This window comes from Homalodisca vitripennis, chromosome 8 (genome assembly GCF_021130785.1).
Source record: "Homalodisca vitripennis isolate AUS2020 chromosome 8, UT_GWSS_2.1, whole genome shotgun sequence".
Taxonomy (NCBI): Eukaryota; Metazoa; Arthropoda; class Insecta; order Hemiptera; family Cicadellidae; genus Homalodisca; species Homalodisca vitripennis.
Genome location: NC_060214.1, coordinates 31,369,161 through 31,430,108, shown reverse-complemented (window position 1 = coordinate 31,430,108; position 60,948 = coordinate 31,369,161). Strand labels below are relative to the sequence as shown.

Below are 60,948 nucleotides of genomic sequence, written 5' to 3'. Positions count from 1 at the left end.
CCGCGTCACATCGGTCAAACTCATTTATTATCTGCTGTATTCTGCTTTATCATGCTGGGCAAACGATTTCATGCAATCCCGACTGCAAGGATAAGAATGATTTGGGACTTCCTCAGAGGACTGTATTAGGTCCAATCTTTTTCCCAGTCACCATCTACAAAATTTCTTCCATTTGTTTGAAGTTCATTTTTGACGATGGAAGCATTGTGAAGGAAACAGGATTTTTCTGGATCATTTGCCATCGTTCAGTGAAACAAAAAATCAGTAACACTTCGTTTCGAGATCTGCAATCTGATCTCTTCTTCTGGTAAATAACTAACCTATTACATAATTACAAACTAGGTTAAAATAAACAAATCATAGCGTTTCTAAAGGCGTGTCACAATGCTTTGGTATGATTTGTTTATTTTAACCTAGTTTGTAATTATGTAATAGGTTAGTTATTTACCTGAAGAAGAGATCAGATTGCAGATCTCAAATTAGTGTTACTGTTATTTTGTTTCACTGAACAACGGCAAATCCCCGGAAAAAATCCTGTTTCCTTCTTCTATTTGTAGGAAAGTGTATTTACCGATAATACAACAGTAACTTTCTTCAATTGACATAATTCTTGGTGGATGATAAAACCATTTATATATACGATTCTAGGGTTATTATATTAAAGGACTGTGACGACATTTTAAAACTATTAATCCAGCCAAAAACGAATATTTCACCACCCAGTCGGCTGTACTGGCAGCCATTTTGAATTTGGCGCCAACTCCGAGCTTTATATCAGCATCGTGCAGGCGGTATTACAACTACCGGCAATTTAGTATTATAAATAGCAGTATTATAAATCGAAGATTCGAACAATGAATACTAACAGTTGTACTAGTGTTCAAAAATAACATCTATCCCTGTGGTTTTGAATGTCTCATTGTTTTCCACTATCAAGTGTGACGCAATCAGCGCCAGTGCCTGCATGATAATGTGACGGAAACACTACAATAGATGTAACAACAAACTGCCACCAGAATATAAACATTTCACGGCCTTATGAATCATTGTTTAGACTACAGTTCGCTTGTTCGATTCGTATTCATCGAGCATGTTTTATTTACAGCCATTTGGACTTCGGGTATTTTAGTGGCTCCAGATGAAACCCAACAGCAAAATCGTGAGCGGTCTACAGATTTTTTGTGACGATGTGAACAAAGTAATAGGCAGGGGAGTTGAGTAAGCCAAAGTAATAAATGGGAATGTGTTTAGAGAAAAAACTATTGGTATAGCGACAATAATTCAGATGCCTTAGTAATATAAAATTGATCACTCAATGTCTTGGGCCGTCTTTTTGTTATAAAAAAATCGCCTCTTTAATAGGGCGAAAGAAAATAGAAAATCATATAAAGAGGTTGAGTTATCTTTACAGGTATTGTCATTCTTTGAAGGTAGGAGAGATACAATTTTCTGTTTATCTGGCCTATGCGTAAAAATTAAATTCCTTCATGTTCTTTGTTATATTCGGATAAATAAGTATGCATTAATAAATATTTAATACATAATTAGACTACATATACTGTAGTTGTAGTTCTGTTGGCTACTCAGGACTACATATACTGTAATTGCAGACCTTTTTGATATTCAGGAATATATATATACTGTAGTTGTAGTTCTGTTGGCTACTCAATACTACATATACTGTAATTGCAGACCTGTTTGATATTCAGGAATATATATACTGTAGTTGTAGTTCTGTTGGCTACTCAGGACTAGATATACTGTAATTGTAATCCTGTTGGCTACTCAAGACTACATAAACTACAATTGCAGTCATGTTACTCAGGACTACATATACTGTAATTGAGGGGTCTAGAAGCAAAACAGGACATTTCCACTTTTGGGTCAAATTGAGTTAGAATTAAATTATTATACTTTGTGTAAAGACACACTGAATGCTGCAGTAGTTGAGAAGCAGAAATGGACATTTCTATTATATTTTTAATGTTTAAAATCCAGTTGAGGTGCAAACTTGGACATTTGTACTTCCATTGAGAAGCAGAACTGGACATTTCCCCCGACCAATGAGATGAGAGTATTCAGCCAATGAAATCAGCTGTTTTGTTTGGTTTGTTGCTGTCTGCTATTTTGTGTTAAATTGAGAACAGTAGCTTTCCCAAGCTTTTAATATTATTAAATAATTTAATAATATGAATGAAGCGGAATGCAATCCAGTACCTACAAATGCTAGGGAATCAAGGAAAAGGCAGAGAAATCCCACAGCATGGAAGAGAGAGAGGGAAAAAGTTGCAAGGTAAGATTCAACACTAGTATACAACTTAGGTTAGACCTAGGCCATGAAAAGTGTTTTAAGTATAATGGCATTATGGTCTTTGCTGATTAGTTCAAATATTTTAAATTATCATCTAGCACAGTGTCTATTAACTTGAAAGTCTTATAAGCCTTTGCATTGTAAACCTATTTTTACAAAACTTAACCTAACTAAGCTTAACACCTGTTGTACGCATAACAACTTAACCTTAACTTAACCTAAGTGCATTAATCTAACCTAATTATTTTTTATCTAACTGAATAAAACCTAATTACTTTTGGTTTGTTCCAGGTATTCTGCTAAAGGATTACCACAACATCCGAGATGTAACCACAAAGGGAAACATTACCAGTCCTACCAGTGTTCATGCCTTACCATGTTTGACATTAAAACATTTCATAAAAACTTTTATGAAATCAAGAGGAAGGATATTCAAGATTCGTTTATTTTGAAGCATTCTGAAGCACTTGTACCTAAGCGCCATAAGTATGAACCTCTAAAGAAGGCTAGATCTGTAAGTATGAAGTATTATATCTACAGTACATCTACAAACAGAAGAGTACCTGTTTGCAGAAAAGCGTTTATTGAAATACTTGGTATTAGTAAGCATAGAGTTCTGAGTATTGTAAAAAGGTACAAAAATACAGGTCAGTCTCCTAAGGAAAAAAGAGGAGGCGATAGAATATCCCACTTAAAATCTGGTCATAGAGCAAAGATTAAACAATTTGTTGAGTCCCTGAAATGTAATGAATCTCACTACTGCCGATCATTTTCTTCTGTAAGAGTGTACCTACCCCCTGAAATGAACATCAGAAAACTTTGGAGTTTGTACAACTCCACTGCTTTACCTGAATTTAAAGTACGAGAATGCTTCTTTCGTAATTTGTTCAATACGAAATACAACATTGGTTTAGGGACGCCAGCTGTGGATGTTTGTTCCACTTGCCTCCGTTTGCACGAGGGAATAAAACGAGCACTTCATGAGGCAGATAAGAACAAAATAATGACTGAGCTCCGAGTACACAAATTACGAGCTAAAAGCTTTTTTGATATAGAGATGACAGTGTTAATTTTAAGACTTTTAGCTTTGACTGCCAAAAAAAAACATGCCCCTACCTAGGATCCCGGATCAAGCAACTTACTATTCCAGACAACTTTACATTTTTAATTTCACCATTGTTGAAGGGACTTCCAAAAGTAGACTTACACATGACAACGTTTTTTTCATACACATGGTCAGAACTGGAGCGTCCAAAAGGGTCTTGCGAAATAGCTTCTGCAGTCTACCACAGACTAAGAAACACAAATTTCAATCCTGTAAATAATACAGTAAGACTTGTTGCAGACGGGTGTGGCGGCCAAAATAAGAACTCCATGTTGTTGTTGATGGCTCATAAATGGTTAGCAATTGATGCTCCTACTAATATCAATACGCTTGAACTTATTTTTTCCAGTAACTGGTCATAGTTATTTGCCTCCGGACCGGGTTTTTTGGTCAAATTGAGAAGACTGTTCGTAAGAAAACCAGCATAATTCAACCTGAAGAGTATTTTGAAGCTTTTGGTAGTGCTGCAACGGTAGTAAAGCTTTCTGACTGTGAGGTACTTGATTGGAAAACTGAAAAAACAAATGTTTAAAATCCCTACAGAGCTGGCATTTTCAAATCAGCAAGTGTTCAAGAATCATCATTGAACGTAAAAAGGTAAAACTTGGTTATAAAATCCTTGTGCGAGGTGAAATATTTTACAGATCAAACACTGGACGTAGTTTATCTATTTTCAAAGTGGGAAAAACTGTTGTTGACATCAAACCAAATATTTTGGTAATGGGTGTTAAGGTGAAACAGTCCAAATTAAACGATGTTAAGGAGTTGCTTAACAAACATTTTGGTTCTAATTGGAAGAATTTTCCTCATTTGCAGTCTTATAAGAACGCAGTATATGATCACAACAACTCAACCATTGAAGAACCTGGTGATGATCCTGTTTGCGAACCTTCAGAAGTTGTTGAAGATTTGCGAGTCTAGTGCCAAGGCTTAACCACTACTCTTTTGACATGGACGAAAGTCCTGTGAAATGTTACTTTTCCTAATTACCTGTATTAAAATAAAAATCATACAGAAATTATTTGCCTGGTTTTACTGCTTACACTTTTTCACTGTAGTTAATTTTGAGGTGCAAAACTAGACTTTTCCATTTGTTCAGATGCAAAAGTGGTCATTTCCATTTCCAGATGCAAAAGCGGACATTTCCAAACTTAAAATTAAAATTATTAAATAATGGTTGCTTAGATACATGGTTTGAGTTGTAATTCATTTTTGGTTACCCTAAAGTTTTATTGCAAAAAAAATCTGACATAGAATAACAAAAAAGCCATTATTACAGAAGTTTTTTGAGTTTACTGAAAAATACACGAAATTGGACATGTCCTGTTTTGCTTCTAGACCCCTCAATTGTAGTCCTGTTGGCTACTCAATACTACATATACTGTAATTGCAGACCTTTTTGATATTCAGGAATATATATACTGTAGTTGTAGTTCTGTTGGCTACTCAATACTGCATATACTGTAATTGCAGACCTGTTTGATATTCAGGAATATATATACTGTAGTTGTAGTTCTGTTGGCTACTCAGGACTAGATATACTGTAATTGTAATCCTGTTGGCTACTCAAGACTACATAAACTACAATTGCAGTCATGTTACTCAGGACTACATATACTTTCATTGCAGTTCTGTTGGATATTCAGGACTACATATACTGTAGTTTTAGTTCTGTTGGCTACTCAGGACTACATGTACTTTAGTTGTGGTTCTGTTGGCTATTCAGGACTGCATAAACTGTAATTGCAGTCCTGTTGGATAATCAAGACTACATATACTGTAACTAATTGCTGTCTTGTTAGATATCCTGGACTAAATGTACTGTAGTTGTAGGTCTGTTGGCTATTCAGGACTACATAAACTGTAATTGCAGTCCTGTTGGATAATCAAGACTACATATACTGTAACTAATTGCTGTCTTGTTAGATATCCTGGACTAAATGTACTGTAGTTGTAGGTCTGTTGGCTACTCAGGACTACATGAACTGTTATTTGCAGCCTATTGAATATACAGGACTACCTATCCTGTAACTGCTGTCCTGTTGTCTACTCAGGACTACATATACTGCAACTGTCCTATGGGATATTCATGTAGCTTAACTCAGGAGGTGCAAACAGACAAATACCTGCAAGATGACGTGGGGATTCTGGTCAGTCAGTCTCATCGGTATTATGTACTTTAGCGGCAAGGGTTTAAAAAATACTGCACACACCTTGCTTCAAAACCCGGCGATATGTGTGTTTTGTGACATAAATTTTATTTTGTGCTTCTCTTGGTGTGGTGCTTTGTTATGGGATGTTTATATACAACTCTTTATTTTCAACGTTGACTTTGGTGCGTTAATCTCCATGTCTGAAATGTTTACTCTGGTACATTGTTGAGAACCGGTTGTACCGTTGGCTATCTTTACTTTAACCCCATAAGGACCATGACCTCGAACACTTTAAGCCCTTTGTTTATCCGTAACACCAATTCATTTGTCTGACATTTTCCAGGCACAAAAATAATTCATTTTAATACGTAACAATAACTTATTATAACTTTGTTTTTAAGGAGTGAAAATTGTATATAAAAAGCTCAAATGAACATAAATATTATAAAAGTAAAAACATATTTCCCTTCATTCATTAAAAAAAAAATATAATCAGACATAGTTTGTAACACTTTGGCTTTGTAAGTAATAAGGATCCTCTCCAAACAAAATCGCCTACGCACGCGAACGCACATTTTAATGGGTGTATATAAGGATGAAGTTCAGGGTCCAAACCCCTCCCCTACAAATTTTGAAACCAAGACGTTAAAATTGTGCCCGGTTTGTGATAGAACACATTTATGAGGTCTTACAGGTCAACAATTCACCAGAGGACATTTCCCAAAACCCTGTTTTGGAGGGTATTTCACGCTTCCTAAACCACCCAGTATGTCAGCGCCCTCCAAAATATTTTTGTATATACACCATTGTGTACATATATTCAGTGCTATATTAATTTTTATTCGATTTAATTAATTCTATTATGAGATTCCATCTTAAAAAAGTAGGTACTAAGTTCATTTTATCACAAACTAATGGTATGATAAGGATCCCTATACGTAGCTAACGTTTTTGTTGTTGTTCCTTATCAGCAATTCTCAAACATTTTGTTAAGAAAATAACAAGATAATCGTATACAAGATCTTGAGTCAAACAGTTTGGAACTGCTTAGTGGTCGTGATCTTGATCCACCTTTCAGTTTTCTTAGTGACGATGGTAACAAGTCATTATTATCAGATTATCATTAGATGCTGTCATCATCATCAGACTTGCACCAGGGAGTACGTCATTGGAAGAAGATCCAAGCTCTTACGGATACGGGAAGTCGGCCGTCGTTTCCAGGTATCCCACTCAGTGACCCAACGGCAAAGGTCAAGAAATAGGAAATTATACTAGAAGATCCGGGCAAAATCGTCGTAAAACCTCATCACTAGATGAAGATTGATCCACACAGCTAGAAGCACTAAGAAATCGTCAAATTACATCATCAGCGATACAAATTACCATGATTTCTGCAAAAACTGATAGCAAACAATCGAGTGAAACTGAACTGCATTACAGATAACCATTAATTTGCTGGGGTCCACCGAAACTGAAGATTCAAGCAATAACAAAGAGTATTCTTCACGGATAAATTCACTCTATACACAATTGATAAACGAAATAGGACGTGGAAAACGAGCGGTAACGAGAGATTCGATCTCTGTGCTACTGGTTTTTTTTTCCTTCTTTTAGGTATATCACTCACAGTATGTGGAAGAATTTCCTTGGATGAGAAAAATACACTGGTTTTCATCAGGAACGGTGGTTTGACATCTCAAAAGCACATCGACGAGGTGCCGCGCTCTCATGTTCTTGAAAGAGCACACGCTAGAATTCATTTTGATGCAGGATAGAGCACACCCTTATACCGCAAATACAGCTAAGTTTAAAAGCAAAACAAAAATATTTATTTTTCAACACCTATGGATGTAGCTATGGTGGAAAGGTTAATTCAATGTGAATGTTGGGTTTGGTTCCAGTTCACCTTCCTTCTAGGTTAGCGTCTAGAATTTACCGCGTTCACAGACTTGTTCTTGGAATCTGGAGTCATAATCGTCTCTAGAAATCCAGAAAAAAACGGCGACGAAGCAGCTCAAAATGAACTCCTCACATGGTTTTGACATCAGTGACGCCTAAAATATAAAATATGGTGTAGTCTAGGTGAAGAAGTGTTCTCATTTTCCCATCAGGTGTACTCGTACTTCTCAGATTCCAAGAGTTAAGTCTTTTACAGCGTCAGATTCCAGAAGCCGAACTTAAAGAAAGGTGAACTGGAGCTAAACTCAACATTCACATTCAATCAACCCTTCCACCATTCCTACGTCATTTCTACAGTGTAAAATTTCACACTTTTATTTTCAACCGTTACTGTTTGCCCCTTATTAGTTATAGGCCTAACTTTAAGGTAATGTCTGTAATTTCACGTGAAGTGATACAATTGTTTTTCTAACTTTTTTTATTCAAGGAAGTTATCTTAAAAGGCTATGAGTGTAACTAAAAAAAATGTTATGAAAACCATATTCGATTGGACCACCTCATTTACTTTACAGACTGCACAAACACAATTCAAGAGGCACACAATCTAACTTATCACTTTACTCTACTGTGTAATCTGGGTATTTTGCCTGCACCAAGATACTCCTGGTCAGAGACCTATCGCTGTACAAGATGTGACCCACTATCTCTAACTGATAAAGGGCAAAGCGTTTGAGATAATAACAGGCATGGTCGAAATAAACTTATGCCGCTCACTAATCATAGTCCTCGAACGCAATACATAATTTAAATGTCTTAGAGCACACCCATATAAATAGTGAATTAATAATTTTCTCCGTCATACTTTCCAGTGTATCTGAGGATGACGTTATAACGTGTGTATACGCTGTAAAATTTGGAATGTATGATCACAGAGTACATATTGTTGTATATAATATCTGTAAATATTCTATAGAAATATGGTATGATGGAGGTGAGTAGTTAAATTACTATTTAAATGCCAATAAGCATTTCAAGACTAGAGGAATGTGTAATTAAAACACTGGTAGTCAAACTAAAATTCGCAGGTTTGAATGTCCAAACTGTCTTGAAACAATAAGCTGAGTATTAATGTGCATACTCGATAACGTCTAAGAAAAGGTTTAACATTTTAGTAGATAAAAATAAAACATATTCCGATACAAAACAGCCATTTTGCAGACAAACGGAATAGCCTTTTAACTCTTTACCCTAAAATCGATTCACTTCTTCCTTGGAAACAGGAAAAATTACTGACTGCAGTAGCTCTGTACATCCTAGAAGCTGTTATTTATGCCAGTCAACAAAACCTGACAAGAGGAGCTGATGTACATTCCTACAACACAAGAGCGGCACAAAATTATACACTTCCAACCCATCGACTGACCCTGTTTGAAAAACAACCCACATATACCGGAACAAAATTTCTAAACATCCTACCACAAGAGGTCAAAAAAACCACAAGACAACAGCAGCTCAGAAGAAAACTGACTACCTGACTTCTTCACCGCCCTTACTACGCAATTGAGGAATTCCTGGACTGGAGGAGAAATGATGAATCAACACCTTTTCAACCAACCTGAATCAATACATATTTACATTATTTGTATACCTATGTAATGACACCATTCTAATCTCAAAGATTATGAATAAAGCATATTGTCTATTGTCTATTGTCTATTGGACCACAAGAAACCTACACACCAAGTTTCTAATCTCTAGCGTAAATTTTAAAGATTTTTCGCACAGGCGTACTGCCAGACAGACGGACTACCATTTTATCTTTTGATTCCAAAATAAATACAGTTCTCTCTTGGTCCAAGAGGAACTCATGTAACAAATTTCAAGTCTCTGGGACATTTCTAACAAGAATTATCGCACAAGAGAGTAATTCGATTTAAAGATGGGCTTGTTGGGTTCTTACAAATGTAAAAATTTGACCTTTGACCTTTATTCGTTTACAAGCTACTAAACTACGTATTTGTATATACGTTGTTTTAAAGGAAGAACTTCAGCTCCATCAGGACTTCGGAGACATGGCAAATTTGTATTAGGCCTACACGCAAGTAATATTAATTGAGGTGGGGTAGATGCGAGATGAGTCATGCTACGTCCATGAGTCATGTTCTGTCAAATGTTTGGTCCGCTTCAATATTTATTAGTAATATTTTTATTTACAGTTCAATTTGCTTGTCGACCTCCTCATATTTTACTGGCTGCATCTAATTGTCTTGTGAACCACACGCCGTACACACTATAGCTCGGCTGTACACCACCAATACTAAACATATGAATCGTCTGCGATTCGGAATGATAGGCTACTAAAAGCCATTATGCAAACGCTAAAAACGTATAAGCTAAGATATGAGGCTCGTTTTATTGGTTGAGCGTTAGCGAAGCCTATCATCTGAAGGCTGGCAAACAGATCGTTTGTCTGCACGATACATTAGGGGGCAACGTACCCAAAAAATTGATTTTTTCTAAAAAAAAATGTTATTTTATTTTTTAGTTTCTAAAATGTTTGGAAACAATAATCAATTATTGGTTTTGCATTATCATTGCCAAAAGTGTGTTTTTTTTAATAAAATCTATTAGCGTGTAGAGCTGATATTTTTCTCCTCCAGGCGGCCATTATAAATTACAAGCTTTATATCATATATCTATTCATAATATTATCATATAACTATTCATTACTAATGTATTTTATTACTGTATTCAGTATATTAGAATGTCATAGTTTCAGAACTTACTAAGATCCCAGCTTTTTTTATGTGTGGTAATCACTCAGTAAATCAGCTGTTGTCAGTGATCAGCTGTTGTTCCAGTTACTGTACTCTAACCTCACTTTGTGAATGACATGTGTTTGTTGTGTTTTGTTGAACAATTTCGTGATTTAGACTATTAGTTTTGATTTAGTCATGAAGCAATCAACTAAAAATCAATATTCTAGAAACAAAATTAGTAAGAAAACTTGGAAGTATAAAAAATTACGTCAGCAAGTTAAATTGAAAAAGATGAGAAAGGAAAAAAAAATTAAAAAAAGAAGGTGTTACCTATGGGGCTGGACTCTTTTAAGTGTAAAATATGTTTACACTAAACACAAAAATAATGATTATGTAAATAGTCTTACTTTTCATATGCAATAAACATATGAAGTTTTTTGCCTTTTCCCGTAAGTTTGTTTTTTCCGTGTTTTCCAACACGTTTTACAACGTAACTTCTTTATTTATTGACCTAGAGACCTCATATTTTGTACATATGATCTTCAATATATAGTGCACAAAGTGTAGTATGGGATCAAGTATATTTTAAATTATACTCCTAATATAATTTTTTCCATTTATAGAAAATTATAATTTTTTGAAAAAATTAAAATAAAATGTCACTTACCTATTTTGATAACTACACAAAATTCCATACTACACTTTGTAAGGCTATTTATTAGCTTTAAAAAAATATCCAAACATTTGGAATAGGTGCAATACAAAAGCAGCTATGGTGTAAAACAAGAATTCTAATTTTCTTGAAAAACCCCCTCCCTTTCCCATGAAGAGGGGTGGGAGGGGGTTAATAATATATTTTCTTTAAACCCTGACCTAGGGAGACACTTTAATGAACAAAAGGATTAATTAGTGGCAGAAATTAAAAAACATATGTTTTGGGTACATTGCCCCCTTAAGAACAAATGTACCTATAAATTGACCATCGGGATTGGTCTGAGCGTTAGTGAAGGCTGGCAAATTTTATCTTCTGATCGTCTCTCTGCACGATACATTAAGAACGAATGTACCGGTACTTATAAAATGACCATCGGGATTGGTCTGAGCGTTAGTGAAGGCTGGCAAACAGATCGTTTGTCTGCACGATACATTAAGAACAAATGTACCTATAAATTGACCATCGGGATTGGTCTGAGCGTTAGTGAAGGCTGGCAAATTTTATCTTCTGATCATCTCTCTGCACGATACATTAAGAACGAATGTACCGGTACTTATAAAATGACCATCGGGATTGGTCTGAGCGTTAGTGAAGGCTGGCAAATTTTATCTTCTGATCGTCTCTCTGCACGATACATTAAGAACGAATGTACCGGTACTTATAAAATGACCATCGGGATTGGTCTGAGCGTTAGTGAAACCTATCTTCTGAAGGCTGGAAAATGTTATTTTCTGTTTGTCTGTCTGCACGATACATCACGAACGAATGTGCCTATAAATTGTACATCGGAATTGGTCTGAGCGTTAGTGAAACCTATCTTCTGAAGGCTGGAAAATGTTATTTTCTGTTTGTCTGTCTGCACGATACATCACGAACGAATGTGCCTATAAATTGTACATCGGAATTGGTCTGAGCGTTAGTGAAACCTATCTTCTGAAGGCTGGAAAATGTTATTTTCTGTTTGTCTGTCTGCACGATACATCACGAACGAATGTGCCTATAAATTGTACATCGGAATTGGTCTGAGCGTTAGTGAAACCTATCTTCTGAAGGCTGGAAAATGTTATTTTCTGTTTGTCTGTCTGCACGATACATCACGAACGAATGTGCCTATAAATTGTACATCGGAATTGGTCTGAGCGTTAGTGAAACCTATCTTCTGAAGGCTGGAAAAATGTTATTTTCTGTTTGTCTGTCTGCACGATACATCACGAACGAATGTGCCTATAAATTGTACATCGGAATTGGTCTGAGCGTTAGTGAAACCTATCTTCTGAAGGCTGGAAAATGTTATTTTCTGTTTGTCTGTCTGCACGATACATCACGAACGAATGTGCCTATAAATTGTACATCGGAATTGGTCTGAGCGTTAGTGAAACCTATCTTCTGAAGGCTGGAAAATGTTATTTTCTGTTTGTCTGTCTGCACGATACATCACGAACTAATGTGCCTATAAATTGTTCATCGGGATTGGTCTGAGCGTTAGTGAAACCTATCTTCTGAAGGCTGGAAAATGTTATTTTCTGTTTGTCTGTCTGCACGATACATCACGAACGAATGTGCCTATAAATTGTACATCGGAATTGGTCTGAGCGTTAGTGAAACCTATCTTCTGAAGGCTGGAAAATGTTATTTTCTGTTTGTCTGTCTGCACGATACATCACGAATGAATGTGCCTATAAATTGTACATCGGAATTGGTCTGAGCGTTAGTGAAACCTATCTTCTGAAGGCTGGAAAATGTTATTTTCTGTTTGTCTGTCTGCACGATACATCACGAACGAATGTGCCTATAAATTGTACATCGGGATTGGTCTGAGCGTTAGTGAAACCTATCTTCTGAAGGCTGGAAAATGTTATTTTCTGTTTGTCTGTCTGCACGATACATCACGAACGAATGTGCCTATAAATTGTACATCGGGATTGGTCCGAGCGTTAGTGAAACCTATCTTCTGAAGGCTGGAAAATGTTATTTTCTGTTTGTCTGTCTGCACGATACATCACGAACGAATGTGCCTATAAATTGTACATCGGAATTGGTCTGAGCGTTAGTGAAACCTATCTTCTGAAGGCTGGAAAATGTTATTTTCTGTTTGTCTGTCTGCACGATACATCACGAACGAATGTGCCTATAAATTGTACATCGGAATTGGTCTGAGCGTTAGTGAAACCTATCTTCTGAAGGCTGGAAAATGTTATTTTCTGTTTGTCTGTCTGCACGATACATCACGAACGAATGTGCCTATAAATTGTACATCGGGATTGGTCTGAGCGTTAGTGAAACCTATCTTCTGAAGGCTGGAAAATGTTATTTTCTGTTTGTCTGTCTGCACGATACATCACGAACGAATGTGCCTATAAATTGTACATCGGAATTGGTCTGAGCGTTAGTGAAACCTATCTTCTGAAGGCTGGAAAATGTTATTTTCTGTTTGTCTGTCTGCACGATACATCACGAACGAATGTGCCTATAAATTGTACATCGGGATTGGTCTGAGCGTTAGTGAAACCTATCTTCTGAAGGCTGGAAAATGTTATTTTCTGTTTGTCTGTCTGCACGATACATCACGAACGAATGTGCCTATAAATTGTACATCGGAATTGGTCTGAGCGTTAGTGAAACCTATCTTCTGAAGGCTGGAAAATGTTATTTTCTGTTTGTCTGTCTGCACGATACATCACGAACGAATGTACCTATAAATTGTACATCGGCATTGGTCTGAGCGTTAGTGAAGCCTATCTTCTGAAGGCTGGAAAAGGTTATTTTCTGTTTGTCTGTCTGCACGATACATCACGAACGAATGTGCCTATAAATTGTACATCGGAATTGGTCTGAGCGTTAGTGAAGCCTATCTTCTGAAGGCTGGAAAATGTTATTTTCTGTTTGTCTGTCTGCACGATACATCACGAACGAATGTGCCTATAAATTGTACATCGGAATTGGTCTGAGCGTTAGTGAAGCCTATCTTCTGAAGCTGGAAAATGTTATCTTCCGTTCGTATAGTTTTCTACCACTGGCAAGGCTGGCTGGCCCCATTAGTCATATGTCTGTCTATGTACCTTTTTGCTTTTTTTCTGTATATCTCTAGAAGTAATTGAGCCATGTACTTGAAATTCGGAATGAAACTTTATTTCTGCATGTAGACAATGTTATGTGGAATTAATGGAATTTTTGCAGAGCGCCTTTGAAGCTTAGGCTGATAAAAAATATTGAGTGCGTGGCTTACCATGTCTGCCCTTATACATCAAGAAATATATATCTTGTTTATGTCCCCATAAGACTTAACAGGTTTGAGTGTAAGGATTTAATAGGGTTTACTTTAATCTAAAAATTTTCCAAAATATAGCCAGAAACATCTATCACGCAGGGGACTGACAACATTTTTAGGGGTTCTGAAATGAGTTGTATATTTGAAATTGTACATGAAACTTTAGCAAAGCTTGTTACACGATACGTGGTCTGGCATAGGCTACTTACTACTGCCTTGTTTTTACAATATCAATTGATGATACGAATCAAGCATTTTACTGTATGATGAGTAAATATTAATATCTCACTGTATTCATTTATAACGTTTTATTAGAGTTTTTTTTCTTTATTTCTCATAGTGATGTATAGTGTAATAGTAGTTGTAGTTGCATATGTATATGTTGCTTACGTAATGAAATGTTTTTTGGTCAGCCTGTGCAATATTATAAAAATTGTATCGGTCATTTTTATTTGTGAGAAATAAAGTTTCTTTCTTTATTTTATTTAGGTGGTTGACTACGTAAGATGGGGGGGGGAGCAAATAATGTGAAGTATTGGTTGATGGAAGGTTAGACATTTTTTTATTTAAAAGCATATTTTAAATGTGATATTAGAAGAGTGTGACTGTTTTGGTGGGATATAATATACTGATGAGCCATCTCTTGGCATCGACAAATCATCATAGTGCCCGTGGAAACACTACAAGCTATATAGTTGCCATGGAGTTGTTTTGTGTTGCTAAGCAACCAAAAAGTAGAGCCCAGAGGCTACCTGACTAGCATTCCAGTTGCCTTTCACGGTTCATCGTACTTCCTTGGCGTTACTGTTGCTCGAGTGTTCCTAGAATACAAGGATGGGTCCGAAGAAGAAAGGAAAAGGAAGCAAGCTGGCGCGGATGTCGGAGGAAGAACGGATAAGATACATGCAGCATAGGGCCGCCATAGAGGAAGAGGCGCGGCGAAGGAAGGAACAGCTGATTGCCACTTATATGAAGGTGAGCCGATAAAGCCGTACCAGAGATAAGGGTATATCATTCATAACGTCACTTCTGGTACGAAAACAACTTGAGAATTTATTAGGCGCCTTCAAATAAGAGCAGTACATAAGAGAAATGTGATTGCAGAAAAATATTTGAAGGAGTTTTATCTTTTTGATCATTATTGCGATTGTCTTCCTAGTTATAACGGCAAATAGTTATGATAACGTAATCTATTTACTACTAAACGTAAAATTTAATCTTTTGCTCCAGTTTTTAATGAGCGGGAAAGGGAATGGATTAAACAAAATGCAACATTTTATTACACTTATGTATACCTTTTTAATTTCATATTCCACAATTACTTTAAATTCTTGATTACTTAACTTTTCATTTATTAACACAATTATTACTCTCAGTGGTTACATTTGTGTTCAATTTTGATCACTACGTAATCAATTTTTGTTTACAAAGTACCAGTGGCGTACCCAGGATTTCAATTTGGGGGCCCAACTTATTTTGAGATGCTGATTTGATTTTGAGAACTTTATTATATTTCGCGCAATGATATAAGTTTTTATTAGTAGACAGATATATTTTTATTTATTTAACATGAACATAATTTCAAAAAATATATTTAACAGACTTACGTTTTCTATACTTACGTACAAAAACGCACGTTACATTTCTATAGTCTAAAAGTAATTATCTACGTATTTTATTAATATTTTGACATTGCCATCAATACGATTTACAGATATTTTTAATACATCCCAATCACTATTCCAGTAAATAAATGATGATGTGCCGTTTTATATTAATTGCGTTGTAAATGTATAGAAACAAATCTTACTATTTTATAAATAGATTAATATCTGAATGTGTTTGTTAAGCACCAATCTCGAGGGTTGGACCAATTCGGAAAATTCTACTTTTAAAATATTCGTCAGAGTCCTTAGAAGATTTTTATAAAGAGAAAATCGAAATTGTGTCCGGATATTTCAGAATTCGGAGTTATAATGATAATGTTAAAGGAATTTAACTGTTAGTAAGCAGCTGCTGTATTCAAATGCGACGACAGTAAATGCATTTTGTCCGAAGTAGTCCTTTTCGTGTACGCACGAAGTAGTTTCCATACGTGTATATGCATTTTCTTGAGTAGTGGAAAAATCACTTATATCACCAGATATATTTTAGACTGGAAGTAGCCACTTTTAAATCTAAAGTTAGTTTTTCGGAACCTGTATATGAATATATTTTCTTGGTCGAAGCATCAGTAAAATCGTTTAATTAGAGCGAAAGTTAATTTTAAAGGCCGTAATAGGCTATATATATAGATTAATGTTTGTCTGTATGTCCTTTATAGACTCGGAAACTATTTGACCGATAATTATGAAAATTTGTATGCATATGTGTTTTTTCCAATGCCAATTGATGGAACTCACCACGAGGTGGCGCTGCAAAATATAAAAAGTTATCAAAGTGCCTGCACATTATAAACTGCAATTACGAGGCAATCACGTATATTAAATAGCCAAGCACTAATTGAAAGCGCTAAGTTTTCATGTATATTTGTCTCTAACTTAAATTTATGGTTCAACTTAAAGCTTGAGTGTTAAACCACTTTATAATAAAGTATATGTACGTGTACAATGGCTATAAACATACACTTTTGACAGATTTTCTTGATCGTGACAAGGTAAACTTTACATCGGCGTTGGAACCAGAAATGCACCAATGCATGCATGGCGTGCATGGTTTGTTGGTTCATTCACTTGAACCAGAAATGCTCATGCACGGGCAAAGCTTACGAAAAGCGTGCGAAGCCGCGGGCAAACAGCTAGTAATATAATAAAACGCAATATCATTGTAAGTCTCTTTACTACATGCAATAATAATTTACAAAATTTTTCATAGTTCTTTTTTATATTACGTATCACATAAATTATTTATAATTATTTGAATTTTAGTTTTATAAATTAAATTTTTAAATATTCACATTTAATTAACATACAACAAAAATTATTTTATTACAAATGAGAAAATAATATTTAACAAGTAAACGAGTGCAATGAAAAAGAAACATCCTCTCATTAAAAAATGTTTATACAATAATTTGTTTAGGTGAAGGACAAGCGTATTTTCCTATTGACGAACTTAACGAGTCTTTTGACTTTGTGTGACTTTCACTTTACTATCTCTAGGCATTGTCATTGACGTGTACATATTGACGTCAGCCTGTCTTCACTTGCGGTACGAGTATAAGAAACAACATTTCAGTCTGAAAAGGATCTTTCGACGGATGAAGTTATAACTGGATTTCACCATTATTAACAGAATATGTAAATGAAATGAAATGGAATCTATTTACAGAGGCGGAGTCAAAGTCCATCACTCACCCTCAAAACAAATATCAACAATTACCAAAAGGTGTTATGCATATATGAAACATATAAATAGGCTACATTTAATAAATTCTTACAATTATTGATCATAAGTACTGGACCCTTCTTATTGAAGCAATGGAATAAAATAGAACACATGCTAATCTTAATTATTAATTTACATATTTTCCTCTTTCACACTTATCACTCAGCCGTACTCTTAAGATTAGGGAAAATATTTGCATCCATTTCTTTCAGTAAATTAATATCACTTTGGCTTTTGGCTTATTAACTTCAAATTCGTTTTCCAGAGGTTTTACTCTTCAATACAATTCACCTCTGCTTGTGTTCTGGAAATAATTTTTTTTGTAGATGCATCAGTTAGAATGTCATTAAATCCTCTACAGTACTTACACTATCATGTACATGGATAAGACTTTTGTTCCCTTTTGATAGATCGGTATTCTTTGAGTGACATCAATATTTTCATCTAATTATTGGGGGAGACCGTAATTTCGTAATCAACTACAATTTTCACCTCGACATTAGATCGGTATCTCTGACTATCTACTGTTTTGGACCTTTTGATTTATACTATAAATCTGTGTGCTAGATCTTTTGCCTTTTTTATACCCTGTACCTTTTACTCTCCTATACCGTGTACTAAACTCTGTCTCTCAATTTGTTTATTGTTTCGGAAAACATTTTCTGTCGGTTGAATTTCGTCTAAAGCTACAACGACACCAATAGATTTGAAAACGAACCGTTTCTTGTCACGCATTGTTGACGTGACAAGGTTATTATAAATGTAAATGCACACAGACAGGTGTGAAGGCAGGCAGCTGTAGTTTGTCTCATTATGCTTCAGTTCATAATTGTTTCCAATGCGTGAACGTTGCATTGAAAACATTTATTAAACACTGCCTTTTCGCCCTTATCGTATGCCGGCATCTGTGAAGGGACGTTTCACCCCTTCCTGGTATCATTAATGCATTTTTGCAATGTTGGCATGATTAAGTTGAAGCTCTTAAAAAAACATTTAAGATGTTGTTGGAAAATTGAATACAAAACGCAATATTTGTGATTGTATTATCGTACCAGTACTAGTCACATCATAAATTTAATAAGCAGGCGCCCGCTGCATTGGTCGTGGTAGATCATAAAACCTGCTCAATTAAATTGGTGTTAAAAATTAAAGTTTTGTATAGTGCTTTACAAAATTAAACTCCCAAGATAATGAATTTAAAAGCTCCATAACGTGACCAATGCCTGATTTTCACCGCCAGCGCCAGGTCAAGAATTCATGTTCAGATGTTAAGATAATTCGATAACCACTGTTATTATAATAATTAAAACTACATACCCCAAAAACATTGCAATTAATAAAATTATGTCTTCTAAAAAATCACAAAACTTCCTAGATGTAAATTTGGAATTTGTAGTGTGGTTGAACAGCACCAAAACCGACTCTTCTATTTTATTTGTAAATAATTTTTCTTTATACGTCTGAACGAAGAAATACACAAGCTAAATTTGAAGTAATATTCACTGAATATGCCCCTTTTCGATTTAATTGACAATTCGATTATTTACGTATGTCAACTTCAAAATCACCTAAAAAGTTTTGTCGCAATGTCGCTGTTTGTTGTCGTATTGTATAGATGTAGGCCTATAAAGTTTTAACTTTTAACGCGTCTGTGTGAACTGGAAATTTGGTTGTGTTATGTGTGTTGTGCAATTTTGACGAAAATAACAAGACCATTCAGTGAATTCAATTTTATACCACACTCTAAAGATAGATTGTAACGAACATGTAACGAGTGACAAAACCTCTTCGGTTGATTTTGGATTTGACTGAGATGAGAATACCTAATTAATTTATAAATGTTCATGTAACTCTCTTTACCGTAGGTCTACTGGTTGGTTTGTGGTTAACTTTCAAACTCGGCTACCTAAACGTGTTGATCAGGGAGTAACACGAAAACAACAACATATGTCTGCGTACTGAAGACGTAATGAAACATTACACTCTAGTGATAATGGTTTCATCTGCTAATATGGTGAAAAACAGAGTTTTTTTCTCTGACCAAAATAGTTGTTGGATTTGCTTACCAACAAGCATCCTGTACAGTGAGAACGCCTGGTTTCATTTTCTCCTGTCTGGACTCCCAAGTAGTTTTCGGTTATATTTGACTCATTTTCTTTCTCTTCTTTTATAATTTTCTTTCAACTTTACTATTTTCCCACGTGATGAAGAAAATTGATTTCAATCCTCGAAACGTCGTGTTTTACATTTTGTAGCATAAAACGATGGCAAACGACAGAAATCCTATTTTCCTTTCAAACCTTCCATAGTCATTAACAAACTAAAAAAAAGAACAAGCTCTATTAATTGATTTCGAATAATGAGACAGACAAAAATTAGAAGTCCTGCTGATCACTATATTATTTGCTAATACCGAGTTCCCATGCATTGTTCAAAAGCGTAAGGACGCCCTAAAGTTTCCATTATTTGTCTTCGGTTCTACCAATAATAATCTTCCTGAATCTTGGCGACAGAAGTGAGAGCTCTTGTCTTCCGCAGAAAATCATATTTCCCATTGTAGATTATAATAGATATCTCTCTCATATATTTGTTTGTCTCCAAAACAATATCTTTGCTCCTTCAGACATTTCATGGCATTCTGTTCTAGAGTGTATTCAAACACCACAACTAAGACTTTCCACTAATTAGAGGCCAAAGGATATTCTGATGACTCCATGAGAATCTTGGCCACCTTCCCTACAAAAGAATAAAACACAGTGATCTTGCTAAAACGTTTCTGTCACTTGAAGACCTCTTATCAATTATCGGAAAATTATACTAATGTATTTATCAAACATTTCTTCATCAGTGACATTTATGTTCGAAAGTAATTTGTAACTTTCACCATACTCACTGAAGTAATTCTGAGTTACATCTGAGATGGAGTATACTATTCCAGCGTTCCTAGTACAAGCAAGTGTAAGCGAAAAGTACAAAATTCTTTTCTTGTGGCAAGAACTAGCCTCCAATATCCTGAAAAATAGTGCACCACCTTACGATCAATTAATCTCTGTTCCGAAAAAAATATGTTACGTATGTAACCCACTACGCCAAAAGTTCCCACCATAACGAATAGTAATTATTTAAGAGTACGCCGCAATTCAGGATGACAAGCTTATATATAAGCTTTTCTGTTGTCATGTTTTAGTTTTGAAAATCTCATCCTCATGTATTGTTGATTTGCTTATTATTTTTGTGCATTCACAGTTGTAGCACCTGACAAAGATACCAGATACCAATTCTCAAAACATATTTGTTTCATTTTTGAAATAAATAATGACGGCTACTGGACATAACTCTGATATCCTTTTCCAGTACAATAATTTGCTAGGATGTACATTTAAATAACTGAAACATTTGTTTGTATAATTTCAGAACAAACTGAAACATGAAGAGGCATTTATGAGGTTGAACTCGGCAAAAATAAATCAACAATGGCGTCATATATTGCGAAAGGTGAAATGTAAGGAGCTAACAGACAATATGAAGGTAAGTGACACTATACTTTACTAAATAAAAAGGTATAGACTAAATAAGAAATTATTTTATTTTAAAACGACTTCAAAGATAAATGTAACCAGTGTCATCTACGAGTTTCAAATCGAATTGGGTAGATGTATATCTATGCTCTAGCAAATGAATGTCCAGCATCTAATCTGACTCTGCTCTCTGTAAATCTTCATACCTTTCTTTATTATTGAGAAATTAATATTCAAGTAGGGCCTACTGAGTATTCTTGCCAGTTGACATCTAATTTTGCAACTGTTTTCTTTATATTTTATAACTACTGATGGATGAAGCTGTATTGACGTCACAGCACTAAACTAATTTATGTCTGTGTTTTGGCCAGATCCTGTGGACCACATTCGAGGCGGCTGTCATCAGCAAGAATAAGATCATCCAGACACTCCTGGGGGACCTGGAGGATTCTGAGCTCCAGTACTCTATGATGCTGGAGAATCACGTTTCAGATCGTCAACCGCCTTATCGGTAATTACCTACAACCCCCATTCATTTTGTCTCTTTGTTTGGCTAACTCTTAGTTAATCAACCAATCATAGTGGCGAAAAGTTCTTGGATATTCTAATAAACTTTATACGTTAACTGATGCAGGCGCCATAAAGTGTCTTTTGCGGTTGACTACTTAATGGATTATATGTCAGTTGTTAGGTATTACAGACCAAAGCGATAAAAATAATTTTGGAATACTCAGGTGATTTTCAGCAATGTTGTGCATTTACGTGATTTTTAATGTTTCATGACGTTTTGTGATAACGGACATACACAAGTTTTAGAATATACAGTAACAGTGAATATGTATACAAATATATTTTTGTATTGATTGTAACGAAATTAAGTCCACGTTTTTGAAACAAATTTATATTCTTACAAATATATAAGTTTTCAATTACTACTATGCTAACATGTGATCCTCTAGAGCCATCGTATACACATCAGTGTTGTATAAATTAAACTATCTATTAATGCATCTTTAGTTTGACATTTTGAGATCACAGCCCCTAGTGAAATCTACTGTTCTTATAAATAAGCGGGAAGGGATATTTTACTTTGTTTTATTTTTATTCAAAGCGAATAACTGTATAATTTTAATGCTTATATTTCCCTGGTCCATTTAGTAAAACAAATTTAAATTGAATCGTTAAATTTCTTTGATAATATCATTTAATTCCCTTCCTACTCAAGGAAAGAAAAAAGAGTTGGCATTTACTAATGAATATTTTATATAGCTAACATTATTGATAGCCAGATATTCTACCAACTTGTTTCACTTTATCGCTATAGATAGTACATGTTTTCCCGTCGCTGTTAAGATAATTGGTGCTCTCGTTTTATGCGGTCAAACATATCAGCATGACAAACTTAACCATGACAACATAACCTCAAACCTAATAAACAATAGTTTTCAATGAGGAAAATATGATCCCGGTCCCACGTACAGTCTCAGCCCAAGGCAAACTACCTTTCACATTCCTGGGTACTATTCACATTTAAGTTTTAGGCCTATATTATATTTTTCTACAATTTCTTACTTAAACATTTTTTAATGTATTTTTGTTTGACTACTGAGTGGTACAATGCCAAATATCCTAACCTCAGCAACGGTAAGCTTGTGTAAGCTGCAGTAGCCCGCTAGGAGAATTCACATCTGGCTGTTAAGATATAAAACACTGGGTGCATGCAAGACCGTAGCCTGGAACAAAGTTTGGGGGGTCCAGACAACTGATATTTTCCCGTAGTAGACAAAGAGTAAAGCCCCATTTTGTCCCTTAAAAAGTTCTTGACCCGTTTCCTTGTTAAGAACGATCTTTCAGCAGTACATGTCAGTAATACTGAACTATTTGAATAATTATAATCATTTACTAAAAAAGTAATTGAAAGACATTGGGGGGGGGGGGGAGAGTTCGGACCCCTTGGATCCACTCGCTGGTTAGGTACGTCCTAGGGTGCATGAAAAAACTAATGTGTTATTTACCTGTAGGCAACTCCATGTCTAGATGTCCAGGAGCAACGCATCACTAACCGCAAATGCCATTGAGATATCAGGGTAAAAGTTTTATTCAACAGGTCTAGTTAACTGCGGAAAAAAGACTGAGTGGGTGCAGTTTCCTTACTGTTTAAAAGCTGTCAAAAGCCTAATCATGAAGAGTCAGTACTGTCCCCTACCTATTTTGACTAGAAGAGGCTGGACCAGAGCTCCATTTCTTCTAAAGTGACATGTTGAGGTAGAGTGCCAGTTATATCTTTCCTCGTAAAATCTCAACAGGAGGCGGTCGCTACCCCCAACCTTACCCATCCGGACTATCCTATCACTCCGGAATAAAGTACAGAGGTTATTTTTAGGATTAAGTAAAATGAGAAGTAACTTCAGCTTCTTGTCTTTTAGTCAACAATCAAATTTACCATTCAATTTGGTTCTGAAGGCTTGCACCAGGACCGGTTGGAAGCCTGTCACAAGCGATACACCTCTGAAAAGGAGGCTCTATTGTCTGCTGCTAATCTCGAGCGAATAAACACCTCGACCCAGAGTGACTACGCCTGCGAGTTCTTGCAAACTGTCATCTACGACATGAACTCACGCAACAAGTCACAGCACAAGGCCTGCACATCAAGTGCTACAGCAAAGCAAGATGAATTACGCAACCAGGTTACTTACAAAATAATGCTTTGTATGTATTAAGAATAGTATCAAAATAAAAATCAGTACTAATTATAAGGTCTATGATAGTTATGCAGGGTAAGATTAAACTTTATCAAACGGAGCTTATGAATAAAATCTTTTTTTAGTGTTAACTGAACATTTTTAGTATCATTTTCTGATATTATGGTCTTTGTCAAGGCTAATCTTTGCGTAATTACTTGTTATGAATTGATTTCCTTTTATAAATTCTTTACTTATCCATATAAGTATAAATATAGTTTAATTAATATTATTAATTATTTGTCTTCATTGTCATTATTAAATTTTTTTTAATAAAAATTATTCCTTTATACATTTTCAGTAATAATACTAATAAATGTAAGTTGTTTCACATCTTCACCTGATTAACGAAAGGTTTTATAAGAAACATTTAAAAATTTTAAGTAAATCCTTAAATTTTAAATTTGCAGAGCCATTAACAAATTCTGTAACAAACATATAAATGATTGTAACAACTATTCATTGTTCTCGTTATCTCTTTTGTACACAGACCATGACATTTTGTCAAATAAATTGAAGTATTATAGCATATGATCATGCCAATGTACTCAATTGGTTTGTAGCTTTCTGAGGGGTTGCAGCCAGGTAGTAGAGTTTCCCCTTCCCGCTATTTAGAGGCAGGTGTACCCGAAGGATCCATTTTAGGCCCCGTATTATTTTTAATTTTTATAAATGACTTACCTAATCAGTTCAACTTGTGGGAAATTAATTCTCTTTGCTGATGATACCAAAAATGTAATTAAACCTGATAATAAAATTTACCCATTTCAAAAATTACATGAAAGCATTAATTTCATTTTTAATCGGCATAAAGCTAACAAAATCTCCTTAAAAGTTCCCAAAACATTATTAATTTTCACCTTGTTAAAAATTTTAGAAAACAACTTGAAATAACTTATCAAAATAAACTAACTTCCACAAAAATTGTAAATTTCTTGATGTTGCTTTGGATGACAATTTGTGATGGGAAAACCACATCAGTCAGTTAAATGGAAAACTACATTCAGTGTGCTATGCTAATTCTTAAAATTAGAGAAACCAAGGCAGTCAGTTAGTAAAACCCCGTATTGAGCAGTTGTATATTTAGGTGACCGATTCTCAGATGGTTTTTATTCCCCCCAAGGGCAGGCACTTTCCCAAGGGATGAGGAGAGCTTGAGTTCTTGAAGGAACGGGAAATGGAGACCTCATCCTCATTCTCAGGAATAGAACTTTACCCTGACATGGCCTTATCCTGAGTGGGTGATGTTATTGGATCCAGACTCCGTAAGACAGTGTATATGATGAACTAACTACCTTAAAAATTATTTCATAAGTCCAGTATTCATTTACTAAGTTTAACTTTCATAACTTGAACCAAGACAAGAATATTAAAACATCTAGAACAGGTCCTACATTGTACGAGATCTTTCGAACTTTAAACAAGCAAAAGTTTTTAAATGAGTGAACCTTTTGAAGTCGGATTTCGGACATTGTACTCCACTAATAAAGACCTCTAATTTCATTTACTACTTGACCTATGTTCTCATTTAAAATTTTCTTCTGGCTCCTTGTGGGTTATTGCCTGCAACAAAAAAAATGGTAGTTTCTTCAAAAAGTTGTATTACTTTACCTGTAATCTTTCGAGAATTAATAAGGCCGTGCAGGACTTTATTAACACCCTGTATATATAACTGCAATATTCAGTGACAAATATACATTTCTTACTGGACAATGCCAGATTTTATATATCTGCAGGGTTTTGCAGATGCACATGAACTAAGTTTGTGTTTACTTATGTTTATTTGGCTGATCATTTAACAAAGCCTCTCCCACCCATTAGTGACAAGAGCAGATTATTGTCTTAGCGTGTATCCATTTGTATACAAAAAAACTTTAGAATTAGTTAACAAAGAGGATTAAAATTTGGTTTAGAAACATCACCTATCTCTGACTATGTTGAAATTAAAAATTGTAAAGATCAGTTCCATTGGGACTTGCTCTTCGAACAGGATGTTGTCCATTGTGCGATGAACATAAAGCCTCCCACGATGAATTGAATGTTGATATCCTCAAAATAAAACTGTTGAGTGGATTCTTTTTTTGTCTAGTCTCGGTTTTTAAAATTAGGTTTTGAATTGTTCTCTGTATATAACAGCTTCATGAAACCTATAATTTACTCCTGGGGGTTGCGTACATTTTTGTTGTGTACGGGTTACGGGGAATCGGAATAAAAGACTGAATTAGTTTACATCATCGACTGTGCTCGGTTAAGGTTGGAGGGTAACAGAGAGAGAGACAAGGGCAGGACACTGGAAGTAGTAGGTGGTGTGATCTGGTGGCGTGATGAGAACAGCCAATGGCATTTATTCAAACTAATCACCCCATATGACGTCACAGCATCATAGATCATACAGTTGGTCTTTGGCTGTGGCTTTAACTTGCCAGTAACAATTTATAATATGTATAATAATTATTATTATAATTATTATTGTAATTCAATACATTACAATTTTGAAGTTTGATTTATTCATCTCCTTAAAAACATATGTTATGGTGTAGTACACAATATACAATAAAAATGTTAAGGGAATTTAAAAAAGCACAGCATAGATTTTCTATACTGTATGATTGAGTTTAAATCAATAATTTTGTTTTGATTGGTTAGATAATACATTCTTTTGTATTACCACCTATTATCTGTATAAATTTGCAAGTGATTTTTTTATACTCTCACTTATTCTGTCTCCTGTAACCAGCACCTGATAATGTACTGTGCTACAGATGCAAAGTGAGATAGAGAAGGTGGAAGAGCAGGGAAGTCTACAGATAGAAGAGGTGTGGCACAGTATACAGCAGGTATTGAAGGACTATGTGACTGACACTGCGCCCAACCGACCTCACTACAACGCTTTGCGTGCCAAGGATAAGGCCAACACTGAGCAACTGCTTCGCCACTGTGATACTGTCAACAAGTATTCGGTAATCAGTAGAAGTTTTGTTCTCTTCATTCTTTCTCTTAGTTACAGATGGAAAGGAAAGTACTGTTTCCCTTCATACATTATTATTGTAATTCAAAGCTTTCATATGAGGTAGAAGAAAAGATATTTCATGAAGAAGTCTTTTTGTCCCTCTGATTTGGGTTAAGAAGCTCATATATTAAGTTGAGACCCTATTCTGTTACCACGTTTTAAGTAATTTTCGAAAAACAAACTGACAAATTAAATATGAGGAAGGAAGGCAGTCAGCATAAAAACTTAGGATTAGAACTTGACATTAACATAAACAACATAGTACTTTAAAAGTAACATCCAGATCAACAATCTAAGTGACCTTAATTTATTTCCGAAACTAGAAATGTTCCTGGGAGCAATGTAATTTCAAAATTGTAAATTTCATTGACTGCACATGATTGTAAATTCGGTGTTACAAAATTATTTTCATAACCATAAGTACCAATTGTTCAGTGATCTAAGATGTTGGACTTTGGATCTGAGTTAGAGATAGCATGGATTCAAATACTGTCTGTGACCATTGCACTTTTTATCAGTACCATCGATCTTGTACTGATTTGACTTTCCTCCTTATTCTGTTTGATAAGATCCTTACACAAGTCCATGAGGTTGGGCAGAATAAGGCTTAATAGGATTTTTAAGGATTAACCTCTTATTTTATAAAAAAATTAAAAAGCTAAATAAGTGCATTAATAACTACAACAGTTAAGTCAAAATTAGGATTGTGTTTAGTTTTGTAATAAATACAACTTTACTTGGATATTTCGTATTTTTGAGGTATAACAAAACATTTTACATTGGTTTGGGATTTCTGGGAAGGTAATAAAATAGTTACTTTAATTGAGTTTGATCGCTGAACAAAATGAATTTTTCAATAGTTGAATCTTTCAATTGCAGGACTTAATAGTGGATCTGAAGCAACAGTTGGCTCTGATGCATTGCACCCATACAGTAAAACTGAAGGAGTTGAGGGAGGAGCAGAGCGAGTTCTTAGCGCAGTTCGACAGGATGAGACACAGTATCAACCACAACCAGGCGAGAGATGAATCCAAACTGACTACGCTAGCTGTAGTCAGCAGTGAAGTCATCAAGGTGAGTTGTGTAGTCAGATCTAGCAGATGGAAATTATTCCATTGTTATAGAAAAAGGGTTGTCTCATTTTTCTTTCCCCACCTTCCCTCCAGAAATTATCAATCAAGTATTTCTTAATTTCAAGTCCCATGAAAGTTTGACTAGTTATGCAAGAATTCCAGATCAAACTTTGTTGACTAAAGAGTCACTTAATGAATCTTCTTAATAAATCCTTTTGGTGATATTGAGTTTTATCAGAGTTAATTAGTTTAGATCATATAGGATGAACCTGAACAAGGTCGAATTCCACAGTTCAATAGATGCTTTTATTTCTTTATTTATTTTTAATATGGATGATTGATTTTGAAAATGTTTGATCAAATTATACATAAGTTTAAGTATAATTTCTTGCTATATGAAATTGCAGAGTACAAAGCGGAATTTGATCCAGTTTCTCTTGGGTTTTATAGATAAAAGAACAATATTTTCTTTATGTAAATTGGTAAAAAATACTCCCTTAAATATTAAAATTACTCAGTAAAGTTAACTCATAACTATTATTTTTAAGAAAGTTAAGAATACATCACAAAAATTAGTGTTTCTTGTAATCAATGGCTGGATAGGGAGTTGTTTGATGTCAACTATCTTCAAAACTCCACGTCTCCTTCACTTTCATCTATACTCTGCATTGAAGACGAGTTTGAAATAAATTAACTCCATTTCTAAAAACATGCCATAATAAAAAATTGAGGAAAAATTTAGAAACTTGTTTTTTTTAATAATAAACTTTTATGATTTTTTCTTACACTTATAAAATGTGAATTAAAATTTCTTTATTCAATACTAAGTACTTCATCCATATATAGATATATAATCATTATTTTATGGCTCAGCTTTGGGTGAAGTTTTACAAATATGATTTTAACATGTTTTAATATGACTAAAATAAACAATGATTTCAGGAATTGACAAAACTTGCCCAGAGAGGAGAATCAATACTGCAAATGGCATCAACTTGTCAAAAATTTCTTTCTGAAAAAGAAAAGCTCAAAAACTACAGTGCAGTTATGAGAAATGAAGATAAGACTGAGGTGAAGTATAAGTATGAAATGTTTTTATTTTAAATAAATATTACTCAAGGTCGTGTCAAAACTGGCTCTTAACAAGATAATTTATTAACTTTAGAAAAATTAGTTTTCATGTGTCTAAAAAGTAAAGTGCATGTAAAATGGAAGATGATGTATAATACTATGTAATTTTTGTCAAAATTCCTCTATCGACTTAACAAAAACTAGGCTGTAAGAGTTAGGCTAGAGAGTAAGGTTATTTAATGTAAACTTACTCTCACCTCTTAGATTAACATGTGTGTTTAAATAAAGAAATTGTTATTTTCTAGGATGATGAAACACCACTGAAAGAAATGGACAACTTCTGGCAACAGTATAATGAGGTTGTGCTGGAGTGTAGGGAGTTGTCTGCAGAAAAAGATGCTTTGTCTACGGAGAACAAACAGTTGCGGAAAATTCTACGTCACTACCTCAACACTCTTGTTCGGCCAACCACAGTACCCAGAGCCATGGCTTGAATACAGACAAGCAAAATCTCAGTGGGACATTATTTAATTTTATTTATGTTAGTTACACTTAGGCCTATTGGGCTATTTTTTATTTTAGGTTTTTTAAAGAAGCAATGTAATTTCAACAGAATAAACTATGAGTCCTTCTATATCCTTAAATAAATTTATTTGGTTTTTTATGTTTTGATGGAATAAACGCACAAAAATAAATCAAGATGTACAATATTCTTTAGCACTTAACAAGAAAAGTGAGATAAAAAAACTGGTGAACCCTAAAGGGGTTACTTTTGGATAATGGATTATACCTTCCAGTGGGTACAGCAAAACTGATTTATCACTTACACTTGGGAAACCTTATCACTAACAGAAATGTCAAGATATTGGAGTAAAAGAACTGATCGATAAGTGTACTCTTCTGCGGAACATGACTGTTGAAGTGGATGGAACTCAGTTTTCATAGATGTTCTAGCCTGGACATCAGGTATTATTGTCTCCTACACGCTTAGACTGGATGAGGCTGAAACAGAGCTAGCCTCTCGTTCCTTCCGATGGCATGACTAGATAAAATGCCTGCTATCCCACGTCATGGCACCTTGACAAGAGGCGGCCCCTACCCTCAACCAAATCATAACTTACCTTCTGTGTAGCCCTAGAATTCATTGAAGGAGTTTATTAATGAATTTCTAAGAGGAATAAGACCAATTTATGTGGCCTTATGATACTTAATCCCAGAAGCTTGAACCGATCCTAGGTTCCAGAATACATTTGTGTATGTATAAGTAAGTGACACTATAAGTCAAATTCCAGACAGGTTTTCTTCAAATTTGACAATGAACCTTTGATTCTGATTATCTAATACTTCGTAATGGTAGAGAATCCAGGATTGAATAACAATACAGCAATAACTTTAGTTACTAAGCTTTCATAATCAAATAGACAATTCCAATGCCACAAATCCCAGCCTGGCAGCTAACTTGCGTTCCCTCTTAACTCACATACAGTAAATGTTGCTGCCTGGTTTCCAAAGAACTTTAACTCCCCAGAACACACTTAAAAATTAAAGAGTGAACCCATAAATTAAAAAAGGTAATTCCAATGAAACATGTTGATAGATTAAATATAATATTTTTATTATGAGATCAAGCTTTATACAGACAATTTGGGTTTTACAAATATTGGTAGTTTCATACACAATAGTATTACAGGGTAATATACAGCATGGGTACTGGTAAGTTTTAACAATGCGTGGGATTGTACAGTGAAAAGGAAGAATCAATAAATGGCACCTTCACTATATACAAACAAAAAGGCAATGACTGATTGTTAAGGCCAGATCATAATAGGTTCATGTTGAAAAAAGAATTTATTAAAAATGATCAAGACAAATCTAAAAGGTCAACACAACTGAGTTTTTCAAACCAGCAGCTGAACAAATGTGAGCAATAACAATAATGAGTAAGTTATATCATAGACCAAATACAAATTTTTAAACACTGGAAAATACAGTTATTTCTAGAATAATTTAATTTTAAGAAAAGGAAATAATTTGAAACAGTTTAGTTCGTTACACAATAATTGTAAAAATGTAAAAAACTGGTATAAAAATTTCACCTTGTTTAATATGTATATCTCAATTGATTTTTTAAAGATTTAACAGCTTAATACAAATCTACAAAGAAAGAATCGGCTTTTTGACAGATATTGACAAGGTATTACTATTCTTACATTACTTAAGAGTTGGCTACAGTGAAACAATCTTAATTTTATCTCATAAGAACAAAGTTAAATCTCATAACACTTTAAAACCCTAAATTGCCATAGAATTATGGTATGCGTTTTTTATTAAATATACAATTAATACGCATCCAGAGGTTTTTGAGCTTTTCTTGCAAACTATACAAATATTTAAACAAATGTTTGATTTGTTTTCTGAGTAATCACTATCGATATTGACAAATACCAAAAACCATTTAGATGGATATTTATTAATCGTATCTTTAAAATCAACATTCCCCCACAATTCCATGACCAAAAGCAAGGTATAAAAGTAAAATTAAGATCAGTACATCTAACTCTTAAATCTTCATAATCTAATTGGATTAGCAACAATTATCACTTATTATAAACCTAAATTTCTTGGAGAAATCCCAATGTATCCTTCACGGAAATGACAGATAATTAATAAACTGTTCTTCAAATATTTCCTGAATTAAAAATCTGATATCAGGAGTTATTACAAGTATTTTTAAACTAAATTGTTCCGAAAATGAATAACATTTTTTTTGTGGTAAATGGTTTGAAAACCTATTCTGAAACTGTTTAAACACGTTATTTTGAGCTGAGCAAAATGATTGCTTGTTAGCAAACAAAAATATCTTGTCAAAAGCGGGATATAAACTTGGCTCCTGTTATGATAAGCAGAAATTATAAATAACCAGTTACTTGCAGAAGAATTATCAAATTATTTGTGATTTTATGGTGTCAATAAAGAAGTAGTGTTATAATTATTGTAAAATGAAATGTCAATGCGTAAAATATCTGTCATAGCATGGATAGGTCATTCCTTTCCTTCCCCCCCCCCCCCTGTTGACGCAACGCATTTTCATACGCTAACAAACCCTAATTCATCGTACTGTAAAATAAATGGTTCCGGACTCAATAACATAACCCCTTAACCACCACAAGTTAGCAACACTTAATGCTAGGTGTAGTTGTGTACACAGATCCTCCAGCACCAAGTATTTTCCCCGTCTTTTTCTGTGGTTTTTAACATATTTATTGAACATGGTAGTTAGTTTTATTTTGAGCAAACAATAATAAATAATTTTAAACACATTTAAAATTTCAATCAGTGGTTGGCATTATCAATTTTTAATTATTTTAAAAATTAATTTTTTACTTTTTCAACACAACTATCAACAACAAATAAGCATAAACAAATTCTGTATAGTACAAAACAACAAGCAGTTACAACAGAAAGCTTCCTGAACTCGCATATGATACAAAACAAGTAGTACTGCTATATGCACAAGATTGCAGCACCAACAGGACAGCAATCTCTTACTAGTTTTCAACCTAGTAGAACCCCAAAAAATACAAAATAACAGCTGTCACCAAGAAAGCAAAACAGTTGATGTGTTGAGATGAGATAAATTGTGCTCTGTGGCGGTTAAGGGGCTAAAATGTTGATAGTAGGAATTTATTAGCAACCTATTAAAAAAAATTAATATAATTTCACTGTGCCCAAGGTAGCAAACTTGAAAATTACATGGATTTATGTTATTTTACGTATGCGTTCCAGAATTTGATACAACCATCCTATACAAATTTAATACAAAAATTAATTTTTTTAAGGAAAATTAATTCAAATGAAATAATTATATCTGAAGCATCATATTTATATATGGCATGCTCTTTATTGGCTGTAGTGACTATTATGGTGACTCATGGTAAAGCTACACAAAGTAGTAGGTTAACTATCTGACAAATAATTAATGTAATGAGATGAATAATTAAAATTGCATTGATGTACTTTGAAACCTTAATAACATGAACCTCAAAATTGTAAGTCTCAATGAGAAGTTTGAAAGCGGTGCATTAAATTACAATCGTTCATAAATTGCGATTCCACAATTTAAAAAAAATCTAGTTTAGAATTTTTTTGGAAAAGCTGTCTTATTATTTAAAAATATCGACAATCACAACAAAATTTTAAAAAAATTCTGAAAAGATTTTTAACTAGCACATATATTGTATAATTTTATTTTTAAGACCCACAATGAAGATTTATAAATTTATCTGTTTTGATAAGAATAGGCCTATATATTAGTGAGATCATTAAATGGATACCGCTGTTTATAATAATAAAGTGAGTATCAATTAAAATTAATTTAACGGAAAGGTTTGAGTTACAAAGTTAATGCAGCAAAACACGAATGGTGAACACATGAGTGTTTCTCAGTTTAAAAAATTTCTCGGTTTATTTAGTTTACATGTTTGGCAATTCATTAGAACCTGTCAGCACCTTTGAAGTACAGGAAAAAGCATATTTTTTCTGAGATGGACCAAATTAAATTTGTGTCTGAAAATACAGCAAGTATTTACAGAGCGATGGCAGTAACCACAACTCTAGAGTCCCCTGATAGAAAATGTCAAAGATAATTTAATGACAAAAGCAGACAATTGCTGACAGCATCTCAATCGATCTAGTTCATAACTAGTAACAGCTACTGTCACCTGGACCTGCACATGAATAAGATCAACAATGCTAAGCAAATCTTTATTTGGATATAAGCACTTTTTAAGATGGTACCTTAAACTATTATTGGTCGAAAGATGGGCTCTTCACAAAGATCTCAATGATTTGACCTAGACAACGTCGATAGATGCTCCTGAGCATGTCCAATTTGAATGCAGTCAAAGCATTTTTATGGTCTTTTCTAAAGCACAGGGGTCAGGATGGTTGTGACCCTCGAGAAGATTAGGCTGCTTTTCTTGATATACCAAATCACAAAATGAACAACGAACATTGAAACTCAGGCATCGTTTTAGTGACAAATGTGTCAATTTGAGGATTATTTACTCAATCAGTATAAGAAAAGCCATTCCATTACTGCCAACCAACCTCTCAGTCTTGGGAGAAAACTTTGATCTGATAATACATACAAGGGGTGGTGTCAACACCAACTATTGGATAAGGTGATACTGTTCTTTTTTTATTTAAACTAAGTGTTACAAAATAGGGATGTAAAAATATTATCCTATTCAGGAATCTGTATTATTGCGGTTCAAGTTATTGAGGTTCCAGAAGTCATTCTTTTTGATAAAAAAAAAAAAAAAAACCGCTTTGTCAAGCAAAAGTAAACTTGTTGAAATTGACTTGCTTGGTTTTCCTAAAACATCAAATTAGGTCAGCCAAATTAATATCACATTGTTACTAATATCATTCACAAAACTATTAGTCTATTGGTAGTTACACGCTTACACAGCTATTGTCCTATAAGCATCCCTGAATGGCTGATGGTCAAATTTAAAAAATAGCCATTGAAAGTTCCTAGCACACAATGCCTTACTATGTACACAGTTAGTGATACAAGTGGGGTACTAGCCTATCTGATTTAAGTATGTACACTTTGTTATCCGAATAGTGAAGCACCAATATTGTGATTTCGTTGAACATTTATATTACATAGAGTAGTCGTTCACTTGCACATTTTATTCTTTTAAAAATTGTCGATTTTAATTACTTTGATTGTGTTAACGAATACAAATATGTAGTATGGAGGTAAAACATACTTCAATGGCTTTCTAGTTTTTATGTGGTTTGAACTTACAAATAAATTCTTTGATAACCAACGTGGAACTTACTTAGAACACACTTTCTCAAGTTAGACAATTTTTTCTTATTTTGAGAATCAATAAAATATAAAAATCTATAAAGAGAGAATATATAAATGTGTTTCTTTGTCAGTTTCACTCCTAGAAGTTAAACCACATAAAAACCACTGACCATTCCTATATTTTATGTTAATACAAGTTTTTATACTAATAATATTCCTTACACAAATAAATTTAGAGGTTTACAAAGAAAGACAACTCATAAACTAAATCAATCAATACATTTTAATCATTATTACTGTAAAGTAAAAAATAAGCAAGTCAAAATACTTAAATAAACATAGAAAAAACAATTTAATATGTGTTTATTTTCATTTCAATTCAATGATTGTACATTTTTTAATCACAAAATGATTTACAAAGTTTTGGTTGATAAAAGTCCAATATAAATCACACTTTGTCACCTAATTTTGCAAGTACAGTACTGCAGACCTAGTTAACCCTAGAACGTGAAAATGCCCATCATAGAATAAAGAATAAAAAACATAGAGTTTAAAGTTCAATGTCAAAATTTACCTCAAAATAACTATGTAAATAAGACCAAATGCTGCAAACACAAAAAGCATTAGTTACAACACAGAAACAAACAAAGTGATTGTTACTATATTTCACAGACTTTCACCGATGGCACAATCAACATAAAAGAATAAAAATCGTTATTCAGATGTTCTTTAAATTTGCAATTCTGTATAAAACATATGATTTTATTCGTTCCCATGAGTACTTAAATAAGTGAGAACAATGAAGAATGCAAATCTACAAATATGCCACTGGTCACCAGTTTTAGGGTTAAGCGCAATTAACAATTTTGAAAATATATATAAGTTATATTTTTTATTTTACAATTCGCCATAAACATCTTTTGACTTGAAACGAATGCTCTATCTTTTGCATAGTTTACTATTATGTACTTCTTCATACTATAATAATAAACAGTGCAAAAACACCAAACAGAGAAAATTTTCTGCCAGTTCCAGGGTTAAGTCGGACCACTCTAGCTTGAATTTTCGGTGATTCAATGAGCCATATCACGGCACTGTACGATGAATGGTAGAATCTCATGCACTAATCCCAATGCCTCTTCAGCCGTACATTATAGCATTCCGTCCAAAATCTGCTGTTTTGTTTATTAATAAAATTGTGGATTGTTAAAGTGAAAATGATAAAGATTTACAAGGTAATAAAACAAATTAATAAACAAATTAATGTGATCTTTTCAAAAAAATATTACAAAAACAGGATTAATTAGAATGCGCTAAACAGCAACAGTGGTTATGAGCATGTGGAAACATCAATACATCTCTTGGTTGAAGTGATGATTTTAAATGTGGATACAAGTCGATGAGCTGCCTATATAAATGGTACTGAAGGCTGGTGCAATACAAATTTACAAGCTTCTTTCCAAAAAATAATACACATTACTGTAGTGTTTATATATACTTTTTAATTATGATTTATAAGTAGTAAGTTGAATTTCCATTATTAAAAAAAATATTATACATTTTTTGTTATTTTTCAAAAACCCACATTTTTATTTTATATGTAACCAGAATATCTGAGGTAACCCAACTTATTGAGATTCTACCATACTGCGCATTGTGACAAAATGCTCTTTCAATTTAATTTTTAAAACTAAAGGTCAACAATTATGCAGTTACGCAATTCTATGAAAGGTAAATGAAAAAATCACACAATATATTTAATCGAGCCTCCTTAACAATTTTAGTTTCGTAACATAATGGCACTAATATTTAACATGGCACAGTTATGTATTAACATGCATTATAGTTTCAGTTCAGCGCAAAACTGAACTGTGAAAACCATTATTTACATTTACATAATATTTACAAACATTTCTGTTAGTAAAATTGTGAAACGGTGTGTAATGATAAAACGATATGCTGCCTTACAAAACTATCTAACATTCAGTGATCTCTGTATATGCAAAACAAAAGAAAATTGTAAAATGTAAATTTATTAGTTAGTCTAAGTCTATTTTACTAACAGAAATGTTACACATTTAACATTTTTGTTAGTAAAATAGACTTAGACTAACTAATAAATTTACATTTTACAATTTTCTTTAGTTTTGCATGAAAATGTTAGGTAGTTTTGTAAGGCAGCATATCAGTTTATCATTACTTACCTATGAAATCGGTATACAAATTATTAAAGTCTAAATAAAACAATATACTTATTGTTATTAAAATAGTATAAATTTACTACTAAACTAGTTAATAGTTACGTATTTTTATCTCTTTGTATACAATGAACAATATGTATTTCGCTTCTTATTTAAGAGAAAATACAAAAATGAAGGTAAATGTACTAAAAAAAAAACTAGTAATAAATGTTCAAAAGTAGTAAATGAAAAAAGTGCATTATAAGTGTATACAGTTGTATAAAAATATTGCCTTATCAGTACAGGTAACATTGTTAAATTATTGTACATGATTGATCTATTAGCGAAAATTAGTTTCAAATTTAATATATTATTAATTCATGATAATATATAAAACCTGTAACTACATAACTTTCTATATTATTTATAGACTAAAAAAAATGAAGATACAAAGAGTAAAACTATCAAACATACATAAGAAAACAAGTGATGACAAATTATAATAAGAAATCATAATTATAATCAATTAATACATACTAAATCTTAAATACTAACAAATTAATAGTAAACATTAGAATAAAAACAAACAATGAAACGCATTTTTCTGAAAGGAAACAACACCTGAACATGTTTAAGTGTATCAACAAGTTGGATGTTGTAAATTATGATCATTCTGTAGACAAAAACGTAAATTTAATTTAAATAAAATTGATTTATTGTAGTAAATTTAAAAAATAAAATATAAAAACTAAATCCTGCACCACTTTATTTTACAAAGTAATTGAATAAAATTGTGAACACAGGAAAATCTAGTCAACACATCGACTGCACTAGATACACTAGACACTAGTGTATCACATTCAATACCACTAATGAAGATCACTCAGAGTCGCAGTGGACGTGTTGAAACCGATTTTTATGAGATATACGCAGACCAGTTTAATTTCCTTCAATCATGACATCATAATCCTCAACTTTGATAAATCATGATATGATTGTTAAGGGTTCTAAAATCATTCATCATCAGACAATATTTATGACTTAAAATAAAGCAATGTATCATTATATCACAAAGAAACCATTTTAGACATTTTAAAAAGAGAATTTTACTCAACATAAAATTGACGCAACTGAATAAATACACAGGATTTTTACATTAATTTTCCAACATTTTACATGTCTACAGTAAAATGAAATACTTGTGTCATTTTGATTATTACGTGCACTTTACAGAAAAATGGTTTTTTACAAAAAAATTACACATTGGAAATTTAGTAGGTTTAATTAACCTCCGTGCTGTTTGCGTAAACCACTCCTTTCTTCTGTAAAATGTTCAGTCTTTTTTGCACTGCGTCCTTATCTGTAACACAACACACATTATGGTTTTCTTATCACATTACATAGGAGATATAGAAACAAAATAAAATAAATTCACCCACAATGGTTTAATTTCACTATGCAAGTTCTGTACATGCGGTGTAATGTGTAATTATATAGACAATTTAAATTTTTTTGTTAAAAAACTTGTCATTTGGAAACTGTTATTTCTGTCTTTAAGTTTTAGTATTTAAAAAAAAATAACCATATGCAAGAAACGACCAATGATTATAAAGTATTTTTACGCACAATCAGTAATTTATTTGTAATTGCTTCTGCTAGTAAATATTGTGATACTACCAAAACAACATAAAGTATGTACATGCTTGTCTCTGATGTTGGGTGCTATTCTAGAACAAACAAAATAGCTAGTCTCATAATAGAAATATTGCATGAATAGTCATTGCATCCTAAAAATATAAACAATAATGGTCTTTTATTAAGTAGAATTGCATCTTTCATCTACCCCCACACATATCAATTATACATTAGTGGTCTTATACACAGTGTGACAGCCACAAACCATATACGGTTAACAATTAACAAAATTACAAGAAAAAAATATTTATAACAATTTTGTAAGATTAATTATATGTATAAAACAGCACAAAACAGTGAAAATGTAGCTTTCTAAAAAACAGTAACTTTTAACAGTTTTTAAAATGTTAATCAAAACTTTTTATCTTTGAATTAAACTTAATCTTTTATTTCAACTGATATTACGTTTTATGGTGGAACATTTTTAAAGTGCTTTTTCTCATATGAAACTGAAAACATGTAGTGTAGGTGTTAAGTATTTATTGCATTAAATAACTTGTTTTTTATTGCCTAATATGAAAAAGCTACTTTTATTGAATAATAATTATGTATATATTTTTTGTGCAACTTATACTCTATATTTGCCTTTATTTACTAAACTGTATATACTACATTAATTCTATATCTCTTTCTGCGGCCTAGTGCCTACAATACCATTCCTTACTGGATTAAAATATTCACGTACAGTGACAGACCAATGAACCATTGTTTCACGAATCAGCTGTTTACTGTAAACTCACCAACCAATAACAACGGTTGACTTATCAATTGCCCACCTTGCAAGCGTAGGCACGCTTGCTCGTTATACTCTCGGTCCTGCCTGAGGCACTTATGTACTCTCTAGCCACTGATGACCATACTTACTCTCTCCCCCTGTGTTACTCTCTTATTTAAATATTAGTTTATCTCTATTTGTTGTACATTTACATTAACATTAAAGTCAGTGCTCTGGATTGGCATTCTCTACCAGAACGTCTCTGCTCCCGGACACCCGCGTCTACCGTGCTCTACAGGACTGGCCACAGTGTTATAAACTATTCGTTTGCGGTCGTATTGTGCGTGAGTGAATCCGTGAAGGACATCTTCCGTCTTCACGCCTGCCTACAAGACAGCAGCCTATTTCCACACTTACTGATCACAACCTGGCCCTCAACAACAGCAGACTACGGTTAGGTACCTCTCATGAAAATAAAGGTAACTGTTTATTTTATACACTTTATTTGAATATGCACTGTTCATAAACTCATTATGTGTAACCTAGTGAACTCTTGTTAAAATCAGTGTGTTCGGCGTCTTCACTGCCTAGTGTGAAGTGGTCCTTCTTAGTCGAGCCTCTAAAATATTATTTCACGGTTCTATAACCAAAATCCATTCTTTTCATGGTCCTTAGCGAGCCGGATAATAAGAACTTTAGTCCATTGGTGAATATCAGTGCAATCTCAACTCTTATAAGCTATATACAGTGCATATTTCAAAGTGTGGTTTCAGGTTCTTTCACGATTGCAAAGTCCGTGCATATCGATTTTCCAATCCCCTCTCCAGTCATATCAGCTGTGACGTCTGATCATATCAGCTGTGGTGCTCTGTCGACTGCATTGTTTTGTTGACAAACAAGCTTTCAGACTGTTACAGCACAGGTGAACTGATTACTGTGTTTAATGGTTACCGCTTCTCAATACTTGTTGGTTATCAGCCCTACTTGTAATACGCATTATTCTAAGCAGGTTAAATATAAACAATCTTGGTTATTGACACTTTACCTTGAGCAGGACTTGCACCCTTATTGCAAAATTAAATGTTTATTTTTGTCAACACTATATTCTAGTCTCAGCTTAAAAAGAAAAAAGCTACTTACTGCTCACAATTGTTTATTATAATTTCTATTTGAACATTGCTCACGCATATGTATGCATGGTTTATGGTTACTGTCACAACACTACCATACTTTACCACTGACAGTTTACATGTAGTACGTGCGCATAATGTTTCCAGAGCCTCTGCTACATTATAGCTGAATTTAGCTCAACAATAACCTTAATTGTTGTTTATTATTTAATAACAACTTGTCTTGTTTACGTTTTTCCATAATAACAGTGTATTTTATTTTCTCGAAACAAAACTATACTATAGGTCTATACGAGCCTACTCTACTTATTGCATTATTATTGAGTTTTTACCTCAAAAAACTAAACAATATATTTTAAATTGTTTTTCATTGTATTATATTGTTTAGATACTTCTTATTTCTTGGGGAAAATACTTCAGAGGAAAATAATTTAGTTTCTATTTTTATCACTGTCTCAATTCAAGAGGACAATATTTTGTTTACTTTTCACCTTTGAAGTTTTACTCAAATTGATTAATTTTCTACAAACACTTTCAACATGGCGATGTCTCTTAAAGTGGCCAATGCAAAGCGAGAACACCTCTTTTCTCAGATACAAAGTATCTATGATTTAACTAAGAAGACTTCCGATCCAAATATACTTCAGCAGTTGCTTGTCAGAGCTAAATCTATTCAGAGACTTAGACAGGAATTTTCAGCAATATTAGACTTGTGCCACGAGTTGGAATTAAAAGTGGATGCCGACTATACACCTAACTATTCCGCATTAGCGAGCGTGGACGAGTTAGTTGATTACATTTCTGCTAACGTGCTTATGATTGAGACCAAGAGACAAGCTAAAGCTAATAAAAGCGAAACTATTCCGCCTGCCTCCCCTCAAGTCAACGTCCGGCTACCGAAATTGGAATTAAAAACTTTTGACGGAGCTGCCTTGGACTTCTGTACGTTCATCAACGTTTATGAACAAGCCGTACACAACAATGCGCACTTAAGCGATGTAATGAAATTTCAATATCTCTTGAGCGTGCTTTCAGGCGAACCACTCGCTCTGATAAAGTCGCTAAATATAACTGAGCAAAATTATGCAATCGCTTATCAGCTGCTGAAGGATCGCTACCATAATACTAGGCGTCTACTCACACTACATTTAAATCAAATACTAGACCTTCCTGTCATCTCCAGCACATCTGTGAAGAATATCCGTGCTTTCCTTAATCTTTTTCACGAACATACGCAATCACTTAAAGCACTAAACAATGACATCACTAGTAACAACCCACTTCTCTCAGCCTTGTTATTACGCAAGATTGATAATCGGATGGTCACACGCCTAGAACAGTTTCGAAAAAAGGAAGAGCTTCATACTTTGCCCTCGGTTGAACAAATAATTGAGTTTCTCAACCTGGAATGCAGCCACATTGAGGACAGTAGTCTACATGACAATATTGTGGACCCCAAGAACGCTTCAAGTTCTTATTTTGGGTCAAAACCCAGATTTGATAAACCCAAACCGTCTCTTAAAAAACGTGAGCTTGTTAGCGGCTTCCTCTCCACCCTCCTCGGCCTATAAACAAGGCCCATCATGTTTTTATTGCCATCAGAGCGGTCATAAAATTTATGGCTGTCCCAGCTTCGGCCAAAAGACACCTCAAGAACGGCACGGGATTATTAAACAGCACAACCGCTGTTCTTCTTGTTTGGGGACGCACAGATTAAGTGAATGTCAGTCTAAATTCACGTGTCGAACATGTCGTGGTCGTCATCATACCTTGCTACACTTCACTGATCGGCCAACACGGTCCAGTGTTAGTACATCGGACCGCGTTCGTCCCGTTGTGGAGAACGGCCGTGACGGCGGCCGGCCTGCACAGAGCAGTGCAACACCTACACCTGCTGTCCGCCCCTCGCCTGCGACCACAGCGCTCTCACCTCCTAGCCCGGCCGAACCGAACACACCACACTACACGCTCATGGCACACTGCATCAAGACCTCGCCCCTAGTACCACGGTTCTTCTGGGTACTTCTCTTGTCAAGCTCACCGCCTCTAACGGACAAGCTTATGTCTTTCGTGCCTTAATTGATTCAGGAAGCATGCTAAATTTTATTAGCGAGAAAGCCTCCCAACTGTTGGGTACACAGCGCCGTCCGGCCACTATTAATGTCGCCGGCCTTTCTCAAACCTCTGCTCACACACGCGGATTTTTTAACTCTGGGCGTGGAAACTCTTGCTGGCCACCCAGTTGCCGCCCCGCACTCGTTCCACATATTGCCACAAATCACTGTAGACCTCCCACGAGTGCAAATATCTCAGGAGGTCATGAATAAGGTTAAAAATATTATACTGGCTGATCCAACCTTCCACCTCCCTGGTGGCATTGACGTGCTTATTGGTGGAGCGCTATTTCCACATATTCTTACTCACGAGACCTACTCTCTTGGTTTCAATTTACCTCACGCCCTGGGCACCTGTTTTGGTTTCGTGCTGATGGGGACGGCTCCCTGCACACCACTGACGCAGTCTGTCTCTACTATGGCTGTCTCTCTTCTCTCGACTGCTGAGGTGGACCTCCACGCCTCTCTGCAGCGTTTCTGGACACAAGAGGAACTGCCTGCTCCCAGTAAAAGGTCTGCAGAGGAAACTCAATGCGATGAATATTTTTCTACCACACGCACTCCAGGGACCGTGAGGGTCGATATATGGTCCGCCTCCCTTTCAAGAACACCAGTACTCATCTGGGAAATTCCAAAGTTCATGCTGAAAGTAGACTCTATTCACTCGAGCGCAAGCTCCACGCTCCCACTAATGTGGAGTATTATAATTTATATTCTGATTTTATACATGAATATCTCTCTCTAGGCCATATGCAGGGCTGCCCTACTCCTGACTTAAGCACTCCCCATTACTTTCTGCCACACCACGGTGTTTTTAAGGCACAAAGTAGCACCACCAAACTACGCGTCGTTTTTGACGCCCATCAGTGCCAAAACCAGTTCCGGACTCTCTCTCAACGGACACTCTGTTGACCGGACCTAAACTGCAAAATAATATTTGTGACATTCTTCTGCGCTTCCGCCTTCAGAACGTAGTGTTCTCTTGTGACATCAGACAGATGTACCGCCAAATCAAGGTGCATCCTGACGATCAACATTTCCAACTGATCTTATGGCGTGATCACCCCACCGACTTGATGTCCACGTTCAAGCTCACGACAGTTACCTACGGCCTGAACTGTTCACCCTACTTGGCCATCAAAACGCTACATCAATTGGCAGAAGACGAAGGTCACCGCTACCCCCATGCTGCTGAGATTCTCAAGCACCAGAGCTACGTCGACGACCTGATCTGCGGGGCTGAGACTGAAGAACTCGCCGCTGAACTTCAAGATCAACTCATCAAACTCCTTCGGCTCGGTGGCTTTGAGCTCCGGAAGTGGGTCTCGAACTCTCCGAGACTTCTACAACACCTTCCTGAAGATCATCGGGAAATCCCAGTTTTTCTGCAACCCTCTCAGGAGCCTCATTTCTCTATTTTGGGCCTTAAATGGACCCCTCTGACTGACACGTTTACGTTTAATTTTAATTTTTCTTGTGAAAACCCCACTAAGCGTAAAGTGTTAAGTCTCATTTCTCAAGTCTATGACCCCTGTGGTTTTTTGGCGCCTTGCATAATGCTCGCAAAAAATATCATGCAACTCGTATGGATTTCTGGCATAGATTGGGATGATCCGCTCCCTCCAGAAATATACAAAAAATGGCACGCATTTTTATTTGAACTTAAGCACGTTGCTACTATTACAATTCCTCGTGCTATCCCCTACTCTGCTGCTACTCACTGGGACTTGCACGGTTTCTCTGACGCCTCAGAACTAGGCTATGCTGCTGTAGTCTACATCCGCTCTACCTCCAATGACACGGTGCACGTAAGCCAAGTTATGGCTAAAACTCGCGTCGCTCCTCTCAAAAGAGTGACGCTGCCCCGACTGGAGCTATGCGCAGCTCATCTCCTGGCCCAACTTGTGAAATATTGTGTTACTCAATTAGCTCCCACCCACAAGTTTGGTTCTATTGTCTGCTGGTGCGACTCTACTGTGACCCTCGCGTGGATCAAAACACCTTCTTATCGCCTCAAAACCTATGTGGCTAATCGTGTGGCGCAAACTCAAGAGCTTGTGGCTTTGGAGTGCTGGCGCTACATACCCAGTGCTTCCAATCCTGCTGACTGCGCCTCCCGTGGGATCCTTCCCTCTCAATTGGTGGATCATCCCCTCTGGTGGCATGGACCCGACTGGTTACGTCTCCCCTCCTCGGCCTGGCCAGATACTGATTCCAGCCTGAACTCGGTCTCTCTGGAGGAGCTAGGGGAGCTGAAGCATTCCACTCCTGTCATTGCCTTGGCCACAGCACCGCCTACGTGGGACCTCCTCATCCAGAACTCTTCCTGGAGGAAATTGTTGCACGTGATGGCCTACGTCTTGCGTTTTATCCACAACTGTCGTTCACCAAACCGCCGCTTCGGACCTCTCTCCAAGACAGAACGGGACTCCGCCCAGCTGCGAATTTTCAAGACCGTGCAAGAGGAAGCTTTCACTGAAGATCTGGCTCTACTGCGGGACCGAAAGACGTGTTCTACCAGACTTCAACGCCTAGCCCCATTCCAGGGTCCGGATGGACTTCTCCGCATCAGCGGCAGACTGCGCCACGCTGACCTCCCGCCGAACATGTCTCACCCGTGCATCCTGCCCAAGAAGCACCCTGTCGTGGACCTCCTCATTGACCATGTCCATGTCAAACATCTCCACGCTGGCGCGCAGCTTACTCTCTCTCTGCTCTCCCAGCAAGTCTGGATCCTCTCTGCACGCAGCGTGGTGAGATCTCGCATTTTTAGATGCCTCACATGTTTTAAGAATCGGCCTAAAAATAACGCCCCTCTCATGGGCGACCTCCCCAAAGCTCGCATTACTCCAGCCCGAGCTTTTCTCTCCACCGGCATGGACTATGGTGGCCCCTTTTCGCTCAAGGTCCATAATTTACGCTCTGTCCGCATTATTAAGGCCTATATTTGTATTTTTGTTTGTATGGTTACGAAGGCCGTTCACATTGAGGTGGTGACGGACCTGTCCACCGAAGCTTTCCTTGGTGCTCTCACTCGCTTCGTTTCTCGTCGTGGCCTGTGCACAGACCTTTATAGTGACTGTGGCACAAACTTCGTAGGTTCTAAAAATGCCCTACACAAAATCCTCACGGCTGACCAGCGCAAAGTCCAAGACTTTGCTGCTGACCGTTCAATTCGATTCCACTTCAACCCTCCTGCTGCTCCCCATCAAGGTGGAATTTGGGAAAGTGCCATCAAGAGTGCTAAACACCATTTAAAAACGGGTCATGGGACTCCACATACTAACTTTATCTCAATTCATGACGCTCACAAGTCAGGTTGAAGCGATGCTCAACTCCCGCCCGCTCACCGCTCTCTCCAGTGATCCCAACGACCTTCTCCCACTGACACTTCTTGATCGGCTCTCCTCTGGTTTCCGTGCCTGAAGAGAACTTGCTTGACGTACCCACGAACCGCCTTTCTCACTGGCAGCTGGTTCAAGCACTGCACCAACGTATCTGGAAGCGTTGGCAGCGAGAATATCTCCAGACTCTTCAGCAGCGCCTCAAGTGGTGCACTCCTTCCCGCAACCTCCAACCTGGAGACCTCGTCCTGGTGCATCAGGATACTCCCGCTCTCTCTTGGCCCCTTGCACGGGTCACTGATGTCACTCCAGGACAAGATGGTACAGTTCGAGTGGTACATCTCAAGACCTCAAGTGGAACTCTCACTCGTCCAGCAGTGAAGGTGTTTCTCTTACCTCACCTCTACAATTAATTAACTGTCTCTCTACCACCGCCTATAACCTTTGTAATTTGAGCCTATGTTGCTCTTTCTCTCATTGAATCCCAAGGTGATTCAAGGCGGCCGGTATGTTAAGTATTTATTGCATTAAATAACTTGTTTTTTATTGCCTAATATGAAAAAGCTACTTTTATTGAATAATAATTATGTATATATTTTTTGTGCAACTTATACTCTATATTTGCCTTTATTTACTAAACTGTATATACTACATTAATTCTATATCTCTTTCTGCGGCCTAGTGCCTACAATACCATTCCTTACTGGATTAAAATATTCACGTACAGTGACAGACCAATGAACCATTGTTTCACGAATCAGCTGTTTACTGTAAACTCACCAACCAATAACAACGGTTGACTTATCAATTGCCCACCTTGCAAGCGTAGGCACGCTTGCTCGTTATACTCTCGGTCCTGCCTGAGGCACTTATGTACTCTCTAGCCACTGATGACCATACTTACTCTCTCCCCCTGTGTTACTCTCTTATTTAAATATTAGTTTATCTCTATTTGTTGTACATTTACATTAACATTAAAGTCAGTGCTCTGGATTGGCATTCTCTACCAGAACGTCTCTGCTCCCGGACACCCGCGTCTACCGTGCTCTACAGGACTGGCCACAGTGTTATAAACTATTCGTTTGCGGTCGTATTGTGCGTGAGTGAATCCGTGAAGGACATCTTCCGTCTTCACGCCTGCCTACAAGACAGCAGCCTATTTCCACACTTACTGATCACAACCTGGCCCTCAACAACAGCAGACTACGGTTAGGTACCTCTCATGAAAATAAAGGTAACTGTTTATTTTATACACTTTATTTGAATATGCACTGTTCATAAACTCATTATGTGTAACCTAGTGAACTCTTGTTAAAATCAGTGTGTTCGGCGTCTTCACTGCCTAGTGTGAAGTGGTCCTTCTTAGTCGAGCCTCTAAAATATTATTTTCACGGTTCTATAACCAAAATCCATTCTTTTCAGTAGGTAAATATTTTTATTTATTTAATTTTAAATTTTATATATTTTAATTATTTTCCATTTTACTGAACAGTTTTATTTTTAAATACTTTTATTCAATTCAAGCACTTATTCAGAACTCAGTGATAGCATATGTATTTTATAAAATGTGTTTAAGAGTCTCATGAAGTTAGATTTGGCCTATGAGAAGAGGTTACCAACATACAGGGTCGACCAAAGGTCAGTGGCCACCCTTGTCATTTAGACGGTTTGACCAATCAAAATAAAATTTGGGAATCTTTGTCAGTTAATGAGACCTACATTTTGGCATATACAAAATGTTGGGGTAGCCCCTCTGGGGGGGGGGGGGGCGTTCACTCTAACTCAAAATGTTCAAATACCAAATCCACCAAGTATGATATATTGTTGGAAAGGGGGGAAAAAATGTTTGGTCCAAAATGAAAGTCCCTATATACGTATATCACCATTCCAAGATGGCAGCCACTAAATGCAGAAAATTAGGTTTTCTCCTTTTTACAAATGGAATTGCATTAAACTTTCTTTTTGGGGTTTTTTCAGACCAAGAAATGCATACATGATTATCAGTTTTATAGATTACCTACTCATTTCCATGATGGCGGAATCAAACAAGGGGAAAAGGGGTTATCTTTTGACCTCCAATCATTTTTTGGCAGTATTGAATAAAAATTGGTAAGAATTTTTAGGGGGATGAGAAGCACAGGTTTTTTTAGGATGAGAAGCACAAATTTTAAATAAGTTTTCATGAATAGCTTGAATAGCATGAATAGTTTTCATGAATACATATCCTAAGAGACAGCATAAAAATGGTGGAAAACGAGCTCAACCCATGCCTTTCAACCCCCCTAACCGATGAGGCTCCTTTGTAGAAAAACATGTCTTTTAAAGCAAAAAACAAACAAAAATATCTGAAGAGGAACTGAAGTCCACAAAAATAAAATGGCTAACTCAATAAGTGCGAGAATACACCACCATGCCCCACTGCATTCAGAAGAATTTAACACATTCCTTTTATTTGTACAGAAGCATAACATTGCTGCAATTAGTTCATCACTGATTCCTGTTGATGACATTGGCCTTGACAATTCACCACAATAAAAAATTACATGTCAAAAACAATATCAAGAAAATGAGTAATAAAATATTACAAAATGAAACAAAAACTAAAATAAAATTGCTCCCAACATTTTTTGATATGGCAAAGTACAGTAGATCTCGTTAAACTATAAAAAAATGGGAGTTAGGAAAAAAATGGCGGGTGATATGGTGAAGTGTCTGTGCGGCTCTTGCAATTAAAACGGTACAGGACCGGCACCATGCCTTGTTATGTGAAGGAATATGTGGAAAACGTTGGCATATTAATTGCGCTAACATTAATAAAAAGCAATTTGAGGTTTTCAAGGAAATTGAGGACATGCAGGGCTTAAAATGGTACTGCCCAAAGTGTTTGACCAAAGTGACGTGTACAGAATTAAGAACTTTAGATGACCATTTACTTTTACAACATACTCAAGATAGTTCCGCTTTAATTAGCATCATAACATCCGAACTTGAAAATATTACCAAAAACAATTTGGTTATATCTGAAAGACTAACTCAATTGGCAAGTGAAAGTGAGGTTATGAAAATACAGTTGAATGAAGTTGTTCAAAATAACTGTAACCAACAAATCAGTAAGGAGAGTAGTTCAGTTGAATCGTATAGTTCAGTGCTCGTGAACGGTTCCGTGGGAGGGAGTAATTCTCCACTTCCGACCCGGTACGTATTCGGATGGTACAGTACAAGCTACGTCATCCCAAAGCAGAACTGCAACTCCGTGTGTGCTGAGTTGTCCGTCTACCGACTCCGGCAACTTTCGTGGATTTGACTCGGCTGTTACATTGGACGGCCTAAATCGTAATAATATGTGGAATACTGTGGTTGCCAAGAAAAACAGAAAACTGAAGATCAGTTCTGAGAATTTTGAACTTAATAAAAAAATAGACAATGTGTCATCTGAAAATTCTAGGTTATCCGAAGAAGTGGTTATGCTTTAAGCAAGTGATTAGTGAATTTGGTACTAAGCCTAGGCCTACCTCAACGTTGAGTAAGCCTAGTTCTAACGAAGCAGGTCAGATTGAGAATTATGCACCCAAGGCTGGTCCTAGTGAGAATGTGGAAGGCACTATAGAAGATGATGACAGTGTCCAGCAAAATTCTAATCGTGTGTTCACTAATTCTAACCGAGGTTGGAAAACTGCGAGTTATAGAGGTGGAAAAAGTGGAAAACAACATGAGAGGGAATATGGACAAATCTAAGCCTAATGTGAGACACATTTTTGCTACTGAGCATAAGACTAAAGAACTGGTTCATAGGCCTAAGTATGATGAAGGTAGGCCTAGTTTTAGTGATGCAGTGAAGTCAAGTAAGAACAATGTGGTGCATGGTACGAGACAGGTGAGTGAAGATTTTGTTATCAAGCCAGCTAAGAAAATGTTCTGGATGTTCCTCTCAGGGCTCGATCCTTCAGTGAGCTCGGAGGATATAGTTACGTACTTGAAGTCGTTAAAAGAGTCTGAGACATTTGTGTTTGAGAAACTTGAGACAAGATACAATACATATAGCTCTTTTAAAAATTGGAGTTTCTTATGCTTTGGGGGAGGAGCTTATGCACCCTAACTTATGGTTCGAGGGATGCATTATTGGCAAGTACCGGGCTCCTAGGAATAGGCCTAAGCCTTTTGTGAAAAGAAATGATTCTTTTTTTGGACAGCAACAATCAGTCACTTCGGGCCACCTAAGTGAACCTAGTTCAGATCCCTCTGCAATTCAATATGTAGACTTCCACAGTGGTTCACTGGAATGTTCAGGGTGTCCTTCATAAGATAGATGAAATTAGTCTTCTCTCTAACAAATTTGGCTGTCATGTGGTCTGCATATGTGAACATTGGGAGCATCGAGACAATCTTGCAGAATTGGTCATTCCTGGGTTCGTATTGGCAAGTGCGTATCATCGGCCTTCAGCTAAAACGAGGCGGCACAGCAGTTTTTTCTCAAATCTGATTTGAAGTTTAAAAGAATTGTCTTTTCTTGTAAAATCTCTCCGTACCTTCTGTGTGTGAAGTAGCTGCGGTTTATATTGAGAATTTAAATGTTATTTGTTTAGAAAATTTATAGAGTTCCTGTATATGAAAATTTTGATATTTTTATTGAAAACTTGCATAATGTGTTAAATATTTTATCTGAATAAAAATAAAACTGGTGCCTTGATTATTTTATGTACCGTAATGATTTTAATGTAGATATTTTAAGTGACAGATTGCATAATAGGGTTTTAAACAACTTGTTTTTGAGTTTTAACTTGAGGAATACTGTGTATGATATTACTAGACCTAGCCTATATGGTTATTCTGTTGGTACATGTATTGACAACATAGCTGTATCTGTGCATCCTGATAGAAATTTGTTCTGCTTTTGTGCAACAAATGGCAATGTCTGACCACCATAGCGTGGTTTTTAAAGGTTAAATTGGATCCATGTCAAAATGATGTCTCAATTGGTAACAAAAATTTTAAAAGTAGGCCTAATTTTAAGATATCCAGATCAATTGATAATGTCACTAGTGCATATTTTGGGTTCCTGCTAAGCAGGGTTAACTGGTTGGTAATTGTATACGTTAAGCTCAGTTAATGATAAGTTTGAGTTGTTTTTAGCTAAGTTTTTAGAAATTGTTGATATAGCCTGCCCTATTAAATACAGTAGGGTTGTTAAAAATAAGCCTAAAAAGCCAAACTGGTATAATGAGCAGCTTAGATTAGTGAAAGAGCAATGTTTGTTTATGTATGAATTGTTTTAAAAAATACTGGTCAGGTTTGTTTTAAGGATTCATACAGAGTTTCTGAAATCAAGGTATAAATGCAATGTAAGGCAAGCCAAGCGAGCTCATTATGGTAATAAAGTTAAGAATGCTATAGATAAACCTAAAGCAATCTGGTCAATTGTAAAAGAAACCTTAGGTGCTAATGAATGTTCCCTCTGTTAATAAGGTTGATGTAAATTTAACTAGTAGTGGTTTTAATAATTTTTTCGTAAGTAAAGTTGAGTCTACTGTCCAAGAAGTGCCTCAGCAAATACATGATATGTCATACTATCTTGATAAGTTAAGATTAAGAAGTGTCATTAAAAGGTAATAATGTAAATTCAACTTTTTCATTTGGCTGTGTTAGTGTTGAACAGGTTCATAAAGCTATTTTATCTTTGAGTAATAGTTCATGTTTAGATGTATACAATCTCAACTCTCATGTTTTAAAATTGGCATCACCATTTATTGCTGAAATTTTGTCATTACTTGTTTAATATCTGTATTGAAGGGTGTATTGTCCCACAATGTCTTAAGTTAGTGAAGGTTGTTCCCTTGCATAAGAAGGGCTCAACAGGTGACTATGTTAATTATCGTCCCGTGTCAATAGTACCTGTTGTATCTAAGGTTTTTGAAGTTCTTTTAAATAACCAAGTAATTAAGTATTTTGAACATAATAATCTTTTTTCCAATAGTCAGTATGGCTTTAGACCAGGGAAGAGTACCAGTATGGCGTTAGTCGATTATGTGAAGGAGTGTACAATTAATGTAGACGCAAGAAAATTTGTGGTTGGTAGTTTTTTACGATATGTCGAAGGCCTTTGACACTATTGATCATGTGATACTTTTAAATAAACTCAAATTTTATGGATTTGATGAAAAGTCTGTTAAACTTGTTCATTCATATTTGTCTGATAGGTTTCAATCAGTGTTTTTATAATGGTTGCTTCTCTCAATACTTGGAAGTAATTACAGGTGTGCCACAAGGGTCAATATTAGGACCAACTATGTTTATTGTTTATATTAATGACTTGCCCTCTGTCCTTAATAATGTTTGTGTTATTATCTTTTATGTATGCAGATGACTTAGCAATACAAATTAGTTGTTCAAATATAAATCTAGTAAAATCAAATAATGTCTCATTTTAACTCTGTAGCTGAGGATTGGACTGCGGCCAATGGTTTATGTCTAAATAAAGATAAAACTCAATGTATTAAATTTAGTTTTGAGTAACTCTATTGATGTCAATGATGTTAAGTTTTTGGGTGTGTTGTTGCAGTCAAATATTAAATGGGAGGCTCATATTGTAAATGTCTGTAATAAGATTTCTAAAGGTACCTTTATGATTAGAAGACTGAAACAATATGTAACTCTAGATGTATTATTGTCAGTATATTATGCATACATACAAAGTCATTTATCTTATGGAATCATTGTTTGGGGCTGTGATAGTAATATAAAAAAACTTTTAATCTTGCAAAAGAGAGGTTTTAAGAATTATGTGCAATGCTAGCTGTAGGACTCACTGTAAGCCTTTATTTAAAGATCTAGGTATTCTGACTGTTACAATCATTGTATATACTACAGTTATTATTGTATGTTAGGATAAATTTAAATGTTTTACCTACAAATAGTTCAATTCATGATCATGATACTAGACAAAGAAACTTGCTTAGAATCAGGCAATGCAATTACCAAGCAAACCATTAAATCAACATATGAAATGGGGATTAAAATTTATAATATGTTACCTAGGGAAATTAAATGCTTAGATGACAATAAATTTAAAATTAAGCTTAAGTCATTGTTGATTGAATTAAGTATCTATGATGTAAAAGAGTTCATTTTATATTGTACTAATTATTAAATACATTTATTAGTATCACTGTTTAAATATTGACGATGTCATACATGTATACAATGTGTTTATGGCAATAAAGAATTTGACTTTGACTTTGAAAGATCGCCATATTTTATTGGGGGGGTGGGGGGGGGGGGGGGTGGGGGGGGGGGGGGGTGGGGGGGGGGGGGGGTGGGGGGGGGGGGGGGTGGGGGGGGGGGGGGGTGGGGGGGGGGGGGAGAACAGTATTAGCGTCATAGTAAACACTACAAGTGTTTTTTTTTTTTACAAAATATAAAGTTTTGTAATGATATAAAAAGGTTACATTGTAAAATTTAAATGTCAAATACTCTTTGAAAAAATTCTTCTATGGAGTAGAAGGGGCGGTCAGCAAGCCATTTGTGTAGTGCTGGTTTGAGTTCATTCTCTCCTTTGTCTCTCAGCTCTGATGGCAGGTGGTTGTGAAGCTTCCTCCCGATGTATGTAGGCTTCTTTTCGAACTGTGACAGTCGGTGGGCTGGAAGGTCATACAAAGTAGTGTCTCTGAGGTTGTACTGATGAACTTCACCCCGCTTTGGTAGGCCCTCTCTTACTGCGTGCATCACAGTTTCTTGAATGTATAGTGATACGATAGTGAGGATCTTATGGGTTCTAAAGGCTTCTCTACAGCTGTTTGGTGGTTGCAGTCCTGCAAGTGTTCTGACTGCGGTTTTTTGTTTTTTGAGAACCCTTTGAATCTGACCAGCTGATGTTCCTCCCCATGCTACTAAACCATATCTTATGTGAGCCTCAAACAAAGCGAAATAAGCAGCTCTTGTAGTTGTTTCATCAGTAGAAGCTTTGATGTTTTTAATTGCATAGAGGCTGGAACTTAACTTCCCACAGAGTTTGTCTACATGAGAAGTCCAGGATAAGTTTTTATCCAGAGTTATGCCCAAAAACTTGACTTCGTCATTCATTGCAACATCTGGTATACATGGCACACATTCAGATCTCCTTCCAAAAGCTATTTGGGCAGTTTTGGTAGTGTTTACTGCTAAGTCATTGTTATGACAGTACTGATAGGTCATGTTGAGGGATAGGTAGGATGTGATTGCCATATTTTCAGTTGAGGTTTCACTAAACATCAAGGTTGTGTCGTCAGCATACATCAAGGTTAAGCATGCATCACCAATGTATTGAGGTAAGTCGTTAGTGAAAAGGATGAAGAGTACTGGTCCAAGAACAGATCCTTGGGGGACACAACTGAAAGCACAGTCTATGCAATTGACAATTGTCTCAGTAATATGCAAAATTTAAAAGTAACTGGGTATAATTACGGAGATCTCGGATCATGACGCACATTTAGTAGAAATAGTTCATGAACCTTCAAAATCTAATCAAAAGTGTAAGCAAACTATCGGGAAATTTAATAAACCAAATAAAGAAATGTTTCAGAGACATTGCCCAGGAGTCCTGGATGGAGGTGTTGTACCAGGCTAACAGTGGACCAAAAATATAATGTATTTTTTTACTGTTTTCTATATTATTTTAACTTGTACTTTCCTAAAGTATTAACAAGTATTAGTGTTAAAATAGGATTTGAATGGATAAATCAAGAAATACGGGATGGTAGAAAAGAAATTTTACAGCTAAGTCATTTATTTAAAGAAAAAAAACTGATAACTTAAAATTACCTAAAGAAAAAGAAAAAAGAGATAAAAACTAAAACAAAAGAAGTAAAAAAAACAACATTTTAATTCTAGAATAGTAAATTCTGAAAATTTTGTAAAGGACTACTTGGGGATTAATAAATAGTGAGGTGGGGAAACAGTCAAATGGCATAGTAAATACAGTAGGACCTTGATATATCGAACCTCAAGGGGATTTACAAAACTTCGATATATCAAGAATTTCGATATAATGGGGTTCGATATATCAAGGCTGTTTGGGGCAGACTTCGATATATAGAGGTTTACAACTGTTGTTGTATTATTCATTATATCAAGGTTAACTCTGACAGACTTCGATATATAGAGATCCACACCCACTACAATAATACAGTACAATTAAGAATCGTACATTACTTTATCGGGAAATGTGAATAAGAAATTAAACAAGTACATTATACATCAATTTAAATTTATTTATTTTTTAACTAAACGTATAAAGTAATATTATTACATAAATATGAATATGAAATACTGTAACGTCTTAAAAAGTTATGTTGTACAGTATAAATACACAAGTCTGAAATACGGTTCTACTGTACTGTATTTTAAATGTTTAAAATGCTACTGTAATGTAGGCTTACGTACATGTTATAAAGAGTTTGCAAAAACTTATTTACTGTTGTTAAAAAAAATCTACTCGCACTAATCGTGGTAACGTCCAAATTAAACTGAGGGTGGAGTGGTGATCCACCACTGGCGTCTACAGAAAACAAAGGAGTGTCGGTGGTAGGGGTTTCAAGTCTCGACATGGAAAATAACGGGTACCTACTCTACTTTGATGGTTGTTTGTTTGCACAATACGACAATACAGTACTAAAGTTCGTTTCGTTGATAAACTGAAACTTCGATATGTTGAGGTAATTATAAGAAAACTTCGATATATAGAGGTAAAAAATAGGCAAAATTATTGGCGAAAATTCGATATATTGAGGTTATTTACTTGAAATCTTCGATATGTAGAGGTAAAATTAGCATTGAAGTAAATGGGACATTCAAGGGGAATGACAAAACTTCGATTTATCGAGGAATTCGATATATTGAGGTTCGATATATCAAGGTCCTACTGTATTAAAATAAAACATGATGAGTCAATAACAAACTGCCCTGACACAGTCTGTCGAGTATTTAATAACTTTTTTACAAATGTAGTAAGAGAAAGTGTCATTCCTAACTTGGTCGCAAATCCAAATCCAGACACGATTGTAGAATTTCAACTAACAAACACAGTTTTCAAATTTATCCAAGTTACCGATAAGGAAATCTTAAAAATTATTAACTCATTCAAAAACAAAAATTCTACTGGTTTTGACGACATATCTATCAGTCTAGTCAAACAAATTCAAGGACACTATTTTAAAACCACTCACACATGTGATAAATTTATCTTTAATTACCGGCATTTTTCCTGACAAACTTAAAATAGCAAAAGTCATACCAATATTCAATAAAGGAAAATTAGAAGAGGTATCAAGTTACAGGCCAGTTTCACTACTTCCAGCCTTCTCAAAAATATATGAGCGTGTTGTCTATAACCAATTGGTACAATATCTTGAAGTTAATAAAATGTTAGATGAACAACAACATGGTTTCAGAGCTGGTAGGTCAACTACCACAGCAGGTATAAATTTTATACAAAATATAATTGAAGCAATAGATTGAAAAGAAAATGTTATTGGTGTATTTTTAGATATTTCAAAAGCTTTCGACAGTGTCTCACACAAACGAATGATTAATGTTCTTTATAAACTCGGAATTAAAGGTAAAGAGATACAGTGGTTTGAATCTTATTTAGCCAACCGTTCTCAGTTTGTTGAAATAAAATATCAATCAGACAATGTTATACAAAACCATAGGTCATCACTTATTAAAACCAATTTTGGAGTGCCACAGGGATCCATTTTGGGTCCACTATTGTTTGTATGCTATTTGACTGGATTGCCTGCTTTGTGTAAAAAACAATACAGTTAGCATGGTCCTTTACGCTGATGATGCCAATATACTTTTTACAGGAAAAAATCAAACAGAAATGGAGAAAGTAGCCTCAATAGAATTAACAAAAATAAAACAATTTTTTAATAACAGTAACCTATTACTAAACACTGGTAAAACCAGCTTTATCACATTTCATACTACACAAAACCAAAACCCAATAAGCCCTAATATTTTGATAGAAGATTATACAGTTGAACAACTAACTGATATAAAGTTTCTCGGATTATTAGTCGATAACAATTTGACTTGGGATTTTTCATGTTAAATTTGTTTAAAAAACATTTTCATCCGGCCTGTACCCTCTGAGGAGAATGAGATATTACTGTGACGTGAAAACTCTTAAGACGATTTACTTTTCATTGTTTTCAATCTCATATGTTATATGGCATGAGCATTTATGGTGGAAACTTCAAAAAAGAACCTTGACGAAATATTAATATCACAAAAAACGTTATAAGGATTATGCTTGGTTTAGAATTTAATCAATCTGTTAAAAATTCTTTCAAACATTTTAAATACCCACAGTCTATGATTTATACATCATAGAAACACTTAAATACTGCCACCAAAACAATTTATTAATCAGGCAAGAGTGTAATCATGGATATAGTACAAGAAGTTTAGTAACTATTGAAAGATACAATCTTGAGATATACAAAAAAAGACCTCTTATGCTGGATTAAAGTTTTTTCAACATCTTCCAAAAAAAAATAGCTTATGAAGTTAGTAATAGTCATTTTATATCAAAATTAAAATCTTATTTATTAGAAATTAACTGTTATTTAATAGAAGTTTTTTAATTTAAAAATCAGTAGAGTTTAACCAAATAAATTATGTATTTATCGGCAGAACCATGTTAGCTGTGTAAATTATATGTAATTATGCAAATACTGTAAATGAGTGTACTTTAATAGTAGGTTGTGTACCTATTTTTATTTTAGATTTTCACCTTTTTGAAACATGTTTGTCATTTTATTAAAAATATAGGAATCAAATTGGTTATATACAAAGTTTTAAGCAAAAAGTGTGACGCAATTCTGTATACATACTTGTATGAAAAAAGATTTCAATGAGAATATCATGCAGAATATCCTATGTATGATATGAAGATATGACATGGTTTGTGGTAGATTGATTTTATATATCAGTATCTGGTATTGTACATTTACACACTGGAGAGTGAGGTGACAGTGTGCAGCAAGAGTAGTGTGTCATAAGCACGTAATTGCTAAAAAAAGTCATTAATCTTAAGCTTAAGAGCCGATCTTAATTGACTTGAGAAGATTTCCAATCTTTATGTGATAATTTATTTATATTTTGTTACAGGTCCAAATCACACTGCAACTATCTTTTGGAATCTACTAATTTGTAATCTATCAATTGAATGGAATATTAGAATACAATGCAGTCTCAGTTTACTAAAGTAGAAGAATTAGCAAGCAATTTTATTTATGATACATTACAACAAGAAGGAATGTTGAAGTATCAACTGATAAATTTGAAGAAGGGTGCAGCACAGGATTTATTTAGAGATATAAAAATAAGACCAAAGAAAAATAGATTTTACAAAAGTTATGAAAACAGCTCTCATGTCCATGACAGTTTAAAAAGAGGAGACATATATGAAGGAATAAAAAAAGCTTATTTAAAGAAAACAAATTTTAAAGACATCAATACAAATATTTGTAAGAGCACTAATGATGTGATAAAGAAGACTTCAGTGTGCCTTAGCAATGAACCAATCACACCACTGGTACAACCAGGCAAAACTCTTAATACCTCTAATAGTTTAAAAAGAGGAGGAGACAAATGTGAAGGGATTCTAAAACCCGATTTAAAGAAATCAAAATTAGATGACATCAATACAAATATTTGTAAGAGCAATAATGATTCGATAATGAAGACTTCACTGTGCCTCAGCAATAAACCAATCACACCACTGGTACAACCAGGCAAAACTCTTCATACCTCTAATAGTTTAAAAAGAGGAGACAAATGTGAAGGGATTCTAAAACCCGATTTAAAGAAATCAAAATTAGATGACATCAATACAAATATTTGTAAGAGCACTAATGATGTGATAATGAAGACTTCACTGTGCCTCAGCAATAAACCAATCACACCACTGGTACAACCAGGCAAAACTCTTCATACCTCTAATAGTTTAAAAAGAGGAGACAAATGTGAAGGGATTCCAAAACCCGATTTAAAGAAATCAAAATTAGATGACATCAATACAAATATTTGTAAGAGCAATAATGATGTGATAAAGAAGACTTCACTGTGCCTCAGCAATAAACCAATCACACCACTGGTACAACCAGGCAAAACTCTTAATACCTCTAATAGTTTAAAAAGAGGAGACAAATGTGAAGGGATTCTAAAACCCGATTTAAAGAAATCAAAATTAGATGACATCAATACAAATATTTGTAAGAGCAATAATGATTCGATAATAAAGAGTTCAGTGTACCTTAGCAATGAACTAATCACACCACTGGTACAACCAGGCAAAAACTCTTCATACCTCTAATAGTTTAAAAAGAGGAGACAAATGTGAAGGGGTTCAAAAACCCGATTTAGAGAAATCAAAATTAGATGACATCAATACAAATATTTATAAGAGCACTAATGATTCAATAAAGAAGACTTCAGTGTACCTTAGCAATGAACTAATCACACCAGTGGTACAACCAGGCAAAACTCTTAATACCTCTAATAGTTTAAAAAGAGGAGACAAATGTGAAGGGATTCCAAAACCCGATTTAAAGAAATCAAAATTAGATGACATCAATACAAATATTTGTAAGAGCAATAATGATTCGATAATGAAGACTTCAGTGTACCTTAGCAATGAACTAATCACACCACTGGTACAACCAGGCAAAACTCTTAATACCTCTAATAGTTTAAAAAGAGGAGACAAATGTGAAGGGATTCTAAAACCCGATTTAAAGAAATCAAAATTAGATGACATCAATACAAATATTTGTAAGAGCAATAATGATTCGATAATGAAGACTTCAGTGTACCTTAGCAATGAACTAATCACACCACTGGTACAACCAGGCAAAACTCTTAATACCTCTAATAGTTTAAAAAGAGGGAGACAAATGTGAAGGGGGTTCAAAAACCCGATTTAAAGAAATCAAAATTAGATGACATCAATACAAATATTTGTAAGAGCAATAATGATTCGATAATGAAGACTTCAGTGTACCTTAGCAATGAACTAATCACACCAGTGGTACAACCAGGCAAAACTCTTAATACCTCTAATAGTTTAAAAAGAGGAGACAAATGTGAAGGGATTCCAAAAACCGATTTAAAAGAAATCAAAATTAGATGACATCAATACAAATATTTGTAAGAGCAATAATGATTCGATAATAAAGAGTTCAGTGTACCTTAGCAATGAACTAATCACACCACTGGTACAACCAGGCAAAACTCTTCATACCTCTAATAGTTTAAAAAGAGGAGGAGACAAATGTGAAGGGGTTCAAAAACCCGATTTAGAGAAATCAAAATTAGATGACATCAATACAAATATTTATAAGAGCACTAATGATTCAATAAAGAAGACTTCAGTGTGCCTTAGCAAATGAACTAATCACACCAGTGGTACAACCAGGCAAAAACTCTTAATACCTCTAATAGTTTAAAAAGAGGAGACAAATGTGAAGGGATTCTAAAACCCGATTTAAAGAAATCAAAATTAGATGACATCAATACAAATATTTGTAAGAGCAATAATGATTCGATAATGAAGACTTCAGTGTACCTTAGCAATGAAACTAATCACACCACTGGTACAACCAGGCAAAACTCTTAATACCTCTAATAGTTTAAAAAGAGGAGACAAATGTGAAGGGATTCCAAAACCCGATTTAAAGAAATCAAAATTAGATGACATCAATACAAATATTTGTAAGAGCAATAATGATTCGATAATGAAGACTTCAGTGTACCTTAGCAATGAACTAATCACACCACTGGTACAACCAGGCAAAACTCTTAATACCTCTAATAGTTTAAAAAGAGGAGACAAATGTGAAGGGATTCTAAAACCCGATTTAAAGAAATCAAAATTAGATGACATCAATACAAATATT

At 35.0% G+C, this 60,948-nt stretch overlaps 2 protein-coding genes across 2 annotated transcripts; both read left to right on the top strand.

Moving 5' to 3' along the window:
• The first annotated feature begins 15,005 nt into the window (after window positions 1-15,005).
• LOC124367125 (dynein regulatory complex subunit 2-like) lies at window positions 15,006-23,708 on the top strand. Its single transcript, XM_046823779.1, has 4 exons — window positions 15,006-15,185; window positions 21,012-21,125; window positions 21,487-21,626; window positions 23,579-23,708. The coding sequence occupies exons 1-4, from the start codon at window positions 15,045-15,047 to the stop codon at window positions 23,625-23,627; spliced, it is 444 nt and encodes a 147-aa protein (XP_046679735.1). The 5' UTR covers window positions 15,006-15,044; the 3' UTR covers window positions 23,628-23,708.
• Window positions 23,585-29,556, top strand: LOC124367124 (dynein regulatory complex subunit 2-like). The gene is made up of 5 exons (XM_046823778.1): window positions 23,585-23,802; window positions 26,619-26,816; window positions 27,746-27,940; window positions 28,882-29,010; window positions 29,316-29,556. The coding sequence occupies exons 1-5, from the start codon at window positions 23,725-23,727 to the stop codon at window positions 29,502-29,504; spliced, it is 789 nt and encodes a 262-aa protein (XP_046679734.1). The 5' UTR covers window positions 23,585-23,724; the 3' UTR covers window positions 29,505-29,556.
• The last annotated feature ends 31,392 nt before the right edge of the window (window positions 29,557-60,948 follow it).

What these genes read in the sequence shown, in the direction of transcription:
- LOC124367124 (XM_046823778.1), top strand. Translation starts at nt 23,725, where the DNA reads ATGAACTCACGCAACAAGTCACAGCACAAGGCCTGCACATCAAGTGCT. An exon ending in ATACTGTCAACAAGTATTCG is followed by an intron (nt 26,817 to 27,745) that starts GTAATCAGTAGA and finishes TTTCAATTGCAG; the next exon opens with GACTTAATAGTGGATCTGAA. An exon ending in TCAGCAGTGAAGTCATCAAG is followed by an intron (nt 27,941 to 28,881) that starts GTGAGTTGTGTA and finishes CAATGATTTCAG; the next exon opens with GAATTGACAAAACTTGCCCA.
- LOC124367125 (XM_046823779.1), top strand. Translation starts at nt 15,045, where the DNA reads ATGGGTCCGAAGAAGAAAGGAAAAGGAAGCAAGCTGGCGCGGATGTCG. An exon ending in TGATTGCCACTTATATGAAG is followed by an intron (nt 15,186 to 21,011) that starts GTGAGCCGATAA and finishes GTATAATTTCAG; the next exon opens with AACAAACTGAAACATGAAGA. An exon ending in AGCTAACAGACAATATGAAG is followed by an intron (nt 21,126 to 21,486) that starts GTAAGTGACACT and finishes TGTTTTGGCCAG; the next exon opens with ATCCTGTGGACCACATTCGA.